Source organism: Diabrotica undecimpunctata, chromosome 7 (genome assembly GCF_040954645.1).
Source record: "Diabrotica undecimpunctata isolate CICGRU chromosome 7, icDiaUnde3, whole genome shotgun sequence".
In the NCBI taxonomy this organism is placed as follows: domain Eukaryota; kingdom Metazoa; phylum Arthropoda; class Insecta; order Coleoptera; family Chrysomelidae; genus Diabrotica; species Diabrotica undecimpunctata.
Genome location: NC_092809.1, coordinates 110,053,940 through 110,126,028, shown reverse-complemented (window position 1 = coordinate 110,126,028; position 72,089 = coordinate 110,053,940). Strand labels below are relative to the sequence as shown.

Below are 72,089 nucleotides of genomic sequence, written 5' to 3'. Positions count from 1 at the left end.
GCAAACAGAGTTGCAGTTTTCCTGAATGAAACAATTCTTGCAGTTTCGCAACTGTATACAAACATTGGTAAAATAGAGACGCTATAGAACAATAAATGGTTGTAATACATTGTTACGGACAAAAGACTCTTCTTTCATACATTGTATGTTATCAAAAAGCCATAGAAAAATGCGTAAAACAAATTACAATTTCAATTTGATGTTTTATTGATATTTTATGAATTTTTATTTTGTTTAAATTCTTCATGGTTATCGAAGTTCTTGTATTAATTCTTAACCACGAGCAGTAAGTTTTTTTTGTTTATATTAGTTTTATCTAAATGTCAACTTTCATTTTTAGATCATCTTGAGAAAGGAGATAAAATTTCCGAAAGCTTGACTAAGCTCAAAGAGTTTTACTTTTAGCCCAAAATCTCCAGTCGTCCCTATCCATCGCTTTGACGATCGCCAGAACCTTGTTCTGGGTCTTTCTCTTCTTCTCTGACCAATGGGTCTATCAAGGAGCGTTTTCTAGCCGTGTCATTTTCTTCCATCCGCATTACATGCCTTATTCACCTCATGCGTCCTATCTTAATATGTTTTACGATATCAGGTTCCTGGTATATTCTATAAAGATCGAAGTTGTATCATCTTCTCCACACTCCATTGTTATTCACTGCTCCATAGATTCGCCTTAGTACTTTTCTTTCGAAACATACTAACATGTTCTCATTATTTTTTGTTAGAGCTGAACCATATATTAGGACTGGGCGTATTATTATTTTGTAGAGTTTAATTTTTGTATTTCTCGATATAATTGTGGATTTAAGCAGAAGATTGAGCCCAAAATCTTGACCAAGGTCAACAGATTGAGCATCTGTTGGCCTTGCAAATTCTGCGGTTTATCGCTGAGGTAGTATTATTTTCAGTGTTCATATTGGGGAAATCTGCAAGAAAGACTTTAATGAGTATCAATTGTTTCGCCGAACGTTTTCGCCAAAGAGAATTAATTTGGCTTCTTCAGGGCTGAAAGAGAATAAATTATATTTAGCTACCATATATTATCTATTAAAAACATTATTGATCTTACCGTAACTTAGAATTGTAGAGTTAGAATGTTAAAAAACTTAGCTAGTAACAACATAGTGGTGTTTTTTGTTACGATGTGCAAAAAAAAAGTTTTTTTTAAAGTTGGAAATGTATGGTAGCTTTGAACTTAAAACGCAAATGTTTACCCAAGGTTAATCGAAAAACCCAATGTAACTACATTTAAAAGGAGGTAATTCTTTGAATTGTCGGCAATAACTAAATTTTTGATTGTTAGAAAGTTTAAATGTGAGGTTCTGTTTTACCAGAACGCATGTGCTGACAATTCAAGTAGTTCTTTTGAATCTTTATGTCGTTAAGGTTCATTGATAAAACCGAATGAAGTTAAATCCCAGTATAGGGAAATATTATTTTAGATTTTCTTTTTTAATTATATTATATTGTTTATGTATTATTATAATAATATCTTATTGAGATGTATCTAAGAAAAGCAAGGGAATGATATCTTTTTTAGCTGATGAAAATTAATTATTAAAGTAGGTTAGTTGTTAATGGATATATCAGTCAAGTTAGTTGTCTGTGATGTTGTATTGTTCTTGGTATCTGATTTAAGTAAGAAGTGGTACATATCGCTTAGATTCTTAATGTCACTCTTAAAATTGATGGAGAAATCGTTAAGGAAAATATAAGACATTTCAATGAACTCTCTTTTAGATTTATTGTTCTCACGGTGGAGAATTGTAGTGTTAGTATAGTCCATGAGATGACCAGTGGAATGGACATGTGTGGCTAATGCACAGCGGTCAGGGTGAAGTCGAGAATCACTTTTGTGTAGTGTAATACGTGATTTCAATAATTGAGATGTTTGGCCGATGTAGGAATTGCTGCAAGAGAGGCATGGAATGTTGTAGACAATGTTACTAAGCCTATTTATGGGAGTCTTATCTTTTATCTTAGAATAAAGATTATTAATTGTTAGGACTGATCTACAAGCCACATTAAGTTTAATGTTGTTATTATTATTACCAAAGCTATTTTCAACACTTTTCAGAATCCTTGTTAACCCCGGAGTGATATCTCTGAAATATGGTAATGAAAAATATTTGTTGATAGGAGTATCCGAGACTGGGTTCCCACTTAAGACATCAGCACTATGTTGTTACTAGCTAAGTTTTTTAACATTCTAACTCTACAATTCTAAGTTACGGTAAGATCAATAATGTTTTTAATAGATAATATTTGGTAGCTAATTATAATTTATTCTCTTTCAGCCCTGAAGAAGCCAAATTAATTCTCTGTGGCGAAAACGTACGGCGAAACAATTGATACTCATTAGAGTCTTTCTTGCAGATTTCCCCAATATTTAAGAGTTTACTATTTAACTTATCTGCAAAGATAAAATTTCTTTTCTTTATATATATATATATATATATATATATATATATATATATATATATATATATATATATATATATATTACAGATAATACTATGCTACGTATGCTCAAATTGTTTAAAACTATGGCGTGTCAAAGTAAAAGAGAGAACTGCCCTCTGGTATAAATAAACAGAAAATTACTGCCTATAAGGACCGATGTCAAATATCTGAGTATTCACATAGATAATCACTTAAATTGGGGAAAACCTATATGGTCCAAACAACTAAAACTGGACATACTGGACACACAAGAAAATGTACTGATTTATGTATCGGAAGTCAGGTTTAAGTATACAAAACAAACATTTTATTTATAAGAAATTGCCAGTAAATATGCAAATACAAAGATTCCAATCCAAAGTCCTTCGTGATGTCTGCAATGCCCATGGTATATGCCAAACTATGTTATTTATCATGACCTGAATGTTGATATTGTTAAAAAAGCAACCTTCACTCAGTGTACGAACTACTTTTACTGACTATCATGTCATCCAAATCCATTCACCATCGACCTCACCACTGCTTAGAAGACTGCAACATTGGATCCTCTATATCTCTTCACCGCTAAAAACTAGATAGAAGTTACTCATTTGTATAAAAGTAAGAAATTTGGTAATGTAAACTAAATACAAATAGATAAAGGCTACTCACCACTATGTGCATTTCTTATATACCTGTAACACATATTACACCAGTATAACAGTTTATTGTTGTATTAATAACCAATTGCAATAAATAAAAAAAGCTTTTTGTAGCTTAGAAGTATCTTATGCAGTATATACGATAAGAGCATAAGGTTTTGTCAATTTTTGTGGTCGAACTGGTAAACACTAGGACATTACCGCGATTTTGAAGTTGTTATTCCTTATAAATATAATAAATAAAGTATGTTCTAGTTTGGTAAATATTACTTGGTGAGTCAATCTCGAGCTGGAATCTCCTGTTACCCGTAATTTTTGGACATTCCAAGGATTAGTGGACTTTTCAGATAAACTTGCCAATGTGGTTGCGAAATCAGGCCAGGTGACGTGTTTGGGACACTGCTTGGTTAGTGATTTAGAGTATTCGAAAACAAATATAAGAGTATAGCAAGGTAGTTAGTCTACTATTTATTGGCTCTATGGTATAAAAAAAGGTAACAGAAACAGTGCTAACCGTTAATCATCCACTGGAACCTCTGGTTATACCCAATGTACTCACTTTATTCAGGTTGAGACGTCGTTCATTCACAAGATTTCAAGTGTCATTCAAAAAAGTAATAATCGAACATACCCTTTTAATTATGATGAATTCTAAAGAGTTTTGTTTAAATTAGAAGATTAAACAACGTCAATTAATTATATTAATAATAAAAACAATCTTAATAATTAAAGTACAGAACAAACCTTTGTAAACCCAGACACCCTTCTCTAAACTCTTTAAACTTTATGATTAAGCACAATATCAATATAGTCCAAAGCGGAGAGGAGTACTCTTTCATAAAATTGAAATCAAAAAAGTTGGAAGTTTTTATATTATAATAAAAGTTTGCCAAGTAAATTAGATCGCGGAGTGTCGTTAGTAATTTAGACAGTTTTACCAAAGACGTAGACCTCGTTTTAGAATGAAAAATATGTATATAAAAACAGACTTTTAAAACTTTGGCATAATTATCATAAATATATCTTTTAATACATTTTTGACAAAATAGTTTGTATATTTTATGTTAAAAAACAAACGAGTTTTCAAGAATAATTTACTGTATTAACAACTAAGCTACAATATTTGATTTTTTTTTTCTTCATCATGTGCCTATTCGTGGCGAATATTGGCGATTATTAAGGCAATACTTATCTTGTCTGCAGCAACGCAGAAAAGCTGAACAGATGTTGTGTTCAACCAGGTTTTGCGGTTCTTTAACCAGGATGTTCTTCTTCCTCGACCGCGCTTTCCAATACTATTCCTTGCAGAATGTCTTGTAGAAGGGCATATCTGGATTCATTACGCATGATGTGTCCGAAGTATTGTAGCTTTCGATATTTGATGTTGGTCATACCTCTCGGTTCTTCTTCCTTCCACTGTGCTTCTGATTTGTGACTCAGTCAATCCACCTCCGATTAGGGTTTCACGCGGGAAAGCGGGACGCTGGACAGTCTCTTGTCTTGTTCCGTGTCCCGCACTATCGGGGTATATATATATATATATATATATATATATATATATATATATATATATATATATATATATATACAACTTAACTAACAAAGACCTTAGATTAGAACTGAGAGTAAGAGCACTGAGATGCTACGTGTTTTCGATAGTGCAATATGGACTTGAAAGCTGGACATTAAAGCAAGAACACATTACAAAGTTACAGTCCTTTGAAATGTGGTGTTACAGGAGAATGCTTAGAATAGCATGGACACAGAAGAAAATTAACACGGAAGTATTGCGAGAAATGGGCAAAGAATGCGAAATAATAAACACAATAAAAATAAGAAAGTTACAATATCTGGGACACGTAATGAGGGGACAGCGATATGAACTACTAAGGCTAATAATACAGGAAAAGATAAGAGAAGGAGGGAGTCTAGGAAGAAGGAGAGTGTCATGGTTGAAGAATTTAAGGGACTGGTTTAAATGCAGTTCTATAGAACTCTTCAGAGCAGCAGTAGATAGAGTAAAGATAGTGATGATGATATCCAACCTTCGATCGGGAGACGGCACTTAAAGAAGAAGACACATCTCCAGATGCATACGTAGATGTCGTCGGTGGACGCGTCTGCAGATGTGTAGAGGAGCCATAATACCTTACATACACAAATGTTTACAATCTTCCACGTAAATCTTAAGTTCTTTTTTATATAGCACGACAAAATAATTTCTATCCCGTTCATTACATAAATACAGTCGTAGTCCACATCACGAATGTATGGATCCATACTATAACAACAACTAAAAAATTTGATAGTGAACTACCTAAGAAATAATATTTATCCTACAAAATTCTACCACTTACTGCTTTGCTGCCGAATATTAACTCTTTCTTTGGTACCTGAAGTAGAGTTGTGTCTTGATTTTGGCTTTTTTTTCCTTCTTCGTGTCTATCTTCGTTTTTGTTTTTCTCCACTCCTCTTAGTACTTCTTTATGGTCTATAATATTTTTTTCCGAACTCATTTTTTCTGATTTACTTTTATCAGTATATGATTCCTTTGTCAGTTTTTCAGTCAGTGTAGTTATCAGGTCAAGGTTTTGTTGTTGGGTACCCTCTTCTTTCTGTGATGAATTCTTCAAAAAATGTTTTATAATTAAATGTTGGTGTTTCTGGTGCACTGCGTGGTTTAGGTTTTTCTGATTGAATATCATATTTCTTAAGTCTTTGGCAGAATATTTTTTATTATTTATGAGTAAGTACCTGCCACGTCTTATGTCTTATGGCTAAGATCAAATATAATAGATATTTAAAGAAATGTGAATAAAATACAAAATACCTAAATAATATAATACTGGAATCATTGGCATAGGGCATATCCATTGACAGCAAAGGAATCAACAACCTAAGATGATACAACGCTTTCCGTCAAATCCTTGGAAGAATTGACGGAGCTATTACAGCGAGTAGAACGAGTGAGTTTTAAAGCATCAATAAATAAAAAAAAACTATACTCATTGGTAAAAAAATAACAATCGTCTAGACATTGTCAGAATCAATGGCCTCGAAGTGGTGATTCAATTAGAACCATCACCAAAACATGAAGTGTTCTTTGTTTGTCCAGTAATGTACATAATTTAGCACCTTGACTGCTTCACGTATCCCCAGGGGCATGTGCGTAATTTTTTAACTGTGCTGTAGTAAAATTGGTCAAACCGGTATCACCGGTCAAATTGGCGATAAAAATGATATTTGTACGTCGTTTTAAGTGTAACAAATAGCTATTGACAGCAAATCTTTAATTCTCGCTACTGATGTCGGTACTATGAGACATGCCCTCGGAGACACGTGCCGCACATAAACAAAAATTTATTGTTACTATGCTTCACAGACCCCGGGAGGCATGTGTCATTGCAATTCGTTTCAACTTAGTTTCAGGTTATTGTAGTTTATCGAAGTGTGAGCAGTACTTGTTAAAATGTCGAAAAGGGCAAGATATACGGTTGATATAGTGAAACAAAAGGTGATATGAGTTGCAAGTGAGCAAACAATCAGTGATCATAAAATCTTTGGAGAGAGTTCTGAAACAAATACTATTTTAAATGAATTGCATGATAATACAGGATTGATTGAAAGTCATGAAAATTTTAATAATGAAAACGAACAACAGTTTATACGAACAGAAATAGATAACGAACAGGCTGATGAACTCGATATAGAGAATGAGCAGACAGTAACTCAATTTTCATGTGATGCCGACAGTATCAAAGATCCCTTTGACAGTGACGATTCATTGCTAGATAAAAGTTATTTTCCTAAATAATCTCCTTTATCCTTCGATTTAAATTCTTTTATTGATAGCGATGACGAAATTATTACTACACCATATGAGCAAGTTCCATCAGAGAATAATGAACGGAGTGCTGAGAATAGTGATAGTGATGAATGGTGTGATTTAGAAGAAGATGTAGATGGTGACGATTTTGTAGTAAGAAAGACTACATTAGTTGGTATTAAATCACATGCGGTAAAGAAACCAATAGACGTTTTTAGTAATTTCGTAACTGATGAAATGTTGGATATTATTGTTAATGAAACCAACATTTATGCTGTTCAACAATTAAGTATGCGGCACTCAAAAAAATCCAGGTTAAATGTATGGACAGCCACAAACAAAACTGAAATAAGAGCCTTCCAAGGGGTAATAATCGCAATGGGTCTCACTCAGGTACCACATTTAAATTTATATTGGTCTAAAGATGATATATTTTATAATAAATTTATCGCAAAAGTTTTAAGTCGAGACCGCTTTTTGCTTTTATTGAAACTTCTTCATTTTGAAAATAATGAGACATCTGATACCACTAGTAGATTATGCAAAATAGAAAATTTAGTTACGAAGTTGATTCAAAATTTTTAAAGAATAATGGAGCCTGGCAACATTCTCGTTATAGATGAATCTATGGTACCTTTCAGAGGGAGACTCCATTTTCGTCAGTACATCCCCAACAAGACTCATAAATATGGAGTGAAACTATGCAAACTCTGTTCTCCTGAAGGCTACACCTTCAATATAAGTATTTACATAGAAAAAAATGAACAACAACCAGTTAATGTAGCACAATCTGAAGCAGTTGTTCTAAAATTACTTCAGTGTATCACAGATACAGTTGGCAAAATATTATTTGCTGATAACTTTTATTCGGAAATACTTCTCGTTAAAAGATTGTTGGCAGAAAATATGATGTACTGTGGGACTCTAAGAGGAAACAGAAAAGGAATACCACCTATTTTTAACCAGACCAAGAAGATGAAGCCAACAGAGGTCATTGGAAAAAAGAAAGATGGACTAAGAATTATAAAGTGGATGGATAAGAGACCTGTGTTAATGATTTCAAGTGTCCCAGGACATACTAAACAATTGATTCTAACAGGAAAGCAGAATAGGCAAAAAGAGGATATTGTGAAACCGAAATGTATAATTGATTACAACTCAAGGACTGCAAAGAAAGGAGTAGATTATTTCTACCAGATGTCATCTTACCATACGATGTACGTACCTAAATAAAAAAAATAAGTTATAATTTTAATATCTCTTTCTAAGAATTTTTTTTAGGAAAGTAGTATTTGAGATGAGATTCGGAGTAGCTATTCTTCTTCTTCTTGTGCCACTCCTATCGGAGATTGGAAATCATCAAGGCTATCCTGACCTTGTTTACAGCTGACCTAAAGAGTTCGTTAGTGGTACAGCCAAACCACTCTCTCAAATTACGCAGCCATGACATCCTTCTACGGCCTGGATTCCGTTTTCCTTCTATTTTTCCTTGCATTATATTTTGAAGTAATGCGTATTTATGTCCCCTCATCACGTAACCCAAATATTCGAGTTTTCTTCGTTTGATCGTTGACAACATTTCTGGGTCTTTTCCTATCCTTCGCATTACTTCAACATTTGTAACTCTTTCAACCCAACTTATATCTCGAAACTTTCAATATTTTTTATAATGTTCTGCTTGAGAGTCCAGGGCTCTACACCGTATAATAGCGTGTTAAATACGTAACCCCTTAGGATTCTTAATCGGAGAGGGATGCTTATATCTCTGTTGCAGAAGAATTTCCTCATCTTTATGAAAGTGGCCCTGGTAATTGCCTGCCCCTGGAATAGCTACTGTTAATAGTTTAATTATATTCAATATGTGATCTGAAACAAATATAAGCACTACAGAATTTAGACGTCAGTTAGCTTATAATGTAATACAATCACCTGAAGAAAAACCACTTCCAAAAAAAAGAGTGCATACTTTTACCAAACCTGAAGGACCCGGAAGGAAACGACGAAAGTCATATAGAGGCTGTCGTCAAGTGTTAAAATCTTCAGATTTAAGTTACCGTGAAGTGAATAAAAAAGTTCGTAGGATTATAACTTTTTGTTCCGATTGCCCTGGTCAACCTGGATACTGTTTGCCTTGTTTTAATAAGGCACATAATTAATAAGAAGAAGCAGAAATTACAGATCAATTTTAAAATGCGTTTATTTTCTTTATTTTAATATAAAGTATTTTGTTTGTATAAACACCTTTTATTTTATCCAATTACCTCCAAGAGAAAATTTGTTTAGCGGTCTGTGCTACACCGGATGTTGGCGGCATGTCCTGTTTGAGAGGAAAGTAGATTAATACTTCTATAATAGTTTTCTGTATGTAATATATGCAAAAGTTATACTTCTGTGTACTAGAGGCCATGAAGTACTTACATGTACACACATGTCATATGTGGCATGTGACGCATAGACAGAATAGACCATAACATATCTCCAGGGGCATGTGACGCAAGAACTATAACTAATATTAAGTATTTAACCGCCGTAGTCGAGGTGTTAAAATTTAAAAGGAAAATTTCCAGTGCTTCGTTGTATACCATAGTTTAAAAAAACTTACAACGAAGTAAATACTTTGTAAAATGGTATAAAAAAAATTTTTAATGAAGTTTTTTACTTCACTGTAACTTTTTTTGTACATAATAAAATTTATTTAGTGCTTCCTAACACATTATAAATTATTATATCCCACATCTCTCCCATTGCGCCGTCTTTTTCACTTGGTGTTTAGAGCCTCCTGGCAGCTCTGGTTTGCTTTTATAAATATTACAATAATTAAATATACACCGAAACTTGTTAAAAAGTATACGAAAGCGTCATTGCGCCTTTCAGATGAAATATTTGAAAAACAAGTTATTTCATTTTTTAATGAAATTGTTGTTGGAAAACTTTTGTTTCAGACAGGTTTTAATAAAAATAACAATAACTTCAAGAATATGAGTTATTTTATAGTCGTATATTTTTAATTTGAAAAATCATTTAAAGTCTATTGTTTTTTAATGGTTGGAAAACAATTATATAAATGAATATTATGCAGCACAGACATTGTTAAACTTAGATTTACAGATAGGTCAGGGTAAGTCCTTTAACCCTAGGATGCATAACATGAGTCTAAGAGACTCGAGCGTACATTTACATCTTCGTAAAATGTGATTAAATCCATACCAATCATTGCCGATTTAGGAATTTGTTTTTGGCATGTATGACTGTTTGTTATTGTATAAAAATTTAAATAGTATGAACAAAAAAACTAAAAAGAAAATAATTTCCATTCATACCCCCATAATGCATACCATAAGTCCGGGAGACTCTTATCGACTTAGTGGTCAAAGGTTTGTAATCCTTCGGTACTATTCTATTACGCATATTTATCGATTGCCTAAACGGTAAAGATAAGAAAAAAGGAATTTAGTCACGTTTTGAAGTGTCAAGGTATTAGTACGTTGTCTGCTTTCATAGTTTATATTTGTGTATACTAAAACAATTTTTAATTGAAGGTGATTACTTGGCAACATCGCACTTAACGAAGCCCTTAACGATAACTTTTCAACGAAATCATATTCCACTTATTAATTTTGCAGAGGAGTACCAAAAAAATTTTAATTATTTATTTAACTAATCAGAGTTAACGTGCGGACTATGAGTCCGCTTGTCGAATTATTTCTCGATTTCTGACGATTAGTTAGGATCTCGGTCGTGGCGTGCTCGCTAGCTTCAAGTGAGGTGATACTCTAACTCTATTCAGTACAGTTGTAAAGACTTATTGATGTCAAGCCATTGAAAATGGCTTGATATCGTTCACACGAGGAGAGTTACAAGTATAGTACTTATGCTAGTATACTGTGGAGTAGGTGTTTGTTTAGTACAAAATGAATTCAAGAAAAAGAAAATGGATTCAAAATTGTTTAGCTACTGTTGCAAATGCATTTGTAACTGAGGTCGCTTTGTAACAAAGTAAAGAGTGGATGAGAGAGTGGCTTAAAAGAAGGAATACACACGGGGCCTCAGCTCTTTTATCTTGATAAGAATACATTTTTTATTTCTTATTGTATTTTTTATTAACAAGTAATAAAAACCTGTAACTTGCCCGTGAGCCTTCAGTTTTCTTGTTTCTTTTTGCACCTTTCATGATTGCTTCCATAGGAGTGAACCATTTCACGTTCGGAACGTATACATCGACTGAACCTGAACCCCATTTTTTTGATTTTTGTATTTTTAAACACTCTTGATTATAAGTGCACCTTATATTCTTAATTTTTTGCTTGAGCTCGTTTACTCCAAAGCCCCCTTTTGCCATTCTTTCGACGATTTCATCCTCCGCAGCTTGCCTAATACTTTTATTTCTGTAGTGTACACTACCTAAATTCCATAAACAGTGGTATTCGCCATACATCTCTACAAGCTTTAAAGTGAAAGTGAAATGAAGTTCATCTTCGGTGAACTTTATTTTCACTATTTACACAAAACACAACTCCAGACGGAATGACAGCGTCCCTATGCACTCTCCTACCTACTCTACTCTACCAGAATTGACCGCGTTCCATGGGTAGAGTGCGCAGGCGAGTGGATATTTTGGCGGTGGTGGTGGTAGTAGAGTAGAGTTACTTTGCCACATTGCTAGTCACTCTACTCTACCACGTACTATGCACTCTACTTGCTACTCTACTGCGCTGAGCGTTTTTACGGGTAGAGTTACTCTACTCTACCAAGTACTTGCATCATTACTCTACCCGTGTAAACGGGTCTTAAGAGTTGTGTAGTGCATTTAATTCCGCTGTTATATTGAACTGCGGAACGTGAGTCGGCACGTTATACAAGTTGTCACAAATCTTCAGGTAAAATTAAATTTGAAAATATTTTATTTCTAGGGTAAATAAAAAATATTTGTGTAATTTATAATTGGGAGTGATCTACTGGTTATGTTTTCTGTATAATTGATTGATATAAACTTATTTTTTTACAGATTTTTCTAATAATAAGTTTTGAAAAGCAACAAACGTATCTTGAAAAGCTTCATGCGGAATTTCGCTCTGATTCTGAATCAGAAGTTGAACCTGACGATGACGATGTTAGTTTAGAAGGAGATTTCGAAGAGATCCAGGACCACGACACCGATATGGAAGAAGAAATTGAAGAGCCAATATCAGAAGTCTTGGATGTTCCACAAAGAGTGCCGAATTTCATTGGTAAGGATGGAACAACTAAATGGAAGAAACATGTAGGAAACCGCCGACTACGAACTCGCAGTGACAATTTAATTAAGGTAAAAATTTCTGGAGTAACTAGGTAAGTACGAGATATGAAAAGCGCATCAAAGATTTGGAGTTGTTTTTTTACCGAAGAGATTTTGCAAACATCGTAGACAATACGAATATCTTTATTGAACTGTGTTCTTACAATCTCAGTAATAAATCTGCAAAGAAAACAGATATTTTAGAACTTAGGGCACTATTGGGTCTTTTATATATACCTGGAGTAACCAAAAATAACCACAGAAATGCAGTTTAGGACAAATGGCTCGTCGCCAGAGATTTTTAGATTGACAATGTCCCTTGCACGGTTCAAGTTTTTGCTCAGACACATCCGTTTTGATGATAAACGAACACGATTAGAGAGGCAAAAATATGACAAATTAGCAGCTATGAGAGAATTCTTCGATTCGTTTAATTCAAATTTACTTAAACATTTTTCATTATCAGCATATACAACGGTAGATGAAAAACTGGAAGCTTTTCGTGGCAAGTGTGATTTTAGGGTATATATGCCCAATAAACCTAATAAATACGGCATAAAAATCTACGCATTAGTAGACGCAAAGTTTCCTTATACCGCAAATCTAGAAGTGTACGTTGGACAACAGCCACCTGGCCCATATAAAGTTGATATGAGAAATATTTCCCTCGTTCCTCGCCTCTGAAGTCCTATATCTAGTTCTCACAGAAATGTAACAATGGACAATTTTTTTACGAGCCTCAGCTTGGCCGACTTCTTTTGAACGAACATCATCTGACTATGATAGGCACTATAAGAAAAAACAAAAGAGAGCTTCCACTTCAATTTACTGATCCTAAGAGACCAGAAAAAACAAGTATGTTTGCTTTTAGAGAAAATGTACGATTGTGTCATATATAGCCAGAAAAAACAAAAACCTTATTTTACTCTCAACGATGCACCACGACGATTTGCTAGACGAATTAACGGGCAAGCCAGAAATCATCATTGACTATAATAAATCCAAAGCAGAAGTAGATTTAGTTGATAAAATGTGTGCCGCCTACAATTGCGCTCTAGCCACTCGCCGATGGCCTATGGTCATTTTTTATTCTGCAATGAATATAGCTGGTATCAATTCATTTGTAATAAACAAATAAATAAATCTAATGAGATAGATAAAACGCATAGAAGACATTTTTTAGAAGCTCTTGGTATGGAACTAGTAAACGATCATCTACAACGTCGATGTTTGAATAAACGTATTCCTAGATCAATTAGGTCAAGAATAAAAGAAATTTGCCATATTGAAGAAGAAATTGTCCCAGCCCCAAATCCACAACCTAATTGTCGAGGTCGTTGTTTTTACTGTAGTAGACAAAAAAATAGGCCAACCAGATATAACTGTCAAAAATGCCTAAAATTTGTATGCTTAGAATACGCAAAATGCATTTGCTCCGACTGCCTACAAGATGGTATTTCCGAAGACAGCAGCGAAGATTGACTTGAAGTTATAAATTCATTCATGTATCTACTTTACGCAGCTCAAACATTTGTTTTTTATTTAGTCTTTGTTTAATTTCTTAAAAATAAATGTTTTTTATTTGTTTAATTAGTGTTTTTGTGTTTTATAGTACTCAAAATGAGAAAAAGATATATCGGTTAACTTTTATTTTCAAAGCATGATTTTAAATACAAATTATAATAAATTTGTTTGTAAATGTTTTTTTTGTCTATTTTAATTATAATTTAAATAATCGACCAGTTCTCAGACCGTTTTTCTGAAAATATTTGTTTTTTGGACCTTTTCTAGATTTGCGGACTGCTAGTCCGACGTTATACTTTATGTACCATCATGTGACGTTTATGTATCGCTGAAAGGTTAAACACATAAGTAATTACGTAAAAATTAAATCTAAGACCGATATAATTATTAAATTATCATGTGTCTTTTAAGAGGTATCTTATAGTTGTCTAAAAAAATAAAGTAAAATTTTATTGTTATTATGGAGTACCTAACGCAGTACTTCAAAAAACAAAAATCTTTGCAAAATACTTATTTTTTCATTAGACGAAACAATTTGAAATTTTATTGCGTGTCTGCTATAAACGTTATATTTGTTTCGTTTTAACTTGATTTGAACTGATTTAATTATTTATTTAAACACATAAGTAATTACGTAAAAATTAAATCTAAGACCAATATAATTATTAAATTATCACATGTCTTTTGACAGGTATCTTATAAACTCTATTTTCACTATTTCGGAGAGTGAGTCATCGTTTGAAGGCGTAGAAGTGGGGAAAGACGTATGAAAATCCAGTGGGGCTCACTCACTTTTATTTCAACGTTAATTGTATTATATTGTTTAAATATTATTGTTCAAAATAGGCCACAATATATTTATCTGGTTTTTACTGAAGTTTCAATCTCTATATCCAAAGACCGTTTTCAAAGATATAAATTATAGTTATATTTATTTTATTTGTTTATTATTATATATTTATATATTCTTATATTATTTTCTTTTTTTTTCTTAACTTTAAAAACGGTCTCTGTAATAGAGATCGAAACGTCAGTAAAATAAACATGTAAATAGATGTATTGCTGCTTATTTCCAACATTCTCCCTAAAAATACGGAATGCCACAAGCAAAAAGCCACAAAAAAAATAAATATTGCTATCATTTGTATATTTGAAAACGATCTCTTTATATAGAGATCGAAACGTCAGTAAATTAAACCTATGAATAAATATTTTGTGGCTTATTCCCTACTGTCTCCTAAAAATACAGAATGCCACAAACAAAAAGCTATAAAAAACAAGTAATTTTGCAGAAAGCTTACTGATGCCACCCGGTTGCCGCGGAAGTTACGCTAAAACGTCTTTTGACGTGACCCGCCCTTAAAGAGTTACACAATGAAATGTTTTTAAAACAAATTTTAAGACAGTTTCCATACCACCCGAGAGGTATGTCTTGTGGCGCGTTACTTTTTTTTAATTGGGTGTTCGCCAAGACCCATATTTTCCCATTAAATAAAATAAACAAAACACTTAAACAGTATAAAACAAAACAAAATAAAATCCTATAAAACAAAATAAAATTCTATAAAAACCAAATAAAAATAATTTTGGATGTAACAAAACATTGTTCTATTCTAACACAAACACTATATACACTTACTATGTTCTTCTCGTTTTTTTTTTGTTTTTGGTTTTTTTATGCTGATGTTCCTACTAAACTATTACAAAATATTATTCGCTGTCTAAATCTGAAGATGTAGTGCTGCTATCGCTGTCATTATCTTCACCTGGTGTAATTATAATTGGCTCTAGTAAAACTTCGACATGAGTGTCAAGTTCCCACATACGATATTCTTCTTTAATTATGTGGCCTATACATTTAGCCCATTTCTCTGGAGTTACATGGAGGATTGCTTGAATCAAAAGTTCCTTAACTTCGTTTGATTTGAACGTTTTGTTATTGCGTGCTACTTCTCCTTTCACTTGTGCCCAGATAAGTTCAATGGGATTAAGTTCGCAATGATAAGGTGGTAGACGCAGAACTTTAACACCATAATCTTTTGCAGTTTCATCCACAACATATTTAAGATATTCACTTTTCCTTAACCGTGCAATGTCAAGTAGTTGATTTTGAGCATTGATTCTTCGTATGCAATCCCCTTTTCTGTAAATCATTCTTGAATTCTCCCTTTCCGCCATGCCGTCGTCGGTAATTGTTCTAGTCTGCGGCTATGATATGGCGCATTGTCCATAACAACCACAGACCCAGATTCCAATTTTGGTAAGATTCTCTTAAACCAGCGCTCAAATACTTCAGAAGTCATTTCTTCATGATAATCACCTGTTTTTTTTCGACTCAAATTGAAGCAAACCATCATCAAGGAACCCTGTATCACTTCCTATATGGGTGATGATTAAACGCCGTCCCTTTCCTGATGGAGCCTTTAATCCTGTAGACCAGCCTTTTATAAATGCTTCGCGTTTACTTTTTACATTTAAATCTTGCCAAACTTTTCCAACTGTATGACCTTCGTTAATCCAGGTTTCATCCAAATAATATATTTTGCATCCAGTGCTGCGAATTTTTCGTATTTCTTCTAAATATTTTCTTCTCCACAGAATAATTTCATTTTTTTCTAATAGCATACTTTTTCTGTTGCGTTTTACGTATCGAAAGTTCATTTCGTGCATGGTCCTGATTAAGACCCTACGAGATATCTTGGGTAAAGAGTCATCATTTTCGAGCTCTTGAGAAATTTTTTTCAGTGTTGGAATTTCACTCCGAAAATAAAATGAATAAATTTTTCGACGTATAATATTCCTTGTCTCGTCATCCAAAACAATGCTTTTCCTACCTCTAGTTTTACCTTTTTCTTGCTTTTTATTTTCCGATGTATTTTTAAGTACACGATAAATACAGCTAACGGATACTTTTGTTAAACTGCTACAAATGTCGACCGCTTGGCTAACGTTTAATGCCATTTTTCTGCCGACAATTCCTTCATAAACGTTTCGTATCATTACCTTCTCTTCGGACGTTAACATTTTCCGTCTCTTTTGCGGCTTTTCATTCTTGGAATCAACATCAGAATTTTGCTGTCTTCTCTTGGAACAACTCGGTTTTTCGTCCATTGTATTTCAATAATCTGGATATATACTATATATACAATAATTTCAAAGAATATAACTAAATATTTACTATAAAACGACAAACTATAACACTCTTATTATCAATAACACGTTTTATCAATAATACAATACAGTATTGATAAAACAGTATTGACAACAATAAGTTTACAAACTTATCACATAAAATATACTCACAAAAACACATGCACTATTTACCCATAGAAACACCAATGTTTTCTTCGTTCATTTCTTCGGCAAAAAATAATAAAAACTAGTTTTACTGCATGTCTGGATCCGAATTGTAAAACCGAGTTCCCTCGCTAATTCCAACATTGCCAAAGATTGAAAAATAATGTTTTAAAATATCGATTTTTATTTTATAAATTTAAATACGTAACGAAACGGAACATATAAATAAAATTTATTTTATTACAATTTTGTGCTTAATTTTTACTATTGAAAAAATCATGTTTTTTGGTATTTTTATGACGGTTATAATCGCTGCGTGGAAGAATACAGGTTTTGTATGACCATAATTACTACTTGTGAACAAGATTTGGCTACACTGTACGACAACTTCTGGTCAAGTCTACTATAGAGAAGCACAAATAAATATACTACTTTATATATTCTGTAATTTCTTATGAGGAAACGCAAATTGCAATCGAGAAAACAGGCAGTTTTCGAGGACCGCTGGGTACATTTAAATTTGAGGATATTCGGCGTTTAAACTATGATATCACTCTTCTGAATTGAGGGTTTCTACTATAGTTATGGTCATCCTTCGTCAAAAATTCTTTTCATTTCGTCGAACTTCTTAAGCAATACTTTATTTCACCGTCAGATATTCCAGTAAGTTTGGATACCGTTTCACTCTTTACAAAGTATCCAGCAAGACCACTCAATTCTATAGACAAATAAATGATGCCGCAATGGGCTCCACACTATCTCCAGTAATTGCCAATATTTTTATGGAAGACTTCGAGACCCAAGAACTTACAGCCACATGTACGATATGTTGACGATACATTCGTGATTGGGCCCAATGCAGGGATGCTTTGGCGTCTTTTCAAACCCATCCGAATGGTATACATCCTAGTATCCAGTTCACGATGAAGGAGGAAACTGATTCATCCCTACAGTTTCTCCACGTTATCATAAAGAAAAATAAATCCCAAGGTTTTCTTCACTTTGTTTATCGAAAATCCACTCATACCAATCATTACTTGCATGCCAACTCTCATCAACCACCTTCACAAATTACTTCAGTTATTAATACCCTTGTCTCCAAATCAATATGCCTTTGCGATGATTCAAGTAGACCCGCTGAGCTCTCTAGTTTAAAACAAGCCCTCATTCAAAACGGTTACCGCGAAAATCACATCAATAGGAGCATCCACAGACATCAATCTTCCACTCAATCTCAACCCAAAAACTCAGACCCTCATCATACGAAAGCTTTTCTTTCTTACATCAAATGTGTCACTGATAAAATCGACTAATATCTCAAATTAAGAGGAATAAAGACAATATTTACCTCCCAAAAACTTTTTTCCGATCAATCAAAGACAACATTCCAAATGAAAAACACGGGGTTTATACGATTATATACCAAAAATAGTGTTTATCAGAAAGCATGATTTTTGGTCAGAACAATATCTAAATTTTAACACCAACGCACCTATAACTCATAGAAGAAGTGTTGTATTCAGTCTTACTGACAGAGCAATTAGGCTATTTAGCCCACAATACTATTCCGAAAATTTGAAAAAGTTAAAGGTATCTTAGCAAAAAATAACTATCTAACCATCTAATTAAAAAAAGAACTTGCATTAAGAACCCAAACTATAGTAGCAATAATAATAGTAATGTCACTTAATCAAACAAACACTATACTGGGTAGTGAATCGCCAAACGGGTCATAGAAAACACAATGGGAAATTCTAAATTGTTGAGCTCCTAATTACTTTACATCAAAAGTCACAAAAAACTATTTGTAGAGTCCTGAAATCTCTATTAAAAACAAAAGTTAAAAATGTATTACTCAAAAATTTTTAAATAAATATAATACACTTTTCAGGCCACACTTAAAAGTCAAGCCACACGTAGTGCAAGAATGTGTATAACGTGTTGCGTTTGATCATATTGATGTCAGATGTTTGACAATATTTGAATTGTCAATATTTTTATTTTATAATTAAATTATAAACAGCAAATTTTCACAAATACTACTGCTACTAGTGAACAGTAAATAGTACTTTGTAAACAATAAATTATATTGTTTACAAAGCAATAAAGTTGATGAAATGTACTCAGTTCACGATAAATCGGCATAATGTAGTGCGAGCAACTTATATATATACATCGGTTTAGAACGTCTTTCGACGTTGTCCGATACCTAAACACCATCTCTTCCTATCTTCGCAGTCGTTTGTTGTTAAATTTCTTTCGCTCATGGACTTGTTTACGCCGTATTGCCATTCTAATCTGGGTCTTCCTCTTTTCCGTCGACCTATCGGTTGCCATTCTATTACTTTTTTGGGGAGTCTTGATGCTGGCATCCGTTGAACATGCCCATACCACCTTAATTGTTTCTTCTCTATATCTTGAGTTATATTTCCTTCTATTCCCATACGTTGTTTTATTACATCATTTCTGATTCGGTCTCGTCTGGAAATACCTAAAGATCTTCTCATTGCATCCATCTCTACTGCTTCTATTCGCTTTTTGTTCTTTTCACTAATTCTCCATGTTTCAGCGCCATAAAGAAGAGTAGTTTTAATCATGGTCTCATATATATTAAATTTCCTTGCTTTCGTTATCTCTTTACTCTACAGTATACCATTGAGACATCCTAAGACTTTCTTTGCTTGAGTGATTCGTTTTTCTATTTCCCGTGTATCAGTTCCTGTATTATCAAAGGTAACACCCAAGTAGTCATAGCTCTGACAGCAGGAAATATGTTGTCCGTTTTCGAGGTCTATGTTATCTGACTCGTTGCCAATACAAAGATATTTGGTTTTTGTTGTATTGACATTTATTCCCCAGTCGTTATATTCTTCTATCAGTTTTCTTAGCATGTACTGCATGTCTTCCCTGTCGGTCGCTAGCACTACCTGGTCATCAGCAAACTGGAGTGTATATATACATTCATTGCTAAGCTCTATACCCATCCTATGTACCTTTCTTTTCCATCTTTCCAATGCCGCTGCAGCATATATCTTGAATAAGGTTGGTGAGATACAGCATCCCTGTCGCAAGCCTTTTGAAACCAGGAATTCTTCCGTTAGATATTTTCCTGTTTTTATCTGGTCCTTTGAGTCTCTATATAGTTCTTGTACAGCATTTATCAATATGTGGTTGATGTTAGATATTTTCAACGTTGTCCACAGTTTTGTTAAGGGGATGTTGTCATATGCTTTTTGCAGGTCTTCAAAAGTAGGTCTTTATTTAACTTAAGATATTATAATACACTCCAATTCAATTCTAGGTTATACAACACTTCAAAGCATTTCAATATAGTTTTACTGTGATCCTTCCTAAAAATAATTTATGATAATTTCTAAACATAAAACTATAGCAAATGTTCAAACAATAAGCCATTTTGTACGAAGGAGTATCTCACTCGATTATAAAATTCTCGTCTAACATTAGCCAGAACGCGTGGCGTTATTTTTGCACATTCTTCAATAATTCGCATTTTTAATGCTTTAATATCTGTAATTTTTTGGTCAGAATAAATTTTTGATTTTAGATGCTCCCAGATAAAATAATCATTTGGAGCCAGATCTCTTGGCTAGAACTGTTCGTCAATTGTTACATTCAATTCTGGTATCATAACTGTTCGACACTGTTTCACAAACAACTCCCATACATACCGGACATAAGTAAATTTGTCAGTTTCCAACCTAGTTGAACGTATTCGTTGGTCTTCAAATCGTATGAATCTCTTATATTTTCAAACCGATTTACTGCCATTGTAGCTTTATAAAGTCGGTTTGATGATTTATCTAAGAATAGCTCTCTGACAGGCGTATCCCAGTTCTCGACACCAGCCAGTAGGAGCAGCCAAAAAAATGCGTTCATTTCGTCTTTTTTAATTTTTGGCCATACCTTTCCCTTGGCCTCCAATATTCGGTTGGCTTCTCTATTGGGACATATTATTATTTCTTCAACCATTTCAGCAGTCACAAATTTATTCCAAGCATTTTTCGGAGAAAACATTTCATTTCTTACTTTCGGTCCCTCCGTGAAACGATATAGATTGTGAATGTTTGTTCTTCCTTGCAAAGGTGGCGTGGATTTCCATTCAAAATTGTTTCTGCTAATAAATGATGTATCTGCTGTTTCAATTGTTGAATTATTTGATTCAATCAATGATTCAATCTCGTCTGAACTATTTTTGCAGGTATACTGCAGGCTGCTCGTATTCTTGATCAGCCTCCGATACTTCACTTTCACTAGTTATGGAATCGTTGTCATCCTCGTCATACCACGTACGTAAGATTTGCCCATAACTATTATCGTTGGGGTGAACGGATCTTTGCTACTCGAGGACGCCATAATGCTGGCCTGAAAATATAGAGTATTTTACTTGAAAGCTAATTTTTTGCATTTGAAAATACAATTTTTGTATATTACTTCTGTTTTGATAATCTGTAAAACAAGAAGTCTGTCGCGAAAGAGCACTCGTTATATAAAATGATTTTTGTAAGAAGTGAGCTCAAAAAATATTTATCAATATTTATTATCAATTTTCTACTACCTCACTTATAAAAATAAATTTTACTTTTTTATAAAAATAAAATTGTAGATGAAACTATTGACTAAGTAATAAACTGTTTCAAAATTATTGCACTTACTTGAATAATGATGCGAATATTTTTTAATATAACATATAGATACCTGAATGTTTGGCACTGCTATTTTTATTACTTTAAATTAAACTAAAACCCTAATTTTAAAAACTCAAAATGCAGTTGACATCAAAAAAAATTGTTCGGTCCGCCACTGCTATTCTGACCAGTACGCCAATGATAAGTTAAAAACTATATAAACCACTGATTGTAATATACAATTTAAAAATACGCATTTTGTTGCAACTTTTGTGTAATGCCAACTTTAGATAGCAGCAGTAGCTTTCAAAGCACTAATTCCTATTATAGCTTTTAATACGTTAAGATAAGTCCGGTCCTCGAATCAATCAAAGAAGTATGCTGAGTAAAGCGACAACAAAGAAGACGCCGAAACGTGAACGACCACTTGTTGCCGTCGATCGCTGTCGAGACGCTTCGGGCGTACCGACGAGTAAGAATTCAACGGGTGCGGCGTTGTCAAGTACTAACCAAATCCAGAAATATCAAGTAATCGTAAACTATAATAATAAATAATAATATATATGTAATAATTTAGTAGTTTTTTTGTAGAAGAATTGTTTTAACTATTATTTTTTAAGGTGTGTTTATCCTCGTTAGTTTTTATTAATAAGTTTTTCTTGTGTCAAGATATACATCCCACTTTATTGTGGAATTTATTAAAATTTTTATTTATTAAGGTTTAAAGCGTGTGGTCGGGGTTTCTAGATGTCAGTTTAAAGAAACTTTTTGAAATGTTTTTAAACAATGGCTAGCCAAAACATATATTAAAAAAACTCATTTATAACACTCACTTTTATAAAAAAAATATAATAGAGTTTAATATATATAATCCACAAACAGTTACATACAAAAAAATACCTTACATACAAAATTTGTCCACAAATTACAGACCAAATTAATCCACTTTTCAAAACATTTCCGAATATTAAATTAATTAAATACAATCCAGTTCTAAATTCAAGGTTATTCTCAAAAATAAAAGTTAAAACTCCAAATTCACTAATGAGTAACATAATTTACCGAATGAATTGCAGTCAATGTCAAAGTTCTTTTATTGGTCAAAGTCAACAGTGGCTTAAACAACGTGTCACTTAACACAAAAGTGACTGTAACATCAGAAAAAAACTTTTGTGCCTTAGTGGACCACCATTTTGAAGACAGGACATAACTTTGACTTTATTAATAAGTATAAAAATCTTGGAAAAAGTGGGTAATTATAAAAATCGAATTTTCCTTGAAATTTAAATGATATCATCATCATCATCAATCAGCCAATCCCTTCCACTCACAGGATATAAGATGTCGTATAGAAAAGGCGAGAGCTGTCTTAAAAAAGGATAAAAGAAAAGGCGAGAGATAAATAAATATCTGGAAATTATGCGTATCGTGAAAATCAGAAAGATGACATACTTAGGGCATGTGATACGCAATGAGAAGTATCAACTAATTCAACTAATTTTAGAAGGCAAGATAGAAGGCAAAATATCTTAAGGGCACAGAAGGGACATCGTGGTTGAAGAACATCAGGCAGTGGAATGACTACCATACATCTATTTAGAGCAGCTGTCAACAAAGTTATATGGACCAACGTGATTGCAAACATCCACAGAGGATAGGCACCAAAAGAAGAAGATAACGAGACCTGTGTTAATGATTTCAAGTATCCCAGCCCATACTTAACAGTTGATTCCAACAGGAAAGCAGAATAGGCAAAAAGAGGATATTGTGAAACCGAAATGAGATGTCTGCAAAGAAGGACGTAGACTATTCTGACCAGATGTCATCTTACGTCATGTCATGCCATGTCTTCTGACCAGATGTCTTCACATTTGTATGTAGGCAGGACTTATAGGTCACTTTCAACTAGATCTGCAGAACACTCTAAAAGATATAATACAGCAGCTTTTTCTCATCAATCATAAATCATAAAGTCAACAATCATCATTTTAACATCCCTGATGGGGTCAAACTAATTCACAACATCCAAGATAAGAAAACTTTACGGTTGGACTTGTATGAGGACCTTGAGATTTCCAGAGACATGAGGACTAGCCCCAATTGGTTCAACCGCCAAACCGACCTAAATCGACTAAATCGACCTTTTACTCCCATACACCGACAACTATTCCCTTAATTCAAATCATCATACCAATACCTACATACAAATATGAAGTGTTTTACTTCTGTATAAGTTTTTTAAACGATGATATATAGTCAACTACTGGGATTTTCCCATTAATAAAAAAAAATAAGTTATAATTTTAATATCTCTTTCTTATTAATTTTTTTTTAGGAAAGTAGTATTTAAGATGATACTCGGAACAGCTATTGTTAATAGTTTAATTATATTCAATATGTGCTCTAAAACAAAAACGAGTATTACATAATTTATACAATCACCTGAAGAAAAACCACTTCCAAAAAAAAGAGTGCATACTTTTACCAAACCTGAAGGACCTGGAAGGAAACGACGAAAGCCATGTAGAGGCTGTCGTCAAGTATTAAAATCTTCAGGTTTAAGTTACCGTGAAGTGGATAAAAAAGTTAGTAGGATTATAACTTTTTGTTTCGAATGCCTTGATCAACCTGGATACTGTTTGCGTTGTTGTAATACGGCACATAATTAATAAGAAGAAACAGAAATTACCAATCAATTTTAAAATGCGTTTGTTCTGTTTATTTTATATAAAGTATTTTGTTTTTATAAACACCTTTTATTTTATCCAATTACCTCCAAGAGAAAATTTGTTTAGGTGCTACACCGGATGTTGGCGGCATGTCCTGTTTGAGAGGAAAGTAGATTATTACTTCTATAATAGTTTTTTGTATGTAATATATGCAAAAGTTATACTTCTGTGTACTAGACGGCATGAAGTACTTACATGTACACACATGCCACAGGGGGGCATGCGACGCACAGACAGAATAGACCATAACTTATCTCCGGAGGCATGTGAAGCAAGAACTAGTATATTAAGTATTTAACCGCCGCAGTTAAGGTGTTAAATAGTTGTTCCTTTAATTAAAAAAGGAACAACTTTAATTCAATTAGGTTAGAACAAACTGACCCATTGATCTAATAATTGTTGATCAGATTGTAATAGTATGTAAAATAAAATAAAAATTGTTGTCACATACTTAGATTAACAATCCATTGAAGCATATGTTTGAAAACTTTGTAACTTGTAATATATTCAATATTCCCAACAAAAACATTTAATAAAATATCAAAAAAATATAATCAACCACTTGTTGTGATTAGCACATTTTGTATGTCAACGTAAAAGTGGCAACGGCGCACAACAACCGTCTCTCTAACCTCCAGTAACAGCACGTCTAGTCGTCGATCTGTCATGTTTCCTCAAATATTTTGATAAACAAAGCATAATCAAAGTAAAAAACAATTGTGATTTAAAGTGCATCTTAGTATTGAATGTGTACAATAAAAATTAGGTAAGTGCAACATGCATTTCGTCCCGTTTTTTGATTATATTCGGTTTGTTGTTTGCCATTTCTGTCAAGTCTCGGCGGTACGGCATGTGCCTGTTGAGTTCGGGTGGCGTCCTGGCTCTTGGCGTCGCTGCGTGCGCAAACATCGGACCCGGCTATGTTGGTTGCTTCGATGTTACTGTGTTGTGGGTTGGAATCGTGATGGGTGAAACCGCGATTTTAGAACGGCTCGATTCATTCATTAATATTGTACGATGTTACTTTAATGTAGAGGCGAGCAGACGATATATCCGTTACGTTATGGAATAATTTCCTTATATAATGTTTTTCTACGCGCCAAACATCAATTATTATTAAATATTATGTTTATATTGAATAGTTCCATAGTTTAATGTAATGAAAATTACATTTTATAATTTTTGTTTGACATTTCGATTTTAAAAAATAATGAGGTGTTATTATAAGCAAAGAGGTTGTTTAGCGGAACTTTTTGATTAAAATTTTAACTTTTAACCGATTTTCGGTTATATTCACACCTCACTATTTTTTTAAATAATCTTTTTTGAAAACCATTTCCGTAGTGGAAGTCTAAACATCAAACAAAAATTATAAAATGTAATTTTCATTAGTCACTTGTACCTTAATCCCATATACAGGGTGAGTTTTTAGTGCGACATCGGTCGGTAATTTCATTGTGATACAAGATATTCAAAAAACTTATTTAGAAAAAATGTAAGCAATGATATTCTCCATACTTGAAAAATATGTGGAATTCTACAGGGTGATTAATAACTACGTGGTATAGCAAACATACAATTTTTAAATGGGACACCCTATATATTTTTTATATTTATATTCCTCTCGTAATTCTTGTTCTTGTAATATTGGGCTTTGCATTACTATACAGAGTATTTAACAAGTTATGACCATTTTTTTTTTCGAAATCCCTATGAATTCAACACCATGTATATAAAGAAGTAATGAATAAACAATTATTTATTTTATATAGTAAGGTAAGCAATATATTGTAGTTTTTAAATTCAGTTTAATTAAAATCATTAACACATTTGTATACAGGGTGAACTACAAAACGAAATTACGATTTTCTCAATTTTTTTAAATGAATTACCCTGTATTGCATTTTTTAGAAATATTGTTAAAAAAACAGTTACCAGCTGAAGTCCGTTTGAAGAGGTTTACTCTCCGGACGCTGGAACTCACTTAAAGCATGGGTGTATGTTACCTGAAGTAAAATTTAATTAAATATTAAACATCAAATAATAATAATAACATTATGTACAATCTTTGTTAACTTTATATATTTTAAGGGATTTTACCCTAATATTTTGGTGGCTCAGGCATGTTAACCTGTATTTTTAACCTGATGATGGAACTGTTGTTCCGAAAACGTTCGTGTTATTTGATGTAGCCCCTTTTAAGGGTTTTTTAAATATACCCATTTACAAAGATTTAACCTCTTTTTTGTATTTATGATACTCTTTCATTTTTATATAACATTCCTATACTAAACTCATTATTTTTAGAGATATTTTAAGTTTTCTTCAAATTTCGGGAATACATTCAATTTTTGTTAGTAGAAATAAGTATTGAGTGAAAATATAACAAAATTATTTTTATTCAATAAGTAACTAACATAAAATATAAACCATAATAAAATGTAATGAATGTAACAATTAATGTGATAGTAAAGAAATAAATATCAAGTAAATGTTTAAAATGTCCACCTTCAACATCTATACAAGTTTGTAACCGATATTCAAATGGCAAAGCCAAATTTCTCAACATTTGTAAGTTAATTTTATTAGAAGCTTCTCTAATTCTATTTTTCGTATCTATTTTTCGTATCATCTGGCGATGTTGGAGGCATAGGCAGGGGAGTTGGTCCTCCCCTGCCTGTCCAGCTCTCAGGAAAGTTTTTATTTAGATGATTGTGAATAGGAGCAGTTGGTGAACTAGAGCACCGTCGTGTAAAAACCACATTCGTTGTCGAATATTAAGCGGTACATTTTGCAGTAGTATTGGCAAATGATTATATAGAAAATCCAGATATTGCACCATTCACACGACCGTCAAAAAAATGTGGGCCAATCACATAATCGCCACCAATACCACCCCAAACATTTATAGACCACCTAGTTTGACTATGAGTGTTAACAAAATAGGGATTGCTTGATGCATAGTAATGAAAATTATGCCGATTCGCCGTTCCAATTTTGTGAAATGTAGCCTCATCTCCAAAAAAGCACATAATAAAAAAAAATCGGTCTCTTTGCACTTTGCTGCTGCTGAGACCATTGCCAAAAAGCAAATCTGTGTTAATAATCATCGACTATAAATTCTTAATGTAACTGTATCCGGTAAGGATGCAGTTTATGTTTACGAAGGATTTTTGCTGCCGAAGTTTGACTAATGTCATGTTGACGTGAAATTTCACGAGTGCTGATGTGGGGATCTTCAGTAGTAGTTATCAGTACATCATATTCCTTTTCTTCACTTAGAACAGTTTTGGTTCTCTAATTTATATACAGCTGACCCAGTGCGAACACAACGATCCATTAATTTTTCAAAAGCTCTTGCGTTTGGCTTTCTTCGTTCAGGATATCGCTTGTGATATATTCTGGATGCAAGTAAGCAATTTCTCGAACTTTCTCCTAATAATCAGATCATATCTGTTAACTCTTCTACAGAAAAATTCATTTTTAACAATAAAGACAAGCCACACAGACCGATTAAAAAGGTAATAATATGAAAACTGTCATTTTCAAAGCCTACCGTTTACCCATCGGTAAGATAGTTTCGAAACAACAGTTTTTTTTTTCATTTCATCAACATTTCAACAACAACAGTTTTTTTTTTCGTTTCATCCTACCGTTTACGTTATAATAATACGAAAACTGTCATTTTTTCAAAATCTACTATTTTACCTTTGTAACTGACACAAATCGCCCTTTACTTAATAACTTCGCGTTACAATCAGCAGTTAGGAAAAGTTTTATTAAAAATTCCTGGCTTAGAATACTGTTGATATAACTATCCAAAAATTGGTACATCAATTGTATATTGTTTTGCTTTTTGTTTTGTGTTTTGTGTTAGTTACTTATTGAATAAAAATGATTTTGTTATATTATCACTCAATACTCAATACTTAGTTCTACTTACAAAAATTGAATGTATTTCCGAAATTTGAAGAAAACTAAAAATATCTCGGAAAGTAATGAGTTTATGTACAGGGAATGCTATATAAAAATGAAAGAGTATCATAAATACAATATTTCTAAAATATTAAATATAGGGTGATCTATTTAAAAAATTTGAGAAAATCGTAATTTTGTTTTGTAGTTCACAAATTCTGTATACAAATTTTTGTCAATGATTTCATTTAAACTTAATTTAAAAACTACAATATAATATTTACTTTATTATATAAAAAAATTAGTTGTTTATGCATTACTTCTTTATATACATGGTGTTGATTTCATAGGGATTTCAAAATAAAAATGGTCATAACTTGTTAAATGCTCTGTATAGTAATGCAAAACCCAATACTATAAAAACAAGAATTATGAGAAGAATACAAATTTGAAAAAATATATAGTGTCCCATTTAAACAATTGTATGTTTCCTATACCACATAGTTACTAATCACCCTGTAGAATTCCACATATATTCCAAGTAATGCACTTTTGATCACAGGTGATCAGTTAGATACAAGAGAAGGGATTAATTGGTATGCAGCTAAATTAATAAAGCCAACAGTACTTTTTTTTAATAATCAAATATATTTCGGTATGCTTTATAGCATCATCAGTGATAGGAATTTGATATTGCGGCCATTATATTGAAATGGCATGTAAAAAATCTCCTCGAAAAAAAAACAAACATGGCACCATGTTAAGTGGAATTACAATTTCTTAAAAAACACATTGGTTTAAAAAATGAATAACGATAACATTATCAGAGGACACTTTAAAAAACTTTAGGTATATTATTAGATTAGAAACTTTGAAACCTTCATTACTAGGTACAATGTGAAACTTTTTCCTATCAAACAATATATTCAAAAATATTCAGAACAGTTTTAAATAAAAAAATGAAAGTCTTATTTCTTCTCGTAACTCCAAATTGTTTTAAGAAAATAATTTTTTAAATATTTTTAGTAAAACTAACGGCATGTTTTGTTAAATCGTTAGATAACAGCACAATTTTTTTTGTGTATGATAACTTTTATCCTTTATCTACATGGCATATTTATGGTGTACCGAATCATTCTCTAAAATTTTGCGTTCAACTTTTCCGTTTTCTTCTTGTTATAGTCGATATCGATAGAGCTTCTAGTTCTTCCTCTATATGGCGAATCAACTCCATATTTGTCACTATATCGATCTCCTCTGTACGAGTAGTATCCGACGGTACCTTCTACATTCCAAAACTTTATGTTCTTAGTCCAGTCGTCAGAGATTTGATCTCTGAAAACGAGGTGAACAACCTATGTACATATTCCTAAGAATGTAAATTTTTGGACCCCAAAAAGATTCAAAAAGGTTTACCATACCTTCCACCAGTCTTCCTCCTAAGACCTTCCTCATAGGAGGGGAACTTAAATCATCCATTTAACAGGAATAATTTTAAACAAAATTGTTTATTAGCACTGTTTCTGTAGAATGAATCGTTCTCTCAGAAACAACGCTTGAACCCGAAAATTTTTAATGTCAGTTACGCGCGCGAAATCAATGTTTTATAATAAATTTGTATCAACTCGATCGTAAAAATTCGATATCTTTTGATCAGAGTGTCGTATCGTCAATGGTTAAAAAGTCAGTTTCTATAAAGGTCTTAAATAATTAAAGTTTGCGCGATTTTTGTTATTTTTACGATTCTCATAAGATTAATCAAATTTATCAGTTGTATTGACCGGTCGCTGTGGAATTTCCATTGTTATAGTCTAATCTTTGAAACTTATAACATGTTTTCATTTAGACTTTTGGCATCAAATATGAGATATTTGAAATATGCCTAAAAAACGGTGTATTTAAACTTTTACGTTACAAACGATCTCACGGCACGGAAAAAGCTTCTACGAAGACGGCATTAAATAGAATTTGTAGTTGAAGTTATGTAGTTTTGAAAAACGTACAGCTTTATAGAAATTGACTTCATTTGCAGCAAAATGCAAAACTTGTATGCAAGAGCTGCATTCTTCAAATGAGTTTAAAACGCATTTTGAATTTTGTTGATAGAACACTCTGATCAAAAGTTATCGAATTTACATTCACAATCACAGGTAGCTTTAAACATTGTTCATGAGAGAGCGGTTTTCTTTCTTCTTCTCTTTTTCCTCTTTATAAGCAATTCTGCTTGTTCATTGGCGGATAAATACTATTAATATCTATGGAAGGTTGTCACTATATCTTTTGTGCGATCGTCCGACACTTCTTCTGCCTATTGGCTATTGCTATTTTGACGAAATGGGTCTCCCCCATTCTGCTTATGTGGTTATTCCATTCTTTTTTTTCTATTTTATGTCCATTAGTTTATACGCTGTACGTTACATTTTCTGATGTTTTCATTTCTCTTTCGATCTCTCAGCGTATTTCCTATAATTCTTCGCAGTACTCTCATCTCTGCAGTTTCCAGTAGCCTTTACGTTGTGGCTGTGTCACATCTTGTTTCTGAGGCATATGTCATTATTGGTCTTACACTGGCTTTATAAGTTCTTGCCTTCATCTCAGTGTTAATGTGTCTGTTTCACCATATTATTTTCACCGTATTATTAAGGCATCATGCCACTCTATTTTCTTCTTGTACTTGTTCTCTTACTTCTTTGTCCAGGTCTCCGTAGATGGACAGTGTAATTCCAAGGTATTTTATTTCCATTGCTTGCTCAATACTGATGCCATCAATTTCTATTTTACATCTGGTTGGTTCTTTGCTGATTACTACTGTTTTAGTTTTCTGAGATGAGATTATTATATTAAATTCTTTTACCCTTATATTAAACCTGTGGACCAGTCTTTGCAGACTATCTTTATCTTGGGCTATCAATATTGCATTGTCTGCCTAACAGAGTATTTTTTGGCTTGGACAATTGTCATTCAGTCAGTCTGAATCAACAAGAGCTTTATTAAAGAATTTAAATATGGCAATATATGTCAAAAAGTGCTAATAAACATTACGGTCCAAGACTATCTCAGTTACATTTCTTCTTTGGGACATTTTTTTTCTACCGCGTAATTCTTCGTAAATCGATCCCCCACTAAGACAGATGTTTTAGGAGGGAGCGCAGGATTAGGAGTGGAAAACTTTTTTGCATCTTTTTTGGGGTCGCTAAATTGACATTCTAAGCAAGATTCAGCTTGGTGGTATGATTTTTAGACGTTCACTTGCATTTTCGTCTCTGACGACTGAAGTATTATATGTTGACAATACAAGCCTCTACTCCAGATAATAAGGTGTTAAATACGTGGCATCTCCTCATTTTTAATCGCAGCGAATATTTATATCTGGGTTGTAGATACTTTTCATTTTAATAAAAGCCTAACTGACAATTTCAACACGGTTTTTTAAGTCATTGTTTAGCCTAACTGACAATTTCAACACGGTTTTTCAAGTCATTGTTTAGGTCACCAGTTTCGTTTATTTATGTTTCTTTATGTTGTATTCCTAATTTCCATTTTAATAAAAATTTAGGTAGTTCCTATTTTTCATAAAACTAATATTTTCTCCACCTCTACACAGTAGAGGTGAAGAATTTCTTGGCTATATACTAATAGTCGCTGATTTTAATGTACATTTTTGTACCTAATACAACTAATTATTCGAATCTTCTAGATTTTCATTGTTTATTGCTGTATTGACATTTAATACAATACGTTATCAGAAAATGTTTCGACAACTGTTACTGTTACAGTAACCTTAACATTTAGTTTACCCATCTCTATTTTGCACTAATCTGAAAAGGAAAGCAGATGTCGGCAAATATTTGAAGAAAGAACTTTTGATAAAATATTTTTTCTCCTAAATAACTAAATTATTATGTTTAATTTTTTTTACATGTAATAAAATACATGTACATAAAATATAGTATTTATCAAGTTTTATTCTTATCTCTAACTGTTAAACGGAATAAGTGTTTTCTGTATTATTCAAAATATTTTTTGTTCATAAATTTCAATAGGTTTCAATAAGCCCATTGTTATGAGGATGACAAGAAATACTTTTTGTGCAGTTCTATAAATTTGTGGTATCTTCTGTTTTACATTAGACAGGTACTCGTCGAAAACAGAATCGGAATAAGGAGTGCAACAAAAAACTTATTATGGTAAATTAAGCAATCGTAATAGTTTCACTACATTTTTTTACTCTTTTATTCATATAAATAACTATTATAGATTATAAAATATTGCTACGACTGTGTCTAAGTTGTCATTTAATGAAACATAAGTTAGGTACCCAGTTTCTTAAGAGATATATCAAATTCTTGGAAGAGAATATTAGAAAATATGTACAAAGAAGTTTTGTGATCAATAATTCTTGCTGTTTGAATTTGAATTGACAGCTAAATAAATTTATAGGTTGTGATGAAATAGTGCGACGGTAAATAAAATATTTATTTTTTACTTAGGTATAATATACCATTAACCCTTGCAGGACCTTGTACTAGAAACAGCGAGGACCAAGGTGGGTCAATAAAAGTCCACATATATATTTATCAAAAACGTACTTATTTAAAGTAATTTAAAAATGACACTTTAGCAAATAAAAAAGTATTCCTAGATGTTAATGGAACAGTTAAAAAGATAAGAATTTATAATTTACCCGGAGTCTTCTGCTTCAGTTGAATTGGCATCATCGCAGGATACATAAACATTTGACTTCTTGCTGTGGTTATCTCATACATACTTCTGGCATTTTGAACAAACTACGGTTGCTTTTTCCAGCTTATTGGTCTTTTCTCTTATAGATTTTGCTACTTTGCAACATGAATGGCATCGTCCCTTTCAATAGTGTTGGAGGTACAACTTGGAAAAGTTTGCTTCGAGTATATTTTCTATGGCACTACAAAATAATGAAGTCCATTTAAATTTGCAGCTTTTCTTTCAATAATCGGTAGCTTTAAGCCAAGTCCTAATTCTTGCAGAAACAAATGGCCACGATTGCTCTTATTTTTGTTCCACTTTGAAAAATTGAGAATAAATAGAGAGTACGCCTTGATGGCTGCAATATCCAACAAAGTGAAAAAAACTGAGAGTGGCCATCTTCGTGTCGATCGCTTCGACGTATATTTTCTCGTCATCTGGTCTAAAGGATCAACACTTACCTTAGTCTCATTATAAAAAAGATTTATATCTGATTTGTTTTCGTATTCGTCGCTTACAACATCATCAGAATGCTGGGTTGATAGAAAGAGAAGTAGCTTTGTAGGTTTCTGACGTGTTACATGAGAAAGAAGAATAACTGGTGAGTTTCTGGACTTTGGATCTGAAAATGCAAACATATTTGAATACAATTGTCTTCTTCGTTTCCTTAAGTACTTTCGGTATATGCCTGCGATTTTGTTTTAGAGTGCCAACTAAAGTCAGACCGAAGTCTTTGTAGAGATCTTCTGCCAATCTTGCTAGACAAATTTGTGTGGATTTCGGTTGATGAAACGAACGACAGCTGTGGCAGATACGTAGCTAATCTTCTAGTTGGCATATTAGGTTTGATAGCCTTCTCTTCCATATTTGGTTTTTGGCAAGGAATTGGATTAAACAATCCATGCAACAATAGCCAGATTTATCAATGGCAGTATTCAACATTTGTTTCCTGGGTCCACTACGAATAAAAATATTTGAATATTCATTTCTGATGCTGCTTCTCTCTACACATTAGCCATCGTACATGCTTGGCCCGCAGAACACATAGGTGGTCTAGAAAATACGAGGCTCTTACGGAAATGTTAGCAAGCTCCTCTTTTTAACCAAAAAAGTTTTTGTTAAAACTCCTTAACGCATAAAAATATTCAAAGAGGAACTAACTATTCCTCTAGGTTGTAACCTGCCAACATTTTAAGCAAGGTAAAATATGAGCTTTTTTTATTGCCTTAATCTAACTAGATTTGTTTTATTTAATGATTACCGTATTTTAAAGTTCTTTTTCTTCCGTCTTTCTTCTAGGCGAATCGACTGCTTAAACTTCATTGTTGAGATTGTCGCTTCACCTTTTTCGAGATGGGCCTATACTTCTCCGTCCCGATTTATCTCGAGCGATTCTCTTCATTCTGCTAATATGTTCATTCAACTCATTTCCTGTGTAGCACCCAACCGTTAATATCGTCTATCCCACATTTAGTCCGTATGTTTGTTGTAGCTATGCCACGGAGTACCTTTATTTCTGTTATTTGAAGCAATCTTTTGGTTTTCAGTGTTTCTGGTCTCGTCTCTGTGGTGCTTATTTAGCCTTAATGCCAATGTTTTATTACGCCTTATTGTATTGTTTGAAGTCAGCATTTTTGTTGTCCTTGTTGTTTGTTCTCTTATTTCTCCTTCAACGTCGCCATAGATTAATAGTTCTGTGTTGAACGATTTCGCTGTGAGATTAAATTGATGTAGGAGTCGCTGTAGGTCTTCCCCGTTTTGTCAACCAACGCCGCGTCATTTGCATAACAAAAGATTTTGGAAGTTACAGATTTTTTATGGAGACAGCCAGCATTACACTTGGGTATGATGCAAGAATATAAAGTCTCCTACTTTTCTTTACCTGCTTCTCTTTTTGCTTTTATTGCAGGTTGTTGATACTTTAGAAGCAAAAGCCAGTAGTGAATGTACAATAGCTTTGTAATACCCTTTGATGAACGCCTTGGTGGCGCAACGTAAAAAATCCTGACGGGGTGCAAATTTTTTATTTGTTAACACAATAAAGCCGACCTTATTTAGAAACGAGGCAATTACTCAATACATACACTGGAATCTGCGCAATGTGCAACGGCCAGTTGGCTGCAGTACGACAAAAAAAGACCGTGTAATCTGAAAGAATCTTAGATTCATAACAACTCCTTCCCAAAAACCCCAGAGTACATCAAACCGTTAGAAAAAAAATGCTTACCATGATTCGAATCTTTGAATGTTTTAAACAATGTGAAGAAATTGGTTGGAGTTATTGAGAAAAACCCTAGGTACAGTACACTATAAGAAACCAACGTATACTTTAATGGTGGTGATACATACTAATTTTCCTGAAAATTTAGATGCAATCTAAGTAGTCAAGTAAAAGTTATATGACGTCTATTGCCGTGGAAAGATTTTTCTCGCCTTAAAAATATATTTTAGAAGAGTGGAAGCAACGTTCACACTGAAAAATCCGAGCAAATCATGATTTTGTATTTCTATGAGAATTATAACAAAGAATATAAAATGTCGTATCTACAACCACATATAGGCGGCTCAATGATAATGTCGAACCTTAAAGTTTTTAAACTACGTTTTTTTTACAAGAAATACTTTTTTAAATTTGTTTTTTTTTCCTTTAAAAATAACTTTTCCTAGTTTATTTAGGAATTTTTCATATTTCACCCTTTTTATTTTCTTTCTCCATTGGTCTCCGCTCAGCCGCTCTAGGAGTTTCGCAGAATAAGTAGCCTGCTGAATTTTACCTTGGTGAAACTATCTGGTTGGTGACCGTGCTCTTGGTCTTCTCCCCGGATCCTTTCCAGAAACAACTTCATCATCATCATCATCATCTTGGTGCTATAGCCCTTAGAGGGCCTCGACCTTCTCAAGCTTTCTACGCCATTCTGTTCTGTTCTTTTCTTGCATTTTCCAGTTGCCGACTCCGATCTTCTCGGCATCTTGTGTTACCCCGTCCATCCACCTCAGCTTTGGTCTACCCCGTCTTCTCATTCCCACGGGTTGCACTGTTAGAATATTTTTTGTCATGTTCGATTCAGGGGCCCGGGCTACATGTCCTGCCCACTGCAGGCGGTTTCGCTTAATTATAGTGGTAATATCTTTACCACCACACGTATGCTTGTAGATATTCTGCAGTTCAAAGTTATATCTACGCCTCCATATTCCGTTCTCACAGACCGCTCCGAATATCTTGCGTAGCACCTTTCTTTTAAAAATCGATAGAGCGGATTCATCTGTTTTAGTTAGCGTCCATGCCTCTGATCCATATGTGAGAACGGGGACTATCAGTGTTCTATACAGCCTTACACGAGTTTTTTGATTATTCGTTTGTTAGCCAAGTACTTTGATAGACCATGATAACACCTGTTTGCAATTATTATTCGCCTTTTTATTTCCTCAGATGTGTTACTGGGGTTAACCCATGTCCCTAGATGTATGAACTCTTTGACTGCTTCGAAGTTTTGGTCATTGAGGATTAAATCTGCGTCAACATTTCCAGCTCTTGTGTTTGTGTTAGTCGCCATGAATTTGGTTTTATTTTGATTTATATGTAACCCCATTCGTTCTACTGCTGCTACTAGCTCGGTTAGGATTTCCTCAGTTCTCCCCTGGGTCTTGTTATAATGTTCACGTCGTCTGCATATGCTAAAATTTGGACTGATCTATTAAATATTGTTCCCCTGCTATCTAAATTAGCGTCTCGTACAACTTTTTCTAAGGAGACATTAAAAAGCTGACACGCCAGCGCATCTCCCTGCCTTAACCCCCTATGTATTTCAAATGGGGTTGACGAGTCGTTTTGAATTTTTACTGCTGATAGCATCTTCGCCATTGTCATTTTTATCAAACATATGAGTTTTTTTGGAATTCCTAACGCATTCATAGCGTTGTAAAGACTTGGTCTTAAGAAACTGTCATATGCCGCTTTAAAATCGACAAAAATATGATACATATCTATGTTAAATTCTTGCGCTTTTTCGAGGATCTGGCGTAGTGTAAAGATCTGGTTGATGGTTGAACGTCCACGCCTGAATCTTACCTGATATTCTCCTCCAGAAACAACTAATCTCACTAAATTATCATCATCTCTGTGAACCACGTGACCAAAGAACTGTAGAAACCGCCGTAGACATCTTGTGGACAGCTCTTTTTTTTAATGTCGAGTAGGTTAAGAATGGAAACGTTTGTCCGATGAGCTGACCAAGGTATGCACAGCTTCTTCTCCAACACCACATCTCAAAAGCATCAAATTTGGCATTTTTCAGCGTGAGAAGTCCAGGTTTCTGCCTCGTATAGAAATATTAAGAATACAAGTGCATTGACCAGCTTCATCTTGAGCCAAAGTCAACTTATTACAAATTAGTAATTGTAGCAGTCAATCGGAATCTTAAAATAGACTGACCGAACACGAGCATATTATTAGTACAATTTAAAATATTTTACGATGCAAAATAAGCAAAGGTTCGTAGCGCAAACGAATTGTCAAATTATTTTGCATAATTTGGTTAAAACGTTATTTGGTTAAAAAATCTCATTTTAGTGATAGGTTAATTTTTTGCGATATATTTCTTGAGTTTATTATAAATCTAACCATCTTCATAATATAAAAAATATAAAACTGTATTAAAACATAATATCAAGTCCTTTTGCTTAGGTTATTTAATAGGGTAATTCACTTTCCATGAGACGTCCAAAAAGTGCGTCTCAGCATCACCGAGAGAGCCGTTTCTGTATATCAAACGTAAAATTACTGAATCCTGTAAATCTTGAAACTAATATGAAATGCTACTGCTCTATCTACAACTAATCTTGAACAAATTGAATTTGCTAGATTGCTTTGCTCGATAAAATATACATTTACCTAGTACTTGACTCCGGGTAATTCCGGGTTATCTCTATATTTTACTTCCACCTCGGTTGGGGTTGCGTTTTTAGCTAACATTTGCTAAATTTATTACCTAATAGTTTATTAAGGGTGCAAACTTTGAAATTCGTTAATAATTTAGCTTCGATTTCCTACTTAACGTGGATGTTCAATAAGTTTGGGGGTGGATATTTTAAAATAATTGATATTAGAGATACGACGAATTTCTAGCTACCGATTTATATTTTTCTTGTACAAATATATTCAATAATGTTGCCATGTTTACGACTAAACAGTATTTCAAGCTCAGCCAATTCAATAAACTTTTTTATCCTTTAATTGTGTAAATAGAGGAGGAAAACGACAATGAACGAGAATTAATACCAATGGATGGAATAAATATTACAAGACCAACTAAGGATGAGGTTGAGGAAGTTTTAACTGCGATGAAAAACATTAAAAGCCCTGGAGAAAATGGGATAGCAGCAGAAAACTTAAAATATGGAGGAGACTACCTGAGAGAAAAAATCTACAAACTAATATGTCATATCTGGGGAGAGGAAATAATACCTAAAGAGTGGTGCAAATCTGGAATATACCCAATACATAAGGAGCGAGGCCTGTCAAGTTGTGATAACTATTGAGGAATAGCACTCCTGGACGTCACATACATAAAAAGAAAAATAGAAGTATACACAGAAAATGTATTGGGCGACTATCAAGCTGGTTTTAGAAAAAATCGATCAACTAGTGAACATTTATTTATGCTGAAACAAGTTCTCTCTGGTGCAAATGAATACGACATTCTACCTTCTCTTTGTGGATTTTAAAGGTGCTTATGACACTGTAGGAAGATCAAAACCGATGAAGGCACTACAGTTCAAAGGGAGTTCAAAATCCCATCTAAGATAATCAGACTGGTATATATGACGCTTCAGAACACTACAAGCGCAGTTAAGAGTAATGGAAAGAAGAGACAATACTTAATAAGAGTTTAGAAAGGTGTAAAAGATAAGGGGATCCTCTATCCACCACGCTGTTTAATTTGGCCCTTGAAAAGATAATAAGAGACAGGAATATGAATATAGCGGGAACAATATTTAATAAGATTCACCAATGTCTAGCTTATGCTGATGATGTTGTACTTTAGGGTAGGAGTAGAAAATAATTATAAAAAATAGCTAAGAATCTTCGAGAGGCCGCAGGACATATGGGATTACAGATAAATATAAATAAAACAAAATACATGGAGCTGAAGAATAAGCAAAAGAAAAGCAGAAAACTAAATATGGAAATTGCATTAGGAAGAGAAATTCTGGAAATTGAAGAGGTGGAGGATTACATGTATCTGGGAGTTCTTGTGACAAATAAATGCGAAGAAGAAAAGGAAATAGATCTACGAATAGCAAAGTGAAACAGGTATGCAGGCAGTTTGCAAAGAATAATAAAATCGAAAGAGGTATCGAGAAATACAAAAATAAGGCTGTATAAAACTATCCTGTGACCTACTCTAACGTATGGGTGCGAGACATGGGTATTAACAAAGAAACTACAACAGAAAATTGAAATATGAGAACGAAGAATATTAAGAAGGATTTTTGGAGGAAAATTGACAGAAATAGAATGGGAGCGAAGAACAAATGATGAAATTTATGAAATGTTCGGCGAAGGGAGAATAAAATATTTTGTCAAAGCTAGAAGATTGCAGTGGCTTGTAAGAATGCAGGACAGTAGAGAGGTAAAGAACATATCATGAAGAACACCGCAAGTTAAAAGGAAAAGAGGCAGACCGAGGAGAAGATGGAGGAAAGCAGTTGCGGAAGATCTACAAGAAAAGAAGATAGAAAATTGGAGGAAAGAATCTAGAGACAGAAGGAGGTGGAAGAGAATTACTAATCGTTTAATTGTGTACTGTCAAATTCAAATTAAGTAGCGCAAAATTCTAAGAAATGGTTTATAGCGTAGATGAGTTTTGCCCAAACGCTTCTGGAGTCGATCGCGAAAAATTCAAAATTAGTCAGGCTCTGGTCGAAATATCCGATACCTCTGAAGTAATGCGATCGTGCGAAGTTCGCCGAAATTGACCGATTCTTCTTGAATACCTGTATCATATTTAATAAGCTGCGGTGACGGAACGGAACATTATGTCAGTCTTTATTGAGTTTTTACCAATCATTTGCTTCACTGTTTCGTTCCTCCCTGTAAATGTCTGCATTTGGAATGAGCTACGGTGCATCAGTGATGGCACGAAGAACCTTAGATTGAAATCGCTATGTTGCTATCTGCTGCAGTTCCCCACAGATCAATCCCGTTTGTCTAGATGGACCGGATGATTGCTTTATACACTAATATTTTGGTAGATAATGATAATGTGGATTTACGGCCGAGTAACCAGTAGTGTTTTTTGAATTTTATTCCTAATTGCTTCCTCTTCATCCAGATGTGTGGCCTCCATGTTAGCTAACCTCTTGTCAAGGTGTAATCCCAGATATTTTGCAGTATTATTTTTGGGAATGTTCTTGTTATGCATTAGGATATTTGGTATTTCTTTGTGACATTGAATAATTACCACATTAACTGATTTTGCTTTGTTGATCTTTATCTTCCATTTCTTAGCACATTACATTTCTGGTTTGTTGTAATATTTTAGCTGCTTGTATTGGATCTGGGTTTTGACAAAAATTGCAGTGTCATCTGCTAATGTTGCGATTGTGCATTCTTCTCTAGTTGGGAAATTAGCTGTAAATGTTGTGTAGAGAATTGGTCCCAAGACACTGCCTTGCGGGACCCCTAAACTTATGTTGTAGATGTTAGACACACTTTCTTCGTATCTTGTATAAAATAGTCGTTCTTCGAGGTATGCTTTTAGTATCGTGTATAGCAGCTCAGATGTTGCTTTCTTCAGTTTATAGTAATATATATATATATATATATATATATATATATATATATATATATATATATATATATATATATGTATATATACATATATATATATATATATATATATATATATATATATATATATATATATATTATAAGTATAATAATAATCCCGATTACCAGACCTTGTCAAATGCTTGAATAACATCCAGGAAAATGACATTGCAAACGCTCTTTTCGTGGAAGGCTGATTTTATTTTTTTCTATCACCCTATAAACTTAGTCAGTTGTGCCGTGTTTTTGGCGAAAACCTGATTAGGTATAATATTGTTGTTCTGTATTTCAATAATGTCTACTTACAATGACTTTCTCTGCGACTTTGGACATAACTGGTAATAGGTTTACCTCATGTAAAGGTTTTTCTGGTTTTGAAATCGTAATGATTTCTGCTAACTTCCATTGTGCAGGAAAGTAGCCTGTTCTTAGTATCGAGTTTATGATTTATGATAGACTTACTATTCCTTTTCTGGGTAGATTATTTAATATGTTGGCCGTTATCAGATCATGTCCAGGCGACTTCTTTTTATTGAGGTTTTTATTAGACTTCTTACTTCGTTAGGAGTTTCCCGTTTGGATGGATGGTCCATTTGATTAGGATTGTCTAAATGTTCATAGATATCGTCATCTTCATTTGGCCTGTTTGTTAGCCGCTGAAATACCTTTTCTAAGTGCTTTGCAAAAGCGCCTGCTTTATTATATGTTTCTATTGCTATTTCTACTTCTTGTGGTTTTTTTAGTGAGATTTTTAGGTCTAGTTTTCTGGTAGGATTTCTTCGAAAATATTTCAGTCTGTTGTTTTATTCGTTTTATTATTGGTGCAATAATTGGTGAATAATCTGACGATAGGTCTTCATTAGGTTCTGGTACGAAGATATTCTTTTGGTATTCTTTTATAAATAAAAAAAGTCAAGTAAATCGGGAAATCTATTTCTATAGATTAGCCAGTAAGTTGGTCTGTAGGTTGAGAGATATTTTAGTAGCATTTCTTTCACCACATCCTTTAGGACTCTACCTCTTCCAAAGGAAGGGGGATAATCTTGAGCCTTAGCTATTGTGTTTTGAATTGTAGTCGCCACCCACTAAGAACCGGGGTCCTAATGATCTAAAAAAGTGTTTCAAATTCATTCTTGTTTGGTTAGGCGCTGCCACTGAAGACTATTTTTGATTGTTCTTATCTTCTTATGTTAAGATATTTAAATATAAAGAGCAATCTTTGACATCCATGTATCTCTTTATGTCTATGTAAACAATTACATATTCTTAACGAATACGCAGATATACGTATATCAGTCTTGTTCCATTTAAGACATTTTATCCACGTGAACCTACAATTTTGTTACTATCCATCCAATGGCCATAAAAAATAGGAGAGCGAAGTGTTAGCGGGCATGCACTATTTGCTGAACGTCAAAACCTAGAAGCGAGTAAACGTCAGAACTTGTTTGCCAATTTGTATTTTTATAAAAAAAAAGTTCAAAAGAGGATATTATCTTTTAAATAGTCAGTTAACATTCTTCTTCTTCTTCTTTTTCTTCTTCTTCTTTTTCTTCCTTTTTGTATGTAGGGTTTAAAGTTTCTTTCTTCAATATTAGCCTCCTAAATTATTTAAATTATCGCACCATCTTTTTGTTGGTCTGCCAATACTTATTCGTCCATTTGGTGACATACCTCGTGCTATTAGTACGATCCTATCCTCTGCCATTCTACTAATGTGTTCCTTCCACTCCTGTTTCCGTTTTGTCACCTATCCATTTATGTCTTTTATATTGCATTCTCTTCTTGTGTTTTCGCTTATCTTCCTCTCCAACAGAGTTTTCCCTGATATTCGTCGAAGTATTTTCATCTCTGTTGTTTCTAGTAGTCATCTCGTTTTAGATGTGTCAGGTCTTGTCTCCACCGCGTATGTTAATGTGGGTCTAATTACTGCTTTATAGATTCTTGTTTTTGTGTCTTTTCTTAGGTGTTTGTTCTTCCAGATTGTGTCATTAAGAGATCCCTCCCCTTTTACTTGCTTTTAAGCTTTGTTGTCGTACTTATCCTTTGTCGTCTTCGTAACTATTTATATCTATTCCCAGATAGCTAAACCTTGCTTCCTGTTTTATTATTTTCCCATCATAATCTGTCTGACTCCGCTTTGTACTGGTATACACTATTAGTTTTCCATTTACCTTTGCCAGTATTCGATTATGGAAGTAGATGTCTTCGATGGTTTGTATAATATTAATTGGTATCTGTCTTTTATACAGTAGGTGTAAGACATCTTCACCTTAAAGGCGATCGAAAGCCTTTGTCAGATCTATAAAACATAGATATGCTGGTTTATTGTACTCGATGGCCTTTTCTGTGATTTGTCTTCAATAGTACAGTACAAATACGGCGTCTCCGCACGATCTTCCAGATCTAAATCCCTGTTGTTCATCTGATAAAGTTGTTAGTTTATTGATTTTGTTGGTTAGGACTTTTGTGGTAAGCTTAAGCGGTGTTCGATAGATTTATACCTCTATAATTGTTGGGGTCTTCTTCATCTCCTTTCTTGAATATTGGTATTATTATGCTGTTTCTCCATGCGTCTAGTAATCGACGTTTTGTACCACTCAAGTTTATTTCCTTTCTTGAATATAGGAGTAACCGAAGCCAATTTCCAGGACGGGGGGAGAGAACCTTGATTTAAAGAAGCATTCATTATAAGAGATATAGAGATGGCTACAGATCCTTAAATGATGTTTAATTTCATCCGGTGTGAAAGATATATTGTCAAGAGTTTTAGTCAAACGTGGGCACATTATTTGAGGAATGGTATCGTTAGGTTCATTTGTAAAAACCTGAGAAAAGGATAACGATAAACATTCCGAAGATTCGTTATTTGAAGAACATAAAGACCCGTCAACTTTTTGAAGTAACGGTATGGAGACTTTAGAAGATAAAGATGTACGAATGTACCGATAAACTTTTTTACTAATACCACTTGCAATGATAGATTCTTCAAATTCTGTTCTTAACTTTAGCAAAGATTGTTTGACTCGGTTAGCAAAATTACGGTGGGCGAGAAAATCATCAAGGGAACCAGTAAGTTTATATCTTCGCCAAAGCTTTCGCTTATGTCGAATTAAATGGGTAGCTGAGAGGTTAAACCAAGGTTTTAGTCGATTTCTGTATAGCTGCCGTTCGGTTGTATGATCAGAAATTGTTGTAATAGCAGTATGAAGAAAAAACTCCCACATTGAAGATGAAGCAGAGTGATTAAGAAAAATAGATTGTCAGTTTAACTGGGATAAAACTGAATTTCCATTAAAGAAATCAGTAGTGGCATACGTTACGAAATTATTTTTGCAAGGCGGTGTTAAACTAAATTGAATGTGAGCAGTAATAAGCGAGTGGTCAGAAATACCCACAGGAGGGGACACTTCAAGTGTAGAAATTAGTTGATCGTCATTTGTGAAAAATAAGTCTAAAATTGAAGGAATATTGTTGGCTCTAAACCTTGTAGGTTCAGTTATCAGTTGTAATAAATTTGAGTTCATGATAAAGCTTTTAAACACATTTTGGGAATTGTTAGTATCAGTTTTGGAAATAATGGACCAGCTTATGTCTGGAAAATTGAAATCTCCAACAACAATAAGATTTTCAAGGGATGATAATTCCTCAAGTTTGTTAATAAGCATATTGTCCTGAGTAAGTACTGTATCCGGAGGTCGGTATATGCAAACTATATTAAATATGAAAGAGTTACTAGTAATAAGTAAGTGGATAATTTCTATACCGGGTACGTCTATTGTTTTATTACTCATGGAAAAAGTATTGGTAATTTCATTTGCCAAATAGATGCATATTCCTCCCCCACGACGAGTACCTCTATCTCTACGAAATATAGTAAAATTATAAATGTTTACAATAGCACCGGGAATAAAAGAATTAAGCCACGTATCTGTTAGGAGAATAATGTGAGGTTTTAAAAGTTTAACAGTACTTATAAATTCATTAAATTTGGACATAAGTGAGTTTAGATTCGTATACATAAGAAGCCAATCCGTAAATTTAGGTGCAGAAGAATTACGAACGAAATTTCATTATCTTTTACAGCCATTCACATATTTAATCGTAAGGTCATTTTCTCCATTATTTTTACGAGTTTCAAGCTTAGTACGAAGTTCCTTTAAACGAATTTGCTACATATGTGTTTCTCATCAATAACAGAATACTTTTCAGTAGATTTGTTTTCCAAAAGTTTATTTTTTCGAGTGTGATGTTCAGAACTAATTATCGCTTTTATCATGCTGGGATAACGTTTATTTTGATCTGGTTTACCGACTCTATAAAATGTAACAGGACTTTCTTGACATCCAATAACTTCTAGGGCTAAATTTATTTTTTTTTATCATGATCTTTTTTTTATTAAATCTTTTAATTACTATTTAAATGGGAATAAGCCACAATTAAAGGTTAAAATGGGTTTATTGACGTTTCAATTTCCACTTCGGAAATCGTTCTCAAAATACAAACATTAGTAAACAAATTTTGTTTTTTGTTACTTAGTGAAAAATTCTTCTAATAATTTAATTTTATCTGACTCATCTATATTGACCATTCAGACATACATTATACATTTTAAAGTAGACGACTTTAAAATGATATTGCCAATATTGTTGAGTTGCGTTCCTGGGACGACTTTGCTTATAAGGTAGTTCATTCGATTACATGAAATCAACTTTAACTTGAGAATATCCGTTAGAAAAAATCATAACATGTAATTCGTCTTTAAAAAGATAAATACATGCCATGATGACAGTAAAATTCTCCTGTTAGTGATTTCATAGTAAATTATGAGGGAAAAACCAGGAAAAAACCTCATAATACTATCCCGACATGGTAAGTATTTGATCGTGCATTTAGTTTACCTTCAATAAACATCAAATTCCGATTTTATATGTTTGTTATTTAAAAAACATAAATGATGCATTTTCTATATGTTACTGACTTACCAATACTGGTATTTTACTTTTAATAACTTCCTCTTTATATATGGGTAACCAGATCCTACTGAATTCTGCCGAGGAATTTGCGACACAATTGGTCTAATTTAGCATAATTAGAGCCGCTTCTTTGATTTTTCTCTTTTTACCATCCGTTTCTTTTAGGACTATATTTGAATCATTCCATTGAACCCTATGTTCATTATCCCATGCGTGTTTACATATTTGAGATCTATCAAATTCTCTATTTTTAATATAGGATTGATGTTCACTTATTCTAACATTTAATGGCCTTGATGTTTCACCTAAATAAAACTGGTCGCATTCACAAGGTATTTTATAAATGCAATTCCTTGTCCTTTCTTGTTCATTGTTAGGGTTGGTTTTGGACAAAATAGATCTCAACGTGTTTGTTGTTTTGAATGTTGTTGAAATGTTGAATTTATTTCCTATCCTTTTAAGCTTTTCCGATAATCCTTTTATGTATGGTATTGTTATTTTCCTCGTATTATTCCTTGTAGATGCTGTAGGATCTCGTTCTTGTTGTTTTGTTCTATTCGATCGATTGTTGAAAATTTCTTATTTATAAACGAGAAAGGATAATCATTATTTAATAAAACAGATGTTAACAAATGTTTTTCCTCCAAGAACATCAAGGCCATTAAAGGTTAGAATAAGTGAACATCAATCCTATATTAAAAATAGAGAATTTGATAGATCTCAAATATGTAAACACGCATGGGATAATGAACATAGGGTTCAATGGAATGATTCAAATATAGTCCTAAAAGAAACGGATGGTAAAAAGAGAAAAATCAAAGAAGCGGCTCTAATTATGCTAAATGAGACCAATTGTGTCGCGAATTCCTCGGCAGAATGTAGTAGGATCTGGTTACCCATATTGAAAGAGGAAGATATTAAAAGGAAAATACCAGTATTGGTTAGTCAGTAACATATAGAGAATGCATCATTTATGTTTTTTTAATAACAAACATATAAAATCGGAATTTAATATTTATTGAAGGTAAACTAAATGCACGATCAAATACTTACCATGTCGGGATAGTATTATGAGGTTTTTTCCTGGTTTTTCCCTCATAATTTACTATGAAATCACTAACAGGAGAATTTTACTGTCATCATGGCATGTATTTGTCTTTTTAAAGACGAATTACATGTTATTATCTTTTCTGACGGATATTCTCAAGTTAAAGTTGATTTCATGTAATCGAATGAACTATCTTATAAGTAAAGTCGTCCCAGGAACGCAACTCAACAATATTGGCAATATCATTTTAAAGTTTTCTACTTTAAAATGTATAATGTATGTCTGAATTGTCAATATAGATGAGTCAGATAAAATTAAATTATTAGAAGAATTTTTCACTAAGTAACAAAAAACAAAATTTGTTTAATTTACTAATGTTTGTTTTTTTGAGAACGATTTCCGAAGTGGAAATTGAAACGTCAATAAACGTATTTTAACCTTTAATTGTGGCTTATTCCCATTTAAATAGTAATTAATTTAAAATGCCACAAGAAAATAGCTTCAGAACAATATTAAATATTTGTTTTACTTCTGGAACTATTTCTTTAACCTAATTAACTTAATTTCTAATTATACTTTTTTACAAGGAATGCTAAAGCATTCTACGTACACGTTAGTATATTTTACCCTGTATAGTGTATTCTAGGCGACTATATTTTTAAAGACTATAATTTCTGTTTGTGTAACAGTGAGTAACAATTTCTTGATTATTTTACTTAAATCATCAAATATTCATCAAGACCTAAATTAATAAGTAAAGCAAAAGGTATACGAGTATACGTCGCTCTTTAACAACGAGATATAATATTTTTGTATTATTATGTAAGCTACGTTTAAAAATATATACCTACTTATCGTCAGCAACCCTTCGAATAGATATTGACGTAATCAGAAATATCGGTTTAGTCTTTTTTTAAATTAATAAGCAGCATATTTTCATTACTAAATTTTTTCGTCCTTGAGCTTTGAAGGTTATGAGATACAGTAAAAAAGTTATACGTTCAGTTTCTTTATCTGTGAAAGAATAGCTCGTTGTGTAAACCTGAAACCTTGCTGTATACAGTAATATAGTTGATTATACATATAAATAAAATGACGTTTAACAAACGTCATTTTACCCAAGAAACCCCAAGGAAACGGGTTTCTTGGTTGAGGAAAATTCATGAAGGAACTTGGATATCAAATGCGGGACAATTATTCCATATTGCAGAAGATCGAGAAGCCTTCACAATGGTGATCGCCAACGTCGGATAATTCTGATATGGCAGGCGAAGAAGAAGATAACAACTCGAGAACTACTGGATCGATTTGGCTAATCTTGATTTTGATATATATTTGTACAAGTCCAAAGAAAATGTAAAAGCTGAGAAAATATGATGAAATTGTAAGAAGAATAGTAAAAACAACAATTTTATTTTCACATACAAAGTTATTTATACTCCTTTTAATTGATGGCACTAAAACCGTGGCTATCTTTACTTTTTTAAATTTTCAAGCAAATGTCTGGAGTCCGATTCTCTGTCGAGGAGAATTTTTTTTTTTAATCCATTAAAATGAAATATACTGATAATGAAAACGAAGTAACTAAACATAAATAAAAGATAATAATGAAAATGTCTTCTTCTTCTTCTACTACTTCTTGGAGATCTTTCGATCTGTTTAATTCTGAAGCTGCCTCCGGTTAATTTCCTGGGAGGTAGATTGCCAACTATCCCTCCATCTGTTAGGTGGTCTTCCGGGAGATCTTGAACCGGGCGGGTTGTTTTCTAGGGCAATTTTGGGAGTCTATTCTCATCCATTCGTCTTACATGACTGTACTACATCCTTTTACGCTACCTTCCCCATCTTACAATATCTTGAATTTTGCACTGCTCTCTAACATTTGTATTTCTCACCCTGTCTCTTCTTGTTTTGCCCACTATTGTTCTTAGGGTTTTCATCTCGGCAACCCTTAGCATCTGTTTCGTTTTGTTGGTATCTTCGCGCACTTCTATGCCATATGTCATGATCGGTCGTATGCAAGTCTTGTAGATTCTAATTTTACTATCTGTGCGCATATACGGATTTGACCAGACTATCTCCCGTAGACATCCCGACAATGCGGATGCTTTGTTGATCTGACTCCTTAGGTCCTTTACTGGGACGTGTCTGCTTGATATATCTATGCCCAGATATCTGAATTGCATCACCTGTTCTATGGGGTTGTTCTCAACCACTAATTTACATCTGAGCGGATCATCTGAGTCATATTTAATTGGCGGCTTATTTGAAAGAACTGAAAGAGCTGTCTCTGAAGATCATCTTCTGATTCGGCAATAATTGCTGCATCATCTGCGTAACACACCATACCAATTCTTTTGTTGCCCATTCTGTATCCGAGATTGAGAGATGTTACTTTCTTTATAATTTTGCCCATGAGTAGGTTAAACAAGAAGGGGCTTAAACTGTCGCCTTGTCTAATTCCTCCCGGACCAAGTGAATTGGTCTCCTGCTCTAACTTTGGTTACATTGTTGTTATTTAGGTTATGGACTATCTTTGTTATGTTGGTTGGCGTTTTATTTCCTATTAATATATTTAGAATGTCTCCCAGACGAACCCTGTCAAACGCCTTTGTCATGATTAATGAAGCAAATATATGCTGGCATGCCGAACTGTATAGCTTTTTCTTTTATTTGTTTTATTATGAATACTGCATCTGTTATAGACCGCCCTCTTGTAAAACCTTGTTGTTCTTCAGCATTAGCGATTTGCCTTTCCAATTTGTCCTTAAGAATACTTGTGAAAAGTTTCATCGTTGTATTTAAGAGGGTTATTCCTCTGTAGTTTTGTGGGCAAGTTTTTTGTCCTTTTTTAAATATGGAGATTGTGATGCTCTTATGCCATTCCTCTGGTGTTTCTGTGTCGTTTAAGATTTTGTTAAATAGTTGTGACAGTTTACTTGCAAGTTCAGGGCCTCCATATTTTAAGCGTTCATTGGGTATACCATCTGTTCCAGGTGATTTTCTGTTTTTTAGCTTATTGATCTTTGCTTCTACCTCTTCGTCTTTGTCTGTAGCACTTATATCTGCTTCGTATTTGTTTATATTCAGCGTTTCTTCAGCATCATATAGCTCCTTAAATTGCTGTTGCCATGTCTCCATAGGTACTCCCTTGGTCTGCACGAACTCGTTAACTGGTTCTATTCTGTTCCGAAGCATTTTCCATACTTTCTTTTGTGCACGATATAGGTCGTAGTCCATGTCGCTGGTGAATTTAGCCCAATGTTCTCTTTTGATTGATTTTATTCTTGCGTTTAGTTCGTTTCTTACTTGGACATATTCTGCGAGAGCTTCTTCCGATTGTGTGCTTTTATATCTCAGGTAGCATTTGCGTTTTAATTCAGAGAGTTCTTTTACCTCTTGACAAAACCACGGTTTGGTGTGGTTTATCGCCCTCGTGTTAATTTTCCGCTTTCCAATTGCTTCTTCTGCTGCTTGGTTGATGCATTTCCTGATTTTTTGCCAAGTATCTTCTACTCCCCATTCTGGTTGTAACTCAATCTCTTTTAGTTTGCTGGTAATCCTGTTCTCATAAAGGAGTTTTGTACTCTCTGTTGCTAGCGACTCTATATTGTGTTTTTCGATGAGCATTGGGGGTTTTCTGTTTCGTTGCGGACGTTCGCTCAATGAAAATGTAAATTGATATGTAAATATATGCTCAATGTAAATGATCAATAAATTCTATATAATATTAAACAAATTTTAAAAATTACTTTAACTTAAACGTGTGGTGTTATTATAAAAAATATTATCAATTCAGTAATAAGCAGACAAAATTTCATTAACCCGCAAATAGTAATAACGCGCTATAAGAAATATTCACTTCTGCGGGTACTCTCCAAGTGCCAGGTTCTTTTTTTTGTCTACTACCTCTTGGGCTTCAGATCATAAAATCATAAATATAGTACAAACATTATATTGGAACCAAAGTGCTATAATTCAAATTAATAAGCAACAGTCAGAAGAAATAAAAATCTATAGAAAAGTTAGACACGGATGCGGTTTATCGGTACTTTTGTTTAACTTATATTCTGAAGAAATTTTCCAAAACACGCTCAATAATATTAAAGCGGGCGTTACCGTTAACAGAAAATTAATTAACAACTTATGATATGCAGACGATACTGTGATCATAGCAACGAGTATAGAAGATCTACAACATCTTATCTAAAGCTTAAGTATGAATAGTGCTGAGCTGGGAATTACTATAAACGCTAAAAAAAACGAAGTACATACTAATTACAAAAAGACCACAAAATATGTAACGTGAAATTTGGAGATCAGACTACGTACTATTCGCTGTTATATATTTTCAATATCATTATATGGAGCTGAGAGTTGGACATTAAAAAAATGCAATTTAAAAAGAATCGAGGCTTTCGAACTCTGGTTATACTGCAGAGTATTAAAAATATCATGGACTGATAGAATTACAAAAAGAGAAGTACTGGAAAGGGTTGGTAAAGAAACAGAACTAATCACCACTATAAAAACCAGAAAACTGGAATACCTAGGCCACGTGATGAGGGGACCAAAATATGAAATTTTTGAGACTTATAATACAGGGAAAGAATCAAGGAAGAAGATCTGTTGGCCGAAGGCAGAACTCATGGTTGAAGAATCTACGTGATTGGTATCAATGCAGATCGATTGATTTGTTTAGAGCAAGTTCAAAAATAAAAGTAGCCATTATGATTGCCAACCTCCGTAGGGAGACGGCACTCTAAGAAGAAGAAGAAGGAGAAGGGCTTCCGATTTGGAGATTTGGTAGTATGGACGTCAAATTACGAATTTACTTTATACTTACAAATGAGGCAACACCCGCCAATGCTATGTAATTAGTAGCAAGATTCGTATGTATAGTGAACACCGAGTAACGTTAAAAAATCTACAGTGTGAAGCGAGAGGGTTGCAATTTGACAACAATCTTAGAACACAAGTTGAAGAGTCTTCAGATATATGGAGGAGGTAGTATTCGGATCAAATGAGATAGAACATCGCTGTGTATTGCATCGTAAATCGTTTCAATACAGGGCCAGCCGGTTTCTAAAACTTGAAGGAATTCCGATTCAAATTTAATATGCTGTATCCCAGTGACGTAGCTAGGATTTTATTTCGGTATGATTAATTTGTACAAAATCTCGCGTAACACCTCTCAGCTCAATATCATTACCGCGATTAGAGTTATGCGGCACTTTACTTCTAGCTTCGCTCTATGCGACGCTTCAGTATTCTCTTCTACTGAAGGTCAGCGGTACTTATTTTTGGTCGGACTCGACAATCACTCTTCACTGGATAAATAATCAGCGGTATCTTCTTCGCACATTTTTGTCGCCAAACGGGTTGCAGAAATACAAAGATTGACTGGTCGATATCATTGGCAGCACGTTTCCTCGTTGGACAACCCGGTCGATTCTTTATCGCGAGGTCAGTTTCCCTCAGAATTGTTAAAAAATAGTATTTGGCAAATTGGTTGGTCTTAGTTATCGCGAACCCAATCTTCATGGCCGAAAGGAATTCTGGATTCGATCGAAATTCCCGAATTAAAATTAGTAAGGCATCAATCAATAAATTGTATGCAAGTTTTATTGGATAATAATAATATTTTAGAAAAATACAGCTCGATGCATAAATTAATTCGCGTGATTGCCTATGTTCGTCGATTTATTTTTAACGCAAGGTTGAAGGGAAAAGTAGGCGCGATTTAAACGAGCTAAATGATCAAGTTGGTCGATTGGCAATCTTTAATAATTAAGATGATGCAATTTTGGGAATTTTCAAAAGGAATTAATTCTTCAAAAAACAAAGATATCGTTATTGGTAACGGTAAGTTGATGCCTTTAAATCCATTTCTAGATAATAACTGAATCTTAAGAGTTGGTGGTAGGCTTGATCATTCCTCGTTATCTGAGTCGCAAAAACACCCAATTTTGCTGCCAGCTAATCACTACATTAGTCGATTAATTATACGTGAAGAACACGTAAAATAAAAACATGCTGGTCCCCAAGCCACCTTGTACTCTGTGCGCCAAATTTATTGGCCGTTAGACGGACGTAATGTAACTCGAAAAATTTTACATCGATGCATCCCTTGTTTTCGCGTAAAACCTCGTTCGGCAAATCATAAAATGGGTATTCTTCCCGAATACCGAGTAACTTCTTCTCGACCTTTACTTAAAACTGGAGTTGAATATTGCGGTCCTTTGTTTATCAAGGAGAAAAGGTTCCACAATCATAGACGTCGTCATGTATGTATATCTACACGGGCCATTTATTTAGAACTAGTAAGCGACTTAACTACTGAGGCCTTTTAGCTAGCTTCCGTCGTTTTTGTGCTAGACGAGGAAAATGTGCAGAAATATATTCGGATAACGCTACCAATTTCGTGGGAACAAGTCGCGAGTTGCACAAATTATTTAACTCGTCAGATTATCAAAATGCCATTAAAAAATATTCGGATGTTGAAAGGTCCGCTTGGCATTTTATACCGCTCAAATCTTCCCCCACTTTGGAGGAATTTGGGAGGCTGTGGTTAAGTCCTTCAAGAATCATTTAATTCGCACTACAGGGGATACTTTGTTTACATACGAACAATTATAAACTTATCTTGCTGAAATAGAGGCAATATTAAATTCTCGTCCCATTTCTCCTATGTAGTCTAACCCAAATAACCTTCGTCCTCTTACCCTTGACATTTTTTAATTGGTGGTCTGATGACAAGCTATCCTGAGACTGACCTTTTGGATAAGTCATCCAATAAATTATCAGCGTGGCACCATGCCCAGCAATTGAAGCAGCACTTCTGGAAACGATGGTATAAAGAATATCTTCATCAATTGATCAGGAGCAATAATGTTAATACTACTATAGGATAATGGAATAATGGTCGAACCTTTGGGGTTCATTCTTGAAGACAACTTGCCTCTTTTGCAATGGGCAGTTGGACACATCACATCAGTGCACCTGAACAGGACGGCGTTGCCAGAGTGGTGACTCTGAAAATCAAAACTGGAGAGTACAAACGCTGCGTGAAGAAGTTGTGCCTACTTCTGATCAACTAGATAATCGAGTTCACTCGTTTAAGTTTACCTCCTTCCCTTTTATTTAATTTTATTAATACATAATATATAATAATTTGTTAAATTTAAAATAAAATTGTCCAATTTAATATTTTTTACTTATTTATTGAATATTAAAATCATCAATATTTGATGATCATATTTCGGGATCACGGAATGTGGATACACACAATAACAAATTGATATAATGATTAATGTGATATCTCAAACCAATTTTGTTTAGAAAAATCATTGATGAATCTTTAAGCCATATAGCTTACAGCCCTATAATTGTCTTCAATTATTCCTTATCGATTATTTGTCTTTTCCAATTAATTTTTTGTTGGCGCATTGATTAACCCCTTTCTTTTTAGTCTATAATTTTTATTTTTCCATCTGATATTTTTGTTGCTTTTCCTTTCATCATTTCATTCGCTCTAGTCGCTAGAAAATATTAACTGAGGAAATGCTATGAATTTATTAAAATGTTTGCTATATTGAAGGTCTTTTCATTGTTAAAATATAAAAAATATGACATTTAACGTCTGAATTCGAGAATAAAAGAGAACTTGAAAAATAACCCACAAAATTGTCGACAATTTGGTGGAGGTGCCAGGATAAGAAATAACAAATTTATTAGTTTTAATTATTATTTCTTATTCCTATATTCTTATTAATGGACGCTAAACAGAAAAAAAGAATGTAGTAACCACAAAAGCAGAATGAGGGAAACCCATGTGGTCAATATAGTAACAGATAAATCACCAATCGGCAGAAGTGTCGGTCGACCGCGCAAAAGATGGAGTGACAACGTTCCATAGATGTATTAACCGCCAATGGACAAGCAGAATTCCTTATAAAGAGGAAGAAGAAGAAGAAGATATTCATATTAATGTTTTCTCTTCTATATCACGCGTCTCGAGCCTCCTTTAACGTGAAGAAGTCGTTGGCACTATACGGTGGATGGTTTAACAATTCGATGTTTTGTAGCTCCAAAAACTCTATTGTCTTTTGGGCAGTGTGAGCACTTTCATTATCCTGATGTAGGATGATTCGCCGTTGCGAGTTGCTTTGCCGGAATTTCGCGATAACTTCCGGTAAACAAACGGTTATATACAAATCAGAATTAACCGTTTTTCGATCTGCTAAAGCAATTGTTGGAAAGTGAAGAAGTCATTGGTAGTATACCGTGGATTGTTTAACAGTGTGAGCACTTGCGTTGTCTTGATGTAGGATGATTCGTCGGTTATAAAGTTAGGATATAAAAATGGTTTAAGTTCTCAGATTACCGATACTTCTTCTTCACTTCTGTACTGACTGAAATATCAATTGTCATGTGTTTTTTCGTTTCAATATTGTAAATGCTTTTTACGTTGTCTTTTTATTTCTTAACTAGTTCTTCTTTCCTTAGATTGATTACATCTACACTTAATTAATATATTTTTTGTTTGATGTTAAAAGGTGACGATCCATTGGCAGAAATATACTGTCATAGTGAGTGGAGATTTTTTCAAAATACGGTTAAAATATTTGTGTCTAATAAATAATAATGAAAATAAAACGTGAATAAGTCGTGCAAAATAAATTATATTGTTTAGCAAATAGAATACCAAATTTTAGAGATGTTTGCATTAGAACAAAAAATATTTTATATACGCTGATGAACGTAATATGATTATCAAAAATGAAATAGTGTATTAATTGCATAAAAGAGCTAATCAAACTCAAAAAAATATTTCCCAAATTTGAAAAAACGTTGCAATATAATGATTATATTTAACAAATTAACGAATGCAATAAATTGATAAAAAGATGGCTTATTTACATGTTCCCAAAGCCAAAAAAACTTTGTGCAATTTGTTTTTACTCAGTTTGAAAATAATTTTCACAATTATTATGACACAGCTTATTTGCGTTTTGTTTTATTATATTCGCGGTTTGTCTGGGTGATCATGTTATTTTTATACATTTTTGTACAAAACTGCTTTGATTGTATTCTTCTGCTATAAAAACTCCGTTATCGTACATTTCCAAAAGATTGTAATGGAATTCTTGTTTATCGGCAACAATAACATATTTTATATAGTACAGGTTATTATATTAATTTACGACTAATATTCACTATAAATTCAGAACTAAATAACAAATTGATTAATCAATTTCAAGATAATTCAAGGATTTCGAGATAATATAAAAAAACTAACTTCGATCAGTGTGTTCTGTCAGTAATAACCTACGGTGCGGAAACACTGTACCTAATAAAAAAACAATGGCTCAAAACTAAGAATAGCATAGAGAAGGATGTGCGTTATATGATAGGAGTAACAAGAAAAGAAAAGATCAGAACAAGAACGAAGACTTACGAAATAGAACCAGAGTTACAAATGTTGTGGAGAGAGCTTGAATATTGAAATGAAGATGAGCTGGTCACGTGTTACCAAGGATGAAGTATGGAAAAGTTCACCTACACGGCCATCTGCTAAAGATGACGAAAAATTTAATCTGTACAGCACAAGACCATGCATTCTAAATACAAGCAGGGGGCAATGGGGGCATATGTCCTGCAGTCCACTTGAAGCACACGATAATGATTCCCATTTGTTATGCAAATCGTAGGATTAGAAGATTAGATCGTTAAATGGAAAAATATTATTCATTATTTGAAATAAAGTGTTCTTGGGAAGTAGCAGACCTATTCAAAATAAATACAAAGACGGATGGGGTTGAACGCAGTTTGCTCTTCTAAATCTAAATACTAATATTAATACTAGAATAACGGCGATATAGGAAAACAGCATTACAGCTTTAACATATAGGTATACAAAAATTATAGAAGCAGCTGACATATAGAAAAACGGTATTGGAAACGCAATGGACAAAAATAATAATTGAAAGTGCAGAGAAAATAAATAGATGGGAAGAATATATTATAAAGGAGCTATTTGAAGAAAAAGAAAAATGAAGACAATACGACCAAGAGGATGATATATGAATCGGTCATTTCAAAAACAACATGAGTCAGAAATTATAGTTTTGAGTAAATCACAAAAAACTGTTTTAAAGCGCTGTAAGAAAAACTGCTTTAAAATTAAGTGTTGAAATAATATTTTACTATTCTGTACATTATACATTACATATTTTTTGTAATAATTGTTTTTTCTTAACTCATATTATGGTTTTAAAAAAAGAGACTTATGTTGCTTCAGAACACAAATAAAAAAATATTTTTTAGAAATTTTATTGTCTGTCAAACAAAGTATAAGCATTAGCCATCATTAATTCCATCAGTAGTAGGCCATTGCATAATCTCTTCAAAAAATGATCTTTTTTTTTCTTTCTTGCGTATATCTTCAATTTTTTTTATTAATTGGTACTTTACCATCCGGATAGACCAGAACTTGTTGTTAGTGATAAAGCGCTGTAAGAAAAACTGCTTTAAAATTAAGTGTTTAAATAATATTTTACTATTCTGTACATTATACATTACATATTTTTTGTAATAATTGTTTTTTCGTAACTCATATTATGGTTTTAAAAAAAGAGACTTATGTTGCTTCAGAACACAAATAAAAAAATATTTTTTAGAAATTTTATTGTCTGTCAAACAAAGTATAAGCATTAACCATCATTAATTCCATCAGTAGTAGGCCATTGCATAATCTCGTCAAAAAATGATCTTTTTTTTCTTTCTTGCGTATATCAATTTTTTTTATTATTTGGTACTTTACCATCCGGATAAGCCAGAACTTTTTAAAGTTGTTAGTGATAAAACCATTAATATACTCCGATACTGTTACAGTCCCTGGTTGGTTTGAAGAATAAAAAAAATGGTAGTAGTTTGAAATCACTGGAAAGTGATTTTTTTATCCTTTTCTTTTTTGCCCATTGAGTTGGTAAACAAACACGTTTTTTATAATGTTTAGGCCACCATATTTTAAATTCAAAAAGTTTCGATGCTTTCACCATTTTAACAAGAAACTGTTTGTGTCGTGTAGAATTTTACTATCAGTTCTGTATATATTCTTTTGGGTGGTAAACACGATAAAAGTTTTTTATGACTCTTTTTATTTCCGCAAAGTTTCTATCGTTCGGCAAAAAGGAATGGCCACGTTGTGGAAAGTACTGGTTTATGGATTTAAAACTTCCAGTATCTACTAACGAAAGTAGAAATGTCACTACAGTATGATTCCGGTTTTGACAGGTACAGCTGTCAGAAAATAAGTGAAGACGTTCCACAGCAGTAGGCACTTCAGACTTAATATAGTTCATAAGCAATGCAGCTAGTTCATTGGGACCCTTTCTGACTTGACCCTCGTCGTAGGTGTAAAACATTCCTTGTTTTTTTTGCTTATGGTGAATTCCAAAGACGTTGTAGGTTAGTTGACGTAAGTAAAAAGTCTCCTGTATAGGAATAAGTGGAAGTTAAAGATGTTGCATATAATCAAACGTCAGGCCACATACAGTGGCGTCTGTTTTGCATATCTCTGCAATTTCTGCCATTTTATTAGTATATATTTATGTAGAACTTATTTTCATGTCTTTTATGTACAGATAATTCGGCAAAGGCGACGAGTTTCGCTGTCTCGTTAAAATATGGACTCTTAATTTTTATTTCTAACTGTTCACATTCACAGCAAGTGTCTACCTGCGGACGTCCAAAAAAAGAAAAATTTTTCTGGAAAATCTTTAAATAAAATTTATACTTCACTGAATTATTGTTATTATTTAACACAAAATAGGTCATACATAATTCGCACATTTAATTTTTTGTCTAAGTAATGCTTCTCTTTCCCTATGTAATGTGAAATCTTCGTGGGAAAACTCCCAATATGAGTCTAAATCTGTTCTATTAAATTTTCAGACTTACCATTCCCTGAAGTATTTTCCACGTTTATCTAGTGGTGCTTTTCCTTGTACAAGAAGCTTAGAAATTATTTCATGAGTGTGAATTCCCATGAAAGCTTTTTTGCAAACAATAATTTTGCCACTCTAGCCTGTCACGGAGTAACTTATGTTATATCTTTTATTGTTTGGATTTTTATTTCGAGGTCTTCTCTTTTTTACTTCACACTTTCCCATAAGCCCTTGTAAGTATGAATCTTGTGTATTCTTGGTAAGCATGATTCTGGATTTGGTAAGTATTTCATCCGTTATAACTTTTGCATAGCACTTAGCACATCTTAATCTTAAAACTTACCGACAGTCTCCTCCTGGTTTTCTTACAGGTACAACATTACCTTTATAACTTTCATATTTTTTCCCACACAGCCTTGCTTTCTTAATAATTTCTGATTATACGGTGGGAAGGCACTATACAGACAGATTTATAAGCTAATACAGAATATATGGTGCAAAAAAATAATGCCCGAAGAATGGAAGAAGGGAATTATAGTGAAAATCTCAAAACAAGGAGACCATAGAATATGCAAAAACTACCTACCAATTAATTAACTGAATGTAACATATAAATTAATGGCTGGTATAACTAGAGACAGACTAACAATATATACAGAACAAAGCATAGGGGAGTACCAGTACGGTTTTAGAAAAGGAAGATCCACGATCGATGATATACATACGCTAAAACAAGTGATAGAGAAAACATACGAGTACTTTAAACAGGCGTTTGACAAACTATACAGAAGAAAAATGGTCGAAGACCTACAATAGAGTAATATACCAAATAAAATTATAAGAATGATAAAAATGACAATGCAAGATTCCCAACTGATAATAGACAACGGAAGAGAAAGAACAGAAACAGAGTAAGACAAGGAGATGAGCTGTCAACGGTACTATTTGTTCTACCACTAGACAAGATAGTAAAAAAGCTGTCAAACGCACAAACTATCAACAAGAATGCAGTAAAAATAATAGGATATGCGGACGATATAACCATAGTAGCAACAGATAAAAGGACATTAAAGAAAACCTTCCAAGAAATAGAAAACGCAGCCAAACTGAGAGGACTGGAGATAAATGAAAATAAAACAAAATACATGAACGTAAGCAAGAAAAAGAAGACACAAATGACAGAATTGGCAATAGATGCACACAGTTTCGAAGAGGTTGAAACATTCAAATATTTAGGAGTACTAGTCAACGGAAGAAATGAAAGTGTAGATATATAAGGAAGAATTCAAGCGGGAAAAATAGGTTTTTGTAGAAATAAAAAAATATTTAGAGATAAGAAGATAAGCCGAAACACAAAAATGAAAATCTAGAAAACGACCATAATATCCCCTTTACATGCAGCCATTGCTGCTGCTAGTCGCGTTGCTCACTGTCCTGCCCGAAATAGTTCCACGAAAAGACTATTTACATACAGCTACCACAGTGCCATCAGTGTGTCATCGGCAATGGAGGGCATAGAGAAATTACTGCGGCGACCTCTGTGTGTTTTAGATTTAAAAAAGTGTCTTAACGTTTTAAAAACAAATAAGGTAGGTAGAAAAAAAAGTCTGTGTCGAAAAAATCTTTTATTTTGATAGTAAGCTAAAAATGGCTTAAAACATTTTTTTTACATAGGAAATATGGCAAACTTTTTAAATGAACTGACTTGTGAGAAATTCGCAGAATTTTTTTAACTTTTGCAGAATGTGACGCATATATTTTGAATTTTTGTTTCAGAAAATTGAGCCCATGATAAAAAACAGACTAAAGAATTCCAGTACCACCAAAAATCCTTTTGGCAATAGTATTTTTGCAAACGATATTTCTCCACGGGGGAAAGTTACCAAAGTTTGCATTATTTATTTAAGCAATTAATATCGTTTAAAGGACCAAATTTAAATTTAAAGGACAAACCGCATCGGGTACATTGTGCTTTTTTTTAGATCTTTATGTGAAGAATCCCACAACAATCTCTCACTAGTATATACGCTCTAAAAACTTCAGCACTTGGTCATTGCTCCCTCCACTCAACCATTGTTAACGAAAAATTTACCAAACAATAAAAAAATAAGTCCGATCACCAACAAGACAGCGAGCAGCATGTAAACAGTCACTGTCACTCACACTCCAAGTCCTTTGATTTTCGTTTAAAAACCCGCTAACGAAGGGAGCGTACGACAACGGCAGTGGCATGAGTAATGGCAGGGCGAGCGATGTATTTACATACTCAAGCTGGCAAGTTCCCTGCTCAATTTCCTGCTCACTGCAACGGAAGTGAGCTGCATGTAACGGGGGTATAAGACCAATGGTAGTACATGATCCAGAAACATTTACATTATACCCCCTTTATATGCAGCTCACTTCTGCGGCAGTGAGCAGGGAAGTTGGCAGCTTGAGTATGTAAATACGTCGCTCGCGCTGCCATTACTCATGCCACTGCCGCTGCCGTACGCTCCCTTCATTGGCGGTTTTTTCAACGCAAATCAAAGGACTTGGAGTGCGAGTGACAGTGACTGTTTACATGCTGCTCGCTGTCTTGTCGGTGATAGGACTTATTTGTTTATTGTTTGGTAAATTTTTCGTAAACTATAATTAAATGGAGCAATGACCAAGTGCTGAAGTTTTTATAGCTATATGCTAGTAAGAGATTGTTGTGGTAATTTTCACATAAAGACCACATACCCGATGTGTGGAAAAAGATCAGCATAAATTTGGAAAATACCTCAATAGAAGAACTGAAATCGAAAAAAAGGTCGCCAAAAGACGCCATGGTGGAAGACAATACTTTATAAATATTGCAATAACGGTTAAGGTTCAACACAATAAACACTTCCTAACTCTTATTTGTGTTTATTGCTTACCTTAATTTGGTCCTTAAAAACGATATTAATTGCTTTAAAAACTTTCGGCATAACCAGCAAAATTGCTGGTGATGATACTTTAAATAAATAATGCAAACTTTGTTAATTGTTCCCACTGGCCAAGTATCGTAATGTTATTGCCAAACGTATTTTTGGTGGTATTGGAATTCTTACTTTAGTCTGTTTTTTTTATCATAGGCTCAATTTTCTGAAGCAAAAATTCAAAATCTATGCTTGATATTCTGCAAAAATTAAAAAATTCTGCGGATTCCTCACAAGTCAGTTCATTGAAAAAGTTTGTCATATTTCAGCTGTAAAAAAATGTTTGAAGCCAGTTTTAGATTATTATCTAAATAACAGACTTTTTCGACGTCGCCGTCGAAACATTTCGCCGTTTTTTTCTACCTTATTTGTTTTTAAAACGTTAGGATAATTTTGTAAACTTAAAACAAACAGAGCTGCCGCCGCAGTAATTTCTATGCTCTCTGATGGAACTTTGTCTGATCTCCACCAATTATTGGTGGAAATCTTATTAAATTTCTTTCCCCTGCGGGTACAGTACCAAATCTTTTAGGACCATGGACTGTTAAAGAGTTTCACGGCGATGATTCCTTATGTGTTTGGTTTGATAGGGTTGTACTTAGAGAAAAATACAGCGTAATCAATCGATACTACACATTTCATAACTAGAGAATATTTACAAAATCCCTATTACTAATTAAAAAGTTTGCTTTAACACATTGTTTATGTTTATACCGGCGTTTTTGGGGGCGCGAACATAGCGGAAAACTAAAATGCACATCTTACTGCATTTTGGAGGCGAAGAGATGGCTTAGGGACCGACAAGTACCGCACAGCCGCACGTTCAACTGTTCACTTGAGACCACAAATCACATCTGCGATAGTTTTGGACTCAGGACACAGGACAGTGGGCAACGCGAGTAGCAGCAGCAATAGCTGCATGTAAACGGGATATTAACAGCAAGAGAAGAAGAGCAGTTAAAAGTTTTTGAAAGGAAGATTATCAAAAAAATACTGGGACCGAAGAGGGAAAACGAAGGGGATGCAAGGCAATGGATGAATCACGAAATACAAGAATGGATGGGTCAAGGGAACATAGAGCAATAAAAGAATTAGATGGTATGGACACATAATGGGATTGTCCCCACACAAGGATAAAAGGATCTTTAAGTTTCAAGCTTCAGCTTTTTCGGGAGCGTATAGGTTATATATATATATATATATATATATATATATATATATATATATATATATATATATATATATATATATATGTTTAAATTGTCAATATGAGTGGGCCAGATAAAATCAAAACTATTATAAGACTTTTTCTACTTCCAAGAAAACAAAATAATTTTTCCAATTTGTATTTTAAAACTATTTCCGAGGTTTAAATCAAAACAAATGTAACGTTTAATTAAAATTATCGTTCTTTTACATAAAATTTATTAGTAGATAGTAATAATAAAAATGCCCAAAAATATTTTCAGAGCCATATAAAGAAATGTCTGATAGCAAGAACAACAGAAAACAAAAAACTAAATGTTTAATATGTAAACATTAAATAAATTTACTAAAAAAACTAATAAAAAAAGCCAGTTAAAAATTTGGATAAACATCTAATGATAATAATCATAAATAATGAGACAATCAAATTGATATGACATTAATTTGAAAGCATGAAAGCAAAGTATCCTCAACTAATGACTGACACATTAGAAGAAAAAGAAGACCTATCATCAAAAAAACTACCAACAAATAAAGCATTTAAATGTTTTAATAATAATGAAACTATTTCCTTGTGATATGATTTATATTTTTTTAGATGTGATGAAAACACGACTAATTCTAAAGATAATTAAAGATTTTATAGATTAACAAATCATTTTCACAATTCTAATTCTAATTCAGATTTTTTTTTGAAACGATATACAGATTGAAAATTGAAACATGGAAAAGAAAATGCAGTCAGTATGTAATTATGATTATAATTAATTGTGATAATATTAACCCAATAAAAAATATATTAGTAATGTTAAATGTAATGCCAACAGATTTTTAATTAAATTATTTTCTTATACTTATTAAAAATATGTTAAATAAAAAACAAATAAAAAGTCACACTTAATTATTAAAATGAAGTAATAATTATCAAGTAAATAAACATTTTAAGGATATAAAGGCCTTACAATTAAGTTACAACTGAATAAATCTCGGGTAAAATTCCGCGGTATTGAAAACTAAGAAATACAATTAATTAACGTAATAGCAATAAACCGCTGACCATTGTTGGCCGAATTGTTTGTAAGTAATGGCCGCAACAATATTTTAAGGTGTAAGTAAAAGTAATGAGCCTAGGTTGTGGCAGGGGTTCAGGTGTCGATGTATCGCCCGTAATTAGGGTGCCGCGACGGTGATTGCCGCACGGTGGCCACGAGGTATTGTGGGTGGATGGGTGGGGTGAGGGCGGTCTTGCACCGTAGTGGGGGTAAGGCGTGCGCGAGAGGCGGCCCAGACCCTCCTGTCAGCCCCGTCGTCGCTCGGCCGCGTTGCTCTCAGTTTCGCCGCTACAGTACTCCCGATAACTGTTGTTGTTTTGATCAACGTTCCTCGAGTTCTCGTCGGTAAAACCGTATACACACGCACGTGTTTTCTTTTTACTGCTCGCCTCTCAGACATTTTGTGCTCTCAGGACTGCAATGTGCGGGTATTTATTGTGAACTGTGTTTTTTTGAAACTTTCAGGTGACAATGCAGCACACAACTAATTCTCCCCAGCAGTTTTGCCTCCGTTGGAACAACTACCAATCTAATTTGACCAACGTCTTCGATCAGCTTCTTCAAAGTGAGTCTTTTGTAGATGTTACATTAGCATGCGACGGACACTCCGTAAAAGCTCACAAGATGGTCCTATCGGCCTGCAGCCCATATTTCCAATCACTGTTCTTCGAAAATCCATGTCAGCACCCTATAGTTATAATGAGGGACATCAAGTGGCCAGAATTGAAAGCCGCTGTTGAATTTATGTACAAGGGTGAAATTAATGTTTCGCAAGAGCAAATTGGTCCACTACTGAAAGTTGCCGAATCTTTAAAGATTCGTGGCTTGGCCGATGTTAACGGCGAACAAGACGTGGTAGCTCCTACAGGTGAGCTGACCACTAGGCCTTCTCTGATCAAACCAATTTCAACACCGAATATCAACAGATCATCACTTGACTGGGATAACAGACCCCAAGACATGGAAAGCGAGGCTTCAAGAGCCAAGAAGAGACGCAGACCCTCTGGTGAAAGAAGCAGCCTGAGTAGCCCAGCTGAAAGTGCGAGCACGGAGGTGCCAGACCCTCCACCATCTGTGGAGATGTCTCCGGCTCCTTCGTCCGCGACGCCCTTACCGACGCCTTCAGCGTCATCCGCCGTAGCCGCCGAACCTTTGCAACTAACTTTGCCGCTTCCACCACAACCTCCACCTTCAGCTGTTGATGACATGGAGATCAAGCCTGGTATAGCCGAGATGATACGCGAGGAGGAAAGGGTGAGTACATGATTCATGCTTTGTTATTCTTTCTCGTGAAAATGTGGCAACGCGGCCTCAGCCCAATTCACGTGCCGAGGGTTTATTTTTACTTCGAACACGTGTTTCGCATGTGTAAGAGATGTTTCTCTCTCATCGCTATTTTTTGAAGGATCATTTTAATTTTCAATGGTGGTGTACACATGACATCAAAGCATCGTAAATATTTTGTTTCGCTTATATGGAATAAACATTTATCGCTTCTAGAAAGTAATTTTCTTGAGAACTATTTTTAATTTAATGGAAATAATAATCTATTTATATGCTATTTTCGGAAAAGTCAGATACAATAACTTGAGTGTACAATTTTTTTAAGTATTTTAAAATCAAGTTAAAAGTGTCTATATTTGGAGAACTACGTAGATCTTTGATAAACGCGACATACCAAGTAATAAATTAAAGAAAATTGTATTAAGAAAAAAATAAGTATTTAGTTTTAATCAGAAATATTGGAATACTTCGCAAAAATCAATATTTCTCGTTTGTCAATGCTTTTTTATTTAATAAGCAGTTAAAAGTAATTGATTTTTGAGTTGTGTATTGTTTAAACAAAATTAACATAAACATACATTCCCATATGCGCAAGTTGATAAGGCGGTAACAAACATAACGCGCATGTCCAAACTTAGTTTAAATCTAACAATTGGTCAGAATAATCTTTTAAATTTGCATAATGTTGATGGTTTGTTTTTGCGTCACACCTTAGCCAAACCTTTTAACCTTTTTCAATGATTAGGTGTTACTTAGTTTTGATTTTCTTTTTTATTTTGAATACCTGGGTCGTGATAAGAAACTTATTTTTTAAATACTTAATAAATTTAATTCTTATTTGCTATTATAGTGTTCCTAACATTTTCTAAAATCTTAGATATATCTCTTTAATGTTTTCTTAATTTGGATAGTGTTCCCCTTAGTGATAATATTGCCCTTAGTCTTAATTCTGTTTAATTTTACATTATTTACATTTTTTTAGTTACTAATAAGAAGTTGAAGATCCACCCTTTGGATATAAAAATTAGTCTATAACAGTTTTAGTTTACTTGAATATTTTTGGTTTCCATTGACTTTTGAAATCTTTTATCATTTGGTTCTTAATTTAAGTCTAGGATTATTAAAACACTGACACCACGCAGTACATTATTTTCAGAAATATTGCACGTTTATTTATACACTTACAATGCTTATGACTTGTCATGCCATTCATCTTTCTTGATCTACATATATATTCGATTTGGAAATATATGATAGGTTAAATATTCTGCTCTCGTAACCAAAACGCAAAAGATATGAAACAGATAAAAATTAGGTTAACTTTGCAAAGCTGTCCTTATTTTAAAATTTACTCATCTTTAAAATTTAATAAGTTTGAATTTGTGAACACCTTAGTTTTTGATAAATATACAAAATATTTTATATTTATCAATAAAAAAAGACAAATACTGCGTTAGTGCTAACAATTTGAAACTTCCCCTTGAGTGGTTGTCTTAGAAAAATGCTGCAAATTATATAAAAAATGGTTACTGCATTTTCGCGAAGTAGCTGTCTGTCTACCTACAATAATTTCCATTTTTTTTTAAAGCAATGCAGTAGGAGCTGTGAAGATTATGCTTCACGTAAATGCTGGTTTAAATAAAGATTTATAATATTCCAATCAGTTTGAAAAAATCAATACTTAAACACATAGGAAAATATTGTAAATACACAAATATTTTTTTGCAAAAAATACAGCAAAAAATAGCAGAATAGTTTTAAAATAGGTTTGTTTTGTTATATATTTTTTATCTTTCGTTTCTCACTTATCCCGCACAAGCAAATTAATCCAAAAGTTTTTTTCTGTTTTCTGTAATAACCACATTAACTTGCTTCAAGAAATTGTCACGTTTCTTTTTTTTTAAATCCCATTGGTTTAGTTAGTGTTGAAGGGATTTCCATGTTTTACATTCCAAAATACTTTTAACCTTTTTGTTTTTGAAAAAAGCAAGTTCCGTCATTTCTTAGCTGGAATGATATGTCTTGTAATACAAATATATTTTTTTTCTGACGAGGTGTACTTAAACTATTGTTAGCCAAGTATACACGATTGGGATCTTTTTAATTTAATTTGTGAGGTATAATCCATCCATTGATTAAATTCATTTGTTTCACTTCAACAGATTTTCTTGAAGTCTGTACTGCATTGCAAAAATCTTTGGAAGTCACAAGTTTTACGTTGTTTTCTTAGAGATTAAGCCGAGATAAATGTATGGCCAGCTTCAAAATAGTTGAGGGTGATGGTTTCAGCATTAATTTCTGGAGAATTTAGAATCATTACAAGAAACCTGTACAAACCCTACTTTTTATTTTGACTGAAACAGTTATTAAGCCAGATCAGATAACTATTTTCTTAGCATCTCTATGAAATTTTAAGAAAGCATAAAAAGTACTAACAAGATCCTCCTTTTTTCGACCACTCATTGCCTCATGCCATACAACGGCAAAAAGTTTTGACGTACTTTGACTAGTTTGACTTCCTACTGGAACAAAACTTTTATGCTATATTGTTAACCTCTGCGTGAGCAAGAGGTAGAGATAGTGCAAGCACTCCTGACCATGGCGCAGTAGACGAAATTTGGTTTAGTCTCCACTTCCATGCGAAACGCATTGTATTATGCACTGTATAATTCCACTTACAATAGAACCTCTCTGCCTTTACGTGAATTTGACTCCGCCTTCGCGCAGCTCCATGGTCAGGAGTGTTTGAACTATCTCTAGATATGACAAACAGAACAGCTGATGTTAATATTGTACTTAATAAAACTGCAACATCTACATAAAGCTCAGGAAAAATGCAGCATGCGACACTGCGTTCTATACTTACTGTATTTTCTTTAAGCAGGTATGTAATAGTTGCTGTAGATACTGCGTTTATACAAATAATATTTTAATAAACAGTGCATTTTTATTAAGTTGTATAGAAATTTTATGAAAATGAAAAAGGTCCTATGTGGCAAAGATTTAACATTAGGTCTTAAAGTTCACCTAACAAAATGTTACGTACACAGTGTACTATACTATGGAGTGGAATCATGGACGTTAAATCTAGACACAATGAGACGACTTAACGCCTTTGAAATAATGACCTATAGAAGAATTATGAGGGTTTCCTGGGTAGATAGAGTTACGAACAATGCAGTACTGAGAAGAATAGGTAAAGAGAAGGAAGTTGAACTAACAATTAAAGAAAGAAAACTACAGTATCTCGGACATGTGATGCGGGGCGAGAAGTATGGCATCCTGCGACTCATAATGCAAGGAAAGATAGATGGCAGAAGAAGCATCGGAAGAAGACGAATTTCATGGCTCAAGAACCTGAGAGAATGATTTGAATGCAGCTCAAAACAACTTTTTAGAGCTACTGCCTCAAAAATTAAAATAGCTATGATGATTGCCAACCTCCGTAGCGGAGATGGTACCTGAAGAAGAAGAAGATAGAAAAACTGTTTAAATTTTTAAATTTTTCTTATAATAGTCACAGTAGGTACTTACTTTGGGTAAACTTTGTTATTATCAACTTACAAAGTTATGCTTCATAAAAAATTGTATGTGTTCAGTATAGTAGTAATATATTCTAAGACGTTTATAAGAAATAGAAACCATGTTTAAATGCGCAAGTATGTATTTGAAAACATTTTTTGGGCCTTATGAGTTTAATTTCGCCACCTTACTACTATTTATTAAAAAACGGGTCATTTCATTTTATTAAAAATTATACTTTTCATAAAAAAAGGTCCTCTTCTAACTCTCTTTGAAGGAGGGAGTAAGAATCAAAGTGCTGCCCTATTATTTTTCTTCCAATATGTAAATAAATTTTGGTTTAACTAATTTATATTTATTTTATTGACTTTTGCGCAATGACATTCTAGAACAAACTGCATTGTTCCTGAAAAACTTCATGTCATTATTGGCGTTCAGTTTGGACATGATGATAATTTTAGAAATGTTAGGACAATTTCACCAGAAAATAAAAATTGCATAATTGTTTCTAACCAGTCGATAAAGTTAAAATACTTAAGTATCCCTGCATCAAACTACGGAAAACTTGAGGCATATAGTATAGGTAAAAGAACAAATGTTAGATTTTATATCGAATTTTTAATTGATCTGATAAAAATTGCTATTCAATATTAAGACCAAAACAGAAACACACTACTCTGTTTTTTAATTTTCTTAGAATATCGTGAAATATTTCAATGTACAACAGCTTCCTAAAACTACAAACAGTAAACTAACTATTTATGTATACAAAAAGTTCGCAATCCTCAAACTGAATATTTACATCTATTCGAATCTAGACCTACAACATCTAATCCAAAGCCAAGTATGAATAGTGCTGAGATGGGGATTACTATAAACTCTCTAATTACAAAAAGACCATAAAATATACACCACATATTGACAATTAATGGTAACGTTATAATACAAGTGGAAAAATTTCAGTACTTGGGAACTTTGATCAATGAAACCAATGAAACCAACCGATCAAATTGTAGAAATAAACAGGCGATTCAGAAATAAATACGCGAATAAAGATGGCCAGATCAGCATTTATACTAATGAAGCCACTCCTAACGTGCATAAATCTTAATTTGAAAATCAGACTACGTACCATTTGCTGTTATATATTTTCAATATTATTATATAGAGCTGACACTTGGACATTAAAAAAATGCAATTTAAAAAGAATCGAGGCTTTCGAACACTGGTTATACCGCAGGACTGCTAGGATAATAGGATTACAAATAAAGAAGTACTGGAGAAGGTTGGCAATGAAACAGAACTAATCACCACTACACAAACAAGAAAACTAGAATATCTAAGCCACGTGATGAGGGGATCAAAATATGAAATCTTGAGACTAGTTATACAGGGAAAGATTCAAGGAAGATCTGTTGACCGAAGGTAGAATTTATGGTTGAAGAATCTACGTGATTGGTATCTGTGTGTATTGATTGATTTATTTAGAGCAGTAAGTTCAAAAATAAAAATAGCCATTATGATTGCCCAAGTCCGTAGGGAAATCTAAAAAGAAGAACTCAATATTTATTGATGTCTGTTTTACTCATTAAATTATTGTTAGGCTTAATAAGAGGAGCTCCCAATATCTGCTTGTTAATTAATAGTTAAATTTGTATGTATAGTTTTTTGTTATCTTTGCAAAATTAAACAAATGGTTGGCATATGTTGAATTGGTTTTACCGTAATGATTCGTTACCCGTTCTTTAAAACGAATTCCTGTCTGACCTATGTATACTTTCATATGAATAGATCTTTTTTATACGAAATTTATTCGAAAATGAATGCAAAAAAGAGTTTCTATTGTGAAAGGAATGAAGAAGCTATTTAAACGTAGTTTATAAACTTATAACATATTCTGTTGTTTGTCGCTATCAACCATTTCTTTCCAGTGCATTCTAGATGTTAATTCATGTAACAATAGGAAAATTTTCATGATTAATATAAAGTCTGTATAACGGACATCATTGATCTTTGATGCTGAAACTGTTGGTTTAGGCAAATTTAAGACACAACATCATTTAAAACCACCAATATAGTATCCAAACAAAAAAATCCAAACAAAACAAAAAATATTGTTTGTGGAGATGTGTAGTCTTCAATATTTTCAAAAATAAAGATTTTTCGAACAAAATTTATATTTTGTGACACTTCTCGCATAAGACTGGAAAATTCTATATCTGACAGTGAAATTTCAAGTGTTGGACTATGGAATACTTTTAATCAACAATAACTTTTTTCCTAAAATTGATCATAAAAATGTTTTCCATATGGTTCCAACTTATTATTGGTATAATTTGTACTTAGCCTTGATTACTTGTCACGTTCTTTAACTTTATTAATAAATAAATGCGTAATCAACTGGCCGAATCGTTTATAGTTGAAAGGAGACAAGTGACATTTTTTAACTTCTTAATTATTTTTCAATAATTCTTATTTTTTATATAATATCTCTTATTGACATCTTAAGATAAATTATCGTTGGTTTTTCAATGAGTTTCTGCTTCATTTAATTGCCTGTTTTTTGGCTCTGCGTTTGTGCGTACTAATGCATCATCCTTTACTTTAGAGTAACTTTGTTTTGTTTCACCAGCTACACGTTGGTTTTAGTTTACTATTACACACACGAAAAAGAAGACTTTATTAAAAATTAAATATGTGCTCAGTGTTTACCTACTTGTTATACTGATCTTAGAATAATTTTTTTCGTCAAAAATTTTACTTGCCTTCCAAACATGATAATTTCTTAGTAGCTTAACAGTTTTTTTTGCATTTGAAAATTTAGTTTTTTTTTCAAAATTAATTAATATAGTTATAGTTAGACTAGCCTCAAAACCGGTGTTTGCGTTGTACCATCTGCTTAAGAATGTAACAAACACCCCTTTACATATTTCCTTCAAACATTGGACAATCTCATCACTTTATAAAATAATAAAATTATTAGACCCTCTGAGATATAGCAAACTGGTCACCGGCATCCTTTGGAGTCCCGTAAATTGATCACCTCAAATAGGTTAACTCATGACCAGCATTTTTGCCCCAAGGCGCTGGTTTCTAATGCGAAAGATTGCCTGTTACCTGCTACACTTGTTGTTTACACGTTAATCAATTAAATTCAGAAATTACTTTAAGCAAATTGCTTTAAAATTTAACTGATATATTTATATCAGGTGTCTCACGGTGAGTGGCCTATTAGC

General features: G+C 33.3%; 1 protein-coding gene across 1 annotated transcript; it reads left to right on the top strand.

The window, feature by feature from the left end:
* The first annotated feature begins 25,036 nt into the window (after window positions 1-25,036).
* Window positions 25,037-65,313, top strand: LOC140446917 (zinc finger protein chinmo-like). The gene is made up of 2 exons (XM_072539506.1): window positions 25,037-25,167; window positions 64,513-65,313. Exon 2 carries the CDS (start codon window positions 64,519-64,521, stop codon window positions 65,311-65,313), a length of 795 nt encoding a protein of 264 aa, XP_072395607.1. The 5' UTR covers window positions 25,037-25,167; window positions 64,513-64,518.
* The last annotated feature ends 6,776 nt before the right edge of the window (window positions 65,314-72,089 follow it).

Coding starts and splice junctions, on each gene's coding strand:
- LOC140446917 (XM_072539506.1), top strand. CDS start 64,519: ATGCAGCACACAACTAATTCTCCCCAGCAGTTTTGCCTCCGTTGGAAC.